At 45.2% G+C, this 72,089-nt stretch overlaps 1 long non-coding RNA gene across 1 annotated transcript; it reads right to left on the reverse strand.

The window, feature by feature from the left end:
* Nucleotides 1–32,883: 32,883 nt before the first annotated feature.
* Nucleotides 32,884–38,453, reverse strand: LOC146353750 (uncharacterized). The gene is made up of 3 exons (XR_014787404.1): nt 38,318–38,453; nt 36,196–36,390; nt 32,884–33,949 (listed from the first exon to the last, which is right to left on the reverse strand). It is a non-coding gene; the product is annotated as an uncharacterized LOC146353750 (long non-coding RNA).
* Nucleotides 38,454–72,089: the final 33,636 nt, after the last annotated feature.

Raw genomic sequence — 72,089 nt, forward strand, 5'->3', positions numbered from 1 at the left:
CAAATGCAGCACCCAGCTGTGCCCAGACTTGGAACCTGATGATTCCTCATCCAAATACAGCCTTACCACAGCCCCCAGGTTAGACTGAGACCACAGGGAGTTGACAGCCCATGAGGGACAGCCTATGAACCCCCCACCTCCAGATGACACCTAGATGATCCCCTGCCCTAGGAGGCTATAATACCAAAGGACTTAATGGCCCTTGGCTGGATCTCCAGACTCTCCAGCAGTCAAGCAGGACCCGAAGAAGGAACTGTTGATGGATCTGTGCTGAAGCCTACCACCAGAGGTGCAGTGCTAGCTCTGTTTGGAAGAAAGGGCAAACACTGGCACATGCTCCAGATCGGGTCCTTGATGAAGTTCAAGAAGAAGCAAGAGAGCCAGGCCCTCAGACTACTCATCCATCACCTGTTAGTTGCAAATAGGACTGTTCTATAAGAAAGCGCCTCTTCTAGCTTTGCTGCCTCACCTCTGCTCTCTATCTGAACATCTTCCTTACTGATCTGGGCTTCCTAGAAATCTGGATGTGTGAATCAGCAAAACTCAAGCTTGCCGCATCTCCAAATTTCATCTTGAAGCTCATTCCAATTTGAGTCCATATCAGATTGTGAGCATTGTGTGTGTGTGTTTTGCATAAAAATCCATGTGTATTTCCATGGGTATTTTCCCAAATATATGCATCTGTTATGCACATTTTTGGAATGTACATATTCTTCTCCCATTATTAAAATGTATTTGTGCTCGTTTTGAAGTGTACTTATTTTTAAATGTATGCATTCTTCTCCCATGATTAAAGCATATTTGTACCCCCCCTTTTTTTGACATGTACTCATTTTGAAATGTATGCATTCTTTAAATGTATGAGTGCTGTCGAACACATTTGGGGGGGGTGTCTGTGAATCACATCACAAGTTTGGAAATGTGCAGACTCCAACTGCAGATTGCATCCGGGTCCATGTTCTGTCCAGACAGTGAAAACTGGGTAAAATCCTAATAAAAATGAACCAAAAGGAATTTCTCATATATCCCTATCTAGCAAGCCCTGACTCTCACTATCTAGACCCTGCTGGACAGCTCCCCAGAGGGTCCAGGCCTCCACTTCAGTCCCTGCTCTGGTCTCTGGTGATCACCCTTCTGCTTGGGGTTGGTAGAAGGGCACAACAAACAAGAGGGGAGCTGTTGCCTTCATGCCCTACTTGTGAGCTTCTCAGAGGCATCTGGCTGCCTATTATTAAGGAGAGAATGCTGGACAAACCCAGAAGGGTGGTCGTCATGTTCTTCAGCAACTGTATTATTAAAGTTCCTGCAAGTGTAGGTTCTGCTGGATGAAATGTGATAGTGAAATCCATTGGGAATAGGATCCACAAGCCAGTTAAGCTAGAACACATTGCTTTAAGATGCTTTGACTTCAGGGGCATTACTTCTTTTTCTTCTTTTAAAGAGAGAAACTCCAGCTAGATTGGTTTACAGGCATGCACTGACCACAAGATTTGGCGTGGACAAATTCAGCACTTCGAAAGAAGAGAACATGGAGAAATCAATTCCCATTTGGCTTCCATTTTCTCCTCTCCAGCAGGTTATTTAATAATGAAAACTTGCAGTGCAATCCTATACATGTCTACTCAGAAGTAACTGCCTTTTTAAAAAAAATCAAGCTTACTAGTGGTATAGGATTGCAACCCTAGGTGCTTTATTAACAAAAAAATATGACCAATCACATGGGAATCCATGAGTGCAAATGGCATCTCCTCCTTTAATACTTAACGTGTAGTAACTGGTTAGGATCATTTTTGGTGTTGGAGGAAGGGGAAAAGAAAGGGGAGGTTTGGAAGAATCTCAGGAGATATTTTGGAAAATTAGGCCAAGGCTCTCAACTAGCATCAACGAACAGATTCTAAAAACTTCACAATGAAAGCAAACAAAATTATACCGAACAACTAAAAAATGTAGATATGGTATTCAAGTAGTGAGTACTTAGTACTGACTACCAGTGAAGAGCTAATACTATGTGAGATACAATATACCAGCTCAATAAAGTATAACAGCCATGTAACTCAAATACCTATCATCTTTTGCTTGATACAAAGTCATAATTACACATTTATTACCTTGGTGTGATGGACCTATGACCCATACCCATAGTTTCCAGTTCCTCTTAATTAAACTCTTGCTCAATACTGCTGCCATCAAAGCTGTTAAACTATTCGAAGGCTATTGCTATTGTCAGCACGGTTTGGTGAGGAAATTATTTTGTGTTTTGGAACAGGGAAAGGGACATTTGGTGAAGGCCCAAGGTTTCAAGAGACATTTTTGAAACAACAGAATTTCAAATCTGTATGGGAAGTGAATCATGGTACAACAGGAAAACTAGGGCCTCAGCTGCCATTCTAATATACAGTCTATTTTCAAGCACCAATGTGGATTTTTTGTTGTTTTTTTTGTTTTGTGCTGCTGAATAAAATTGTAGATACAATGGGAATAATGTGTTTATGGCCTTATCTTGCTATCAGTGTTCACTTTTTTCTTGTAGCTGGCTCCAAAGGTGTTACTTACCCTCACAGAAAATGCTACTGTGTAATTAGAGGTGGCATTCTACACAGGACAAATTAGTAGTTTGTATTCACCTATGTGCTGACCTGCTTGAAGCTATAACGGAATAATAGCCACTGCAGAGGTGTTTTAAGACTAAGGACATTGGTGTTATTTCTACATGAGAAATAATGAAGCTCTAAATGGCAGACCAATTGTAACTGAGCATACTGTACATCCCCCAGCTTGCTCATTGTGTCTATATGTGTGTGAATGTCTTTAGTAAAATAAAATACCTTGACTTCATAATATCTGTATTAATAACAAATTCTACTGTACGGTTCCATCACTAAGTTGTCTTGCCCTGAATTATCTGTGTTTGCTTTCAGCTGCAAATAGGAAAGACAATAATGAATTCTATTAAGCAACTTCCTTAAACAATGGAATGTCTGTGAATTGTAGGCTCACTTTGTAATGAAGAAGGGAGCTGATGGTGTCCTCTCATTCTTCATTAGTTGTTTGTCTTCTCAGCAGAAAGACAAATGGGATTATTTTCTGAGGCCTCTGGGCCTATATTCTTTCATAAATATAGGGATGGGAATGAGTTTTGTTCAGTTCACACCAAGTTCGCACTAGAATCAATCCACATACCAGAACGCAGTTATCTGTCAGTATTTTCACTTCTCAGAATTTTGTGATACAGTTCTCTGAACTAAAATGCATACATTTAGGGGAAGTGTGTGTGCAAAAATGTATGTATTCATGGAGAAAATACACAAAGTAGCATTAAATAAAGGAAATCTCCCTCCCCCATCCCAGTGTACCTTAGGGAAACCTGCATATAGAGACGGATGAATCTGTCAGTTTCTCTTTCTCCTGCATTCAGCTGTTTTCTTCAGTTGTTTCCATCCCTAATATTTTTTCCCTTTCTATCCCAAATATGAAGAAATGTGCAAAGTTTGTTAAATTCTTATTAAAAATGAACTGAAACAAAATTCTCAACCATCTCCACCTACACAACATGGGATTTTTAAGAAGTATTTGTGGGAGAGAAGACTTTGGATTGGTTTTGTATATTCGTTTGCATCATTTGATGAGCCAAAATAAGCATAAATGTTAAAAAATTTCCACTGATCAATAATTGACTGGGGACTGAAAGGAAGACTGCTGGCAAAGGGGAAGAGAGGAATTTCAGAAGCTGTTTTCAGTGTGTCAAGGGGGCTGCTGTTGAAGGGGAGGGGAAGAAAGCCCTTCTGCATGTGAGATGAGTAACTTCTTCTCATGCCATGATCTGACTAGCTTCTTTCTTAAACTTGAATGGGTGTATCTGGGATTCACCAGATCAAGAGAGAATACAATGGCTTTAAAGACAGACCCCACCCAGTGACAGATTTTCAAATCTCTACTAGGTGTTTAGGGCTTCAAGAATTAATGTATGGGCAGTGGTCCTTGAAATCTCTCTCAAGCCACACAACACTAATATGGTATTAAATAATACATATTTATTGCTCAAGCAGTCTAAGACAATAACAAGCTTTAGCTAAAATGAGGCAGATTACAAACATCTCTAAATATACACAAGTTATAATCTCTGAGAATATAATGAAAATAATAGCAAGCATATTGTTGACATGGCAAAACTTAGGTTCCTCTTATTCTTCACAGTCAATATCAAAGTGACATATTTACTTAAATGAAAGGCATGGTGGGCAAAGCCAGCCTAAGCACGTATGGTGGGTTTCTCATTCTCCTGGGATTTCTCTTTTAAACAAATCATACCCTGGTCTTTTATAACTTCCATGAAGTCAATGACCTCGTCTGTAGTTTCAGACCTGGTTTTACCACCATTCTCATTGTTCTCAGTGTTACCAGGCCTGTCACTGACACCTAGGCAAAGGTATCTTAGCTAAAAGATAAAAAAAGGTATCTTTATCTAAGCAGCATGATTCCAGTACTTACTCGACCAACTCGTGGCAGCCTTCTTGGCTCTTGCAGTTCCAACAATGCATTCCACTACTCATAGTTATATTACACACACACACACACACACACACACACAAACATGGAACTAGTTACATCTACAAAATACAGTACATTCTTATCAATTCCACACAGTACAATGCATATTCTCCTACACATGTATACAGTCCTTTGTGTACCTAAAGACACTTACTGGATTGCAGACTGTGGTTGCATTCTAGCACTCAGTCACATGTCCTAAAATTATAGTGATCCAAGTGGCACTTCCCCTTCAAGGATCACTGCCTTGTTGTGGTAAAGGGGCTTGCGTAACTCAGCGAAGCCATAAGCTATGCCGTGCAGGGCCACCCAAGACGGACAGGTCATGGCGGAGAGTTCTGGCAAAATGTGGTCCACTGGAGAAGGAAATGGCAACCCACTCCAGCATTCTTGCCAAGAAAACCCCATGGAACGTATCACAAGGCTAAAAGATATGACGCCGGAAGATGAGCCCTCAAGGTCAGAAGGTGTCCAATATGCTACTGGGGAAGAGCAGAGGGTATTTCTAAGTAGCGCCAGAAAGAGTGAAGCGGCTGGGCCAAAGCCGAAAGGACTCGGCTGTGGATGTGTCTGGTGGTGAAAAGAAAATCCGATGCTGTAAAGAACAATATTGTTTAGGAACCTGGAATGTCAGATCAATGAATCAAGGTAAGCTGCAGGTGGTCAAACATGAGATAGCAAGATTGAACATCGACATCTTGGGAATCAGTGAACTAAAATGGACAGGCATGGGTGAATTTAATTCAGGGGACCATCATATCTACTATTGTGGGCAAGAATCCCTTAGAAGAAATGGAGTAGCACTCATAGTCAACAAAAGGGTGGGAAAAGCAGTACTGGGGTACAATCTCAAAAACGATAGAATGATCTCAGTACGAATCCAAGGCAAACCATTCAACATCACAGTAATTCAAGTCTATGCCCCAACCACTGAGGCCCAAGAAGCTGAGGTTGATCGGTTCTATGAAGACCTACAACACCTTGTAGAACTAACACCAAAAAAAGATGTCCTCTTCATCATAGGGGATTGGAATGCTAAAGTAGGAAGTCAAGAAATCACCAGGATAACAGGCAGGCATGGCCTTGGTGTACAAAATGAAGCAGGACAAAAGCTAATAGAGTTTTGCCAAGAGAACACGCTGATCATAGCAAACACTCTTTTCCAACAGCACAAGAGGCAACTCTACACATGGATGTCACCAGATGGCCAATATCGAAACCAGATTGATTATGTCCTTTGCAGCCAAAGATGGAGAAGCTCTATACAGTCAGTAAAAACAAGACCTGGAGCTGACTGTGGCTCAGATCATGAGCTGCTTCTTGCAAAATTTCGGCTTAAATTGAAGAACATAGGGAAAAACCACTAAACCATTCAGGTATGACCTAAATTATATCCCTTATGAATATACAGTGGAGGTGAGGAATAGATTTCAGGGATTAGACCTGATAGACAGAGTGCCTGAGGAACTATGGACGGAGGTCCATAACATTGTTCAGGAGGCAGCAACTCAATTCATCCCAAAGAAAAAGAAATGCAAGAAAGCAAAGTGGCTGTCTGATGAGGCTTTACAAGTAGCTGAGGAAAGAAGGGAAGTGAAGAGCAAGGGAGAAAGGGGAAGATATATCCAACTGAATGCAGAGTCCCAGAGAATAGCAAGGAGAGACAAGAAGGCCTTCTTAAATGAACAATGCAAAGAAATCAAGGAAAACAATAGAATGGGAAAGACAAGAGATCTCTTCAAGAAAATTGGAGATCTCAAGGGAACGTTTTGTGCAAAGACGGGCATGATAAAGGACAAAGAAGGCAGGGACCTAACAGAAGCAGATGAGATTAAGAAGAGGTGGAAAGAATACACAGAAGAACTATACAGGAAAGATCTGAATGTCCCTGATAGCCATGATAGTGTGGTCACTGAACTTGAGCCGGACATCCTCGAGAGTGAAGTCAAGTGGGCCTTAGGAAGCATTAGTAACAACAAAGTTAACGGAGATGACAGTCTTCCAGCTGAGCTATTTAAAATCCTAGAAGATGATGCTGTTAAAGTGCTGCACTCAATATGCCAACAAATTTGGAACACTCAACAGTGGCCACAAGACTGGAAAAGGTCAGTTTACTTTCCAATTCCAAAGAAGGGCAATGCCAAAGAGTGTTCAAACTACCGCACAATTGCACTCATTTCACATGCCAGCAAGGTAATGCTCAAAATACTACAAGCTAGGCTTCAGCAGTATGCGAACCAAGAACTACCGGAAGTACAAGCTGGGTTTCGAAGAGGCAGAGGAACTAGAGATCAAATCGCCAACATTCGCTGCATCATGGAGAAAGCAAGAGAATTCCAGAAAAATGTCTATTTCTGCTTCATTGACTACACTAAAGCCTTTGATTGTGTGGATCACAACAAACTGTGGCAAATTCTTAAAGAGATGGGGGTACCAGACCACCTTACCTGTCTCCTGAGAAACCTGTATGAGGGTCAAGAAGCAACAGTGAGAACCAGACATGGAACAACCAAATGGTTCCAAATTGGGAAAGGAGTATGACAAGGCTGCATATTGTCACCCTGCTTATTTAACTTATATGCAGAGTACATCATAAGAAATGCTGGGTTGGATGATTCACAGGTCAGAATTAAGATTGCCAGGAGATCAACAAACTAAGATATGCAGACGATACCACCCTAATGGCAGAAAGTGAAGAGGATCTAAAGAGTCTCTTGTTGAGGGTGAAAGAGGAGAGTGCAAAAGCTGGTTTGAAACTCAACATTAAAAATCTAAGATCATGGCATCTGGCCCCATCACTTCCTGGCATATAGAAGGGGAAGAAATAGAAGCAGTGACAGATTTTATTTTCTTGGGCTCCAAGATCACCACAGACGGTGACTGTAGCCATGAAATTAAAAGATGCTTGCTCCTTGGGAGGAAAGCTATGGCAAACCTAGAGAGCATAGTAAGAAGTAGAGACATCACCTTGCCGACAAAGGTTCAGATAATCAAAGCTATGGTTTTCCCAGTAGCAATGTATGGCTGTGAGAGCTGGACTATAGGGAAGGCTGAGTGCCGAAGAATCGATGCTTTCGAACTGTGGTGCTGGAGAAGACTCTTACGAGTCCCCTGGACTGCAAGGAGGTCAAATCAGTCCATCCTAAAGGAAATCAACCCTGAGTGCTCATTGGAAGGACAGAAACTGAAGCTGACGCTCAAATATTTTGGCTGAGCGCCGAAGAATTGATGCTTTCGAATAGGGATGGTGGAGAATTTCTCCCCGAATCTTTGGGGGGCCGAGCGCCAATGCATTCAGCCCCCCGAAATTGGCGGTGAAATTCTCTGCCCCCCCGGCCCCCCCAGGATGGGACTTACCTTTGGCGAATGTCCCTCCCGGCGGCGGGTCCCGGCAGTGGTTCATCGGCCTTTCGTTGGGGGTGGGGGCGGCAGCCGGTCTTCCGACCAGCTGCCGCCGCTGCCATTACAAAGTGAACAAAAAACCCCCAAAACCCCGTGATAGGCTATGTAACGATTAACGTAGCCTATCACGGCTAGATTTCCAAAGTCAGCCGTGATAGGCTACGTAAATCGTTACGTAGCCTATCACGGGTGACTTTGAAAAAAAAAAAGCGCGTACGCAAATGGCGGCGCTCTATGGGTGCCACCATTTGTGTTCCTTATTTGGTCCCGGTAGTCAACGTAAAGATTTACGTAGAAGCGCCTCCCCCCCACTGCGAAGCACCCCTGCGAAAAGGTAAGTGACTTTCGTACATCCCTACTTTCGAACTGTGGTGCTGGAGAAGACTCTTACGAGTCCCCTGGACTGCAAGGAGGTCAAACCAGTCCATACTAAAGGAAATCAACCCTGAGTGCTAATTGGAGGGACAGATACTGAAGCTGAAGCTCAAGTATTTTGGCCACCTAATGCAAAGAGAAAACTCTCTGGAAAAGACCCTGATGCTGGGAAAGACTGAAGGCAAAAGGAGAAGGGGACGGCAGAGGATGAGATGGCTAGATAGCATCACTGATGCAATGAATATGGACTTGAGCAAGCTCTGGGAGAGAGCGGAGGACAGGAAGGCCTGGCGTGCTATGGTCCATGGGGTCACGAAGAGTCGGACACGACTGAACGACTGAACGACAACAACAAGTGGCACTTAAACATATGAGGCATAGTATACATCCCACTTGTTTTGCCTACATTAGCCTTTTCCATCTCAACCTGGTACCCTCCAGATGTTTTGAACTTCAGCTCCCATCAGCCCCAGCCAGCATGGCCAATGATTGGGATTCCTGAGAGTTGTAGTCCAAAACATCTGGAGGGAACCAGGTTGGGGAAGGCTAGATGACGGTGAGTTACAGAATTTCCAGTCCTACCTACTGATTAATTATTACTGTTGTAATGGGTAGAGCCCCATAAGATTTCACAGGCAATGTAATAATCTGACCATTATGGATTTAAATATATTATTTTATGATGGAGTAAGTGCCCACTTTTCTTCCCATTCCCTTTCATTTTCTATCCAGTGTTATTCCAGCAATAAACAGCCTATTTTGTTCACCTGCGAGTAAAGTGAGTTGGAGTTTTATTTATATATAAAAGTGTTACTATATAAAGTGCAGAATGGAGAGCAGATGTCCCAGTCTGCACTGGTGTCTGCAACCATGGTTAGGTACAGGTTTGTAGCTGGAAACTATGGTGCGATTCAAGCATACCTATTGAAAACACTAGTGTTGTCATAATGCTGACCATGCTCAGCTCCAAAAATGAAAGTAAGGGTGGGGGGGAGATTCACTTGCAAGACGGGAGGAGAAAAGATGGGGTGTACATGAGCTCACGAGGTGCTCATGATCTCCTGGCCATGGTTAGGAAATTGGACAGTGTTATAATTATCAGCTGCAGAAAAAACAATTAACTCCACCCTGCCCAAAATGGAGCAATGCTGATTTGTTTTTTTTTTTTTGTTTTTTTGTTTCACCCCACTTCTCAAAGGGGGGTAGGGTGGGAAACCACCCCACTTCTTTTCAGGTGGACACAATTGTGTCTAACCTAACCATCCCACATCTCCTTTTCCCCCCACTGTGAAACCACCCCGCTTCCTTCAAAATCATCCCATGTCCTTTCCCCCCTCCTACTCCAGGCACTGTTTCAGGCTAAACACGACACGTTTTCCCCTTCCTCCAATGATGGATATCATTCTTATCGGTCAGAATACATCAGGTGTGGGAGACTTGGCATTGACAACAGGTACATGAGCTCCCAAGAGAGAACCCTGGGAGAAAAACAGATCTATAAGCATCCTTCCAAATGAACCCTTTGTTACATGCAAGCTTCCCTGTGCTCTGCAGCTATTGCAGTTAAAGGGTGTGAAGGGGGCACTGAAGGTAAATGGGCCTGAGATGAGACACGATTGATTTTCAAGATGATCTGTTTTAAAAGTTACTCTTTTCACTCTGAGGTGCATGGTAAATCTCTCTCTCTCTCTCTCTCTCTCTCTCTCTGTGTGTGTGTGTGTGTGTGTGTGTAAGCAATAGGCCTGGGAGAAAAAGAAAAAAAATACATATCCAGAAGTGTACAGGAGCCTCATTTCACATTTATGGACTACTGTCAAAGGTGTTTGGTTCAATGTCAGCCCTGAGCCAGGGGCTAGGGCTTTGCCATTGATAATTGCAAATATGATGCTGCTTAATGAGACTTCTAAAGATCTGTGGGCTTCTTATTGAATACCCATAACAATTTATTCAGATGGCAAATGTATTTCATTACCTGGCATGATCATCCACTGACTTCTGTAACTGAAGGGATAAATCCAATGCTGTGGGTTATCATTCATTATTGTAAGAGCTGCTCACAAGTGACTGCAGATTCAGAAGCATCGTCACTGGGAAACTAGAAGTGACGATGGTTTTCCCATGTGGATGAGAAAGGGTCTTGACTGGACTCTTCTGGATGCCATGATACATTACTCTCTGCAATACTTGTTCAGGGGGTCATCGGTCTTCTGGTATCCTATGATGACAATGTCCCCCATCTTCCTAAAAGCAGTGATGCTCCAGCTATATTACTGTTGCATTTTCTAAGAGGAAAAACATCACTCCAGTCTCTCCAAGGTTAGCAAAACATTTGATTCTGGTTAGTGAATTCATCTGTTCAAAATAAGGCAGGGGGAGCTCTATCATTGACCCTCACTGAGAGCAAGGGAATGTTTGTAAAACATGTCACACCATAGGGGATAACAAAGTTGTGACAAAGTTGTCGTCTACTCAGCTTACAGCTAAACCACACCACAACACCTTGCCAAAAGAGGGATTTCTGAATATGTGTGATGCTTCCCTATAATTGCATTTTTTCCTTAAGAGAACTAACACAATTCTTTGAGAAATGGACTCTTCCAGAGAGTGTTAAGTTACTGAAGGAAAGTTGTCTTGTTGTGCTGTCTGATTATTTTGGGGTGTTGCACTATCTGGGCAAATAGAAAGGAGCTATGACTAGGGATGTATGGAGTTTGTTAAATCTGTTTGGTCTGTGTTTTGCAGATTGACAGGTGTCCTTCACTCCAGCGTCCGCTCATTGACAAAGTTGGGGATATATGTGTATGTGTATATATATATATATATATATATATATATATATACATACACACACACACACACACACACACACATACATATAGGATGTATAAGAATTTTATCCTTTTTTGCAAATGCACACTTGCACAATGTGCATTTGTGCAAATCCCCTCCAAAAGTAAAAACAAACAAACCAACAAACAAACAAACGGTCCACAAGTCCATGGAATCTATGTGACTTGGAAAAACCCAGCCCGCTGAGGAATCTGCAGGTCGCATTTTTAGAAATCCAAACTCATTTGTATCTGCTGTGGATTTCGCCGACATCCTGAACTATGACTCACCAGAATCCTATTTTTTAAATGGATTTGCCTGAATTAGCTCACCAGCTCTAAAGTAGGGATGGAAGAACCAGAATTTTTCACCTTGCCTAAATTCTCCGAAAATCACTTTGAAGCTTATTACAGCTTGCTCCTGTTTTCATCTTTTACCTGTGTGTGTGTGTTTTTTTTTTAGCTCCCTTGAATAGGAAAAATATGCATTTTGAATGGGAAAAGTACACATTTCTGTGTGTATTTTTTCAAAAGTCCGCACATGCCCCCCATTGACTGAAGTGTGAAAACATGTCTGTTTAAGAGCTGTGCACCAAGAGGCTGTCAAAATTTTCCACCTTATTTGTGGGCAGAGAAATCAGTGGGACAATTTTGCCAAATTTCTCCCGGGGGAGGAGAAATTCTCAGTTTCTCACAAGTAGAGCTCATCATTTGTAGCACATGGGGTTGTATCGCAGCTTCTTTCCTTTTACCGAAGGGTATTTGTGTGTGTTTAGTGCTGCCACTGCAAGTGGCAACAACACCAACTGTGTTGGCAGCCTGGATGCCATTATGCATCCTCCAATATGCCTCGTACCTATCACTGTTCCATGGCATTGCGGGGAGGGAAGAAAGTAGCACTCCAAAAAAAAAAAAAAAGGATGGAGAAAATTTGGAGAGAATTCTGCAAATTGGCCTTTTTATTTCTAGAGAGGTAAGAAACTTTACTAAGAAAAATGTCTTCTGAAACATTTTGACACAGCTGTAGTTGTTATTCTTCTGGGTTCAACACCTTCCCCATGGTCTTCCAAATATTAAATTTCTGAGGGATGGTTGTGGATACATCTTATGACTAATGCAGATGTTTATACTACCATTACTTCCACAAAAGCCCCATATCAGGTGTGGGAAGGGGCAGTGGTGTGTCCAGCTCAGGAAAGGGTGGAGCTAGTGCTGCACCAAAATCTGTCCTCCTATTTCCTGAAAGTTTTCTTTCCCCATGAAAGAAGCTCGCTTTTTTTTTTTTTTACTTCATCCTCAGGGCATTTTATTATTTATTTTAATTTACATTGAATTTCTTTTGGTGGTGTTTTTAACTATTTTTTATTGTAAAATTTCAACAAAAGAAAAGAAAAAGAAAGACATATGTGGCAACAAAGATTTGAATATAACAAATACAAATACTTATTATTGGCAAATGAATATGATATACAGGGTCTTAAGCAGGAATGGAATAGGGAACTGGATGGTCCCATTTTGCCTAATCAATGGATCTCTGCCTTGACGTCTTTACCTGATGTGTCTGTGGGTCTCAAGTTGAGTCTTATTCAATGAAAACTTTTGCTTTGTGTCTACTGGATGCCACAACATCTCTTTAATAAAGGTTTGTCTAAGTCGGCTAATTGTTGGTGGTATAACACCCAACTAATGCTTCTTTGAAGTATATGTTTTGGCAATGCCCAGTAGTTGCCCCTTTTAGGGAGGAAGTCATTATATGGATAAATTTGGTATTGAAACACTCCTTAATATTCAATGATGTACATGTTCTTTTAAACTCTCTACTTGCTTCCTAGAAGTTAATGCATGGTCAGCGCAAATGGATTCTCCACACCTTTCTGATAGCTAAAAGACTGATATTACAACATTGGCCTTCCAATGCTTCCAATAAATGTGCACCTCCTATAATGCAGTGGATTGAAGACCTCACAATGCTTTTAACATTTGAAGGGGTGGTGTAGAGATGCCATGTGTAAATGGATACTTATTTGGATATTTGGCTGCTTTTGTTGAAGTTTATGTATAGGTTTTAGAAACCTGTATTTTCATCTATCTGTCTATCTATCTATCTATCTATCTATCTATCAATCATCTATCGATCAATCATCTATCTACTTTTCATATGTATGCATTGAAACTGATATATTCAAATCCCTTGGCAGTTTACCTAGTCACTGCAAAGTGGTTAAAGGTGCTGTGTCTTTTTCTTTCCGTTACACATCTCTCCATTGCTCTGCAGCCTCCCAGGCTGCCTGCACTTTCTGAGCTGAAAAGGCCCTATGGGAGGAGTTACCTCATAGGAGGAGTTATCTCAAGAACCCCAAACTCAACCCACAAGTATTCCTCCAAAATTTTATTCTCCTTTGAATTTATTTTTTAAAGTAATTCATTTTCTAACAAACTGGATGAGAATGGTTGAAAAAAATGTGGCTGGGAATTTTTGGTACAGCACTAGTATTTTTTATTTTATATTTTGAAAAATGCACATGTCAAAGTACATTAATTTTTAAAAAACTATTTTTGAATACATTTGGAAATTCAGGAATTTGCAAACATTTCTCCAAAAAACCCCAAACAGGACGGTCACCTTCATGTTCTTGTCTGGTATAGCAAATGTGAGATATCTACATGATTTGTGAACAAAACTGAAATTCTTGTACATCCCTTACATATTCTTAACACAGCAACATTTATGTGGACACATTCATATCCCAGTGAAATTTATTGAAACTGTTTAAGCTTTACTTCAGACCAAAGCTGTACGTACACTTTAAACTGTTTGAAGAATAAAAAAGAACTGACGACTGGCAGTCCAAGTTGTCTCCATAATTCAAGATGGTGTTTCCAGTGTCATCCACTTCCACAAGAGGGTTAGGAAATCTTGATGAGATGGATGACAACATGGGGATGGGTTTGAAAAAGGAAGGAGACTGTCAGTGAATGGCTTGGGCCCTCCTTAGATAGGACTGTCTTTCATTTCTAAAAAAGAAAGAATGAAATATTCCATGGCCCAGTCATCATGTCATTGAAGTCAAGAGGGTGTCTGTGTCTATCAGTCTCTTGAGGACTAGTCCAAAGCACATTGAAGTTTGAGGGGAAACTTCGACTGATTTCAAGGTGCGTTTGATCCTGTCTTTGGTGCTTGACAAGGAGGAAAGGAAAGCGAATGAACATTGATACTCAGATAAAGATTCCTAGGCTGATTACTGCTCAAATCCCATTGGCTGTAAATTATTCAATATGCTAATGGAAGACTGTTTGATTTGCAGCATGTCTATATGGAATAGATGGGAACTTGAGGATAAATAATGTGTCTTGCTCATTATTATACCTACCCATATACTACCTGTGAAACTGGTGAAATTAATAGGCATCCCATTCTCTCAGTACAGTAGTCATAACATACACAATGCAACCCCACCTTACCATAACCAGAATTTTAAGAGAAAGGAAAATAAAATTGCATAAAGTGGGATGCAGCTGACATTAAAGATAGAGAAGTGTGGAAATCTAAAATTAGAATACTTTTGATTTCTAGGAGAAAGCTCTCAGGGTTTTTTTTTTTAATCTGTCACTGAATTCCATATCACCAAATCCTTCTTTACTTCTTAGCCTTTAGGTGCTACACTGATATATGTTGTGAATGCCCCCAAGATCCAGGAGGTCAAATACTTGTGAACAGAGAGCCCTGGAAGTGTAAGGCATAGAAGATATTGAATTAGGGTCTCCTCCCAAACCTGCTCCTCTTGGGGGGAAATGTAATTTGATCCTCAGGCTATTAAGATCCAGGAGCAACTGGAGTTGTAACCAGTGGCCGTTTGTTTTGTGTACCCACCCATTTCTGGCAAGCTGTTCTAGTTTACAGACAAAAGGCTAAAACAGTTACATTATTCCCCCAAGTCAGAGCCAATGTGGTGTAGTGGTTGGAGTATTGCACTGGACTGAAGATCTAGGTTCCAGTCCTCACTTGACCATGAAGTTCACTGGGTGACTTTGGGCCAGTTACCGACTATCAGCCTAAACTACCTCATGGGGTTGTTGTGAGGATAAAATGAAGAGGAGGGGGAGGGCCATGTACATAAGAACATAAGAAGAGCCATGCTGGATAAGACCAAGGGTCCATCTAGTCCAGCATTCTGTTCACACAGTGGCCAACCAGCTGTCGACCAGGAACCCACAAGCAGGGCATGGGTGCAACAGCAACTCCTACCCATGTTCCCCAGCAACTGGTGTATGTAGGCTTACTGCCTTTGGAGGTAGCACATAGCCATCAGAACTAGTAGCCATTGATAGCCTTCTCCTCCAGGAATTTGTCTAACCCTTTTTGAAGCCATCCAAATTGGTGGCCATCACTCTGGGTAAGCCATTCTGGGTTCCCTGCAAGAGAAAAAAAGGCAGGATCTAAATGTGATGACGATGATGATATGCTCCACCCACTCAGTTATCCTGTTGGTTCACCCCAGCCTAGTTGAGGAATAAATGCTTCGGGGGAGTCCTGGCTGTTCTCCTGGATAATATCCATATTTTGATGTTGTTTCTGTGGTGCTTTCCAAGCCCAGGAACTTCCTAGCTTCATCACATATTCTTTAGTATCTCTGTTGGCCTATTTTCCTCCTTAACAGATCTGCCTGCCATCTCCCTCTGCTCCCATTCCACTGAGACCATGGGGAGGTAGTGCAGCTCTGTGCAGAATGCATGCTTTGCATGAAGAATAGGGATGTATGGATTCTGTAAAATACCTTCCATCTGCATTTAGTGGATTGTCAGTTGCCTTTCATTCCATTGTCCATTCATTGATAGAATCAGTTTTTCCCCCGATTTCCCAAACTTGCACAAATTTATATTTACACAAATTCACACTTGTGAAAATGTGCAATTCCCCCCAAAATGCACATTTTCATGCTTTCGCCTATGTGGTAAATGCACATTTTTAGCCAGTGTTTCTTTATTTTGTGTATTTTTCTATTACTAAATTTCATAAAATCATAGAAAGTTAAACAAAAAACAAAAAACAAACCAACAACCCCGGTGACCGGTCTACGAGTCCATGAAATCTATGCAACTTGGGAAAAGGCAGCCTGCTGTGGAATCTGTGGGTCGGATTAATAGAAATCTGAATTCTGTTGTGGATTTCATCAACATCCCCGGTGCAGAAGGTCCCAGACTCAGTCCCTGGCATCTCCAGTGAAAAGGATCAGGGAGCAGTCAGAATATGTGCAAGACTGGTGCCTGAGGCCCTGGAGAGCTACTATCAGGCTAGATGGAGCAATTGGCCGATGATCTGGTATAAGGCAGCTTCCTGCATCCCTTGAGTACACTGTCCTCCTGACTGCCCATTCTCCAGCACTAATTTAGTTGACCAAAATACCTGCCCTTTCCATGTATATTTTATCAGGTGACTATTGATTTAAGTGTGTATGTGCCTGGAAAAACTACGATGATTTAGTTTTTCTTTGTCTGTCAAGCTGTAGCATTTACAAGATTTGTAATACAGTTATCTCCTCCCTGCCCAAACAACAGGCCAGTATTATTAGTTCCATTTGACAAGGGTTTATTTGTGTTAAATTAATGATTTTGGAGTCATTCATTTTCCAGTGTTTTTTTTTAAATGCTTTATTTTATTGTATTTGCTGGAGCTGCACTTTTTGTGAATTGCCTGCAATTAATCCAAAAATCTCCTCCCTCTCCCCCAAATGGAGTAGACTGCAGACCAGTCCAATTCTTGGTGTAGCAAAAATGTCTAACTCTTCCATCCCCTGGTGTGGGGAAAAAAGTAATGAAGTAGTTATAGAAATAAAGCTTAAATTGCTTTTGAAGGTTATGAACAATGGCATTCATCATGAAGAACGAAAATGGTAAATACATAAATTAAAGGATATTAACGAGCTAATTCCCTATTGTCTTGTGCATTATCTAGTAAATTATGTTCTATGAAAAACTGGGTAAAAACAACAATTATCCCTTTAGGATTTGATCTGGAACATTGGTCTTCAGTTGGAGAGTTGGGAGCTACAACTGGGATGCAGCCTAACCTAAAATGGATTTCACCAGAAGGATTAACACTATGCACGAGTGTGTGTGTGTGTGTGGGGGGGGGGATTCAGAAGCAGGCCCCATCATGCATGTTTGGGCTAAAGGCGAGTCCTGGATCTGAAAAGGTTGAAGACTACTGATCTAGAATGCTCTGCATAGGAACACTGTCAACTGAATTTACAGATGAACAATACCCTAAAAGCAAATTGTCCCTATCATAAGGAACCTGTTAGTGATGCTACCACATTTTGTATTTCCTGGCTTAGAAATACAAATTCTGATGGCTTGTAATGCATGCTTCAGATATGAGGTGAGCATCAGATCTTTAAAACCTCTTCCCCAGCTCAGATTTTAATCAGAGAGGAAACCTCCCTGCCTCACTGCCTCCCCCCAGTCCACAAAACTGCTTCCAAGCTCTGCCCACCACCACACTTAGTTCCCTTGCTTCTCTGGCAGCAGTGGCAGTACATCAGGGCTGTACAATGGAAACAGGCAGCAGACCCCCATTCATGGACCATATGGCGAACAGGTCCATTAAGTGCTGGGTGGTCTGCGAAGGGGAGTCCAGGGGGGTGAGTGTGGGGGAGTCAATGGACTCCACCCCCGTTTTGGATGCTCGCGACATCCCTTCTTGTGAACAATGGCTTCAAAAGAGGGTCAGGGGAAGGGGAAAGGGGAGGCGCCTAAGCCTAAGACACCAGATAAATGTCCAGCTCTTCATTCTCACTCTTTGTCTTCAGAGGGTGATGGGCCTGACATTTCTGAATTGCCTGCTCATTTGACAACTTTGGACAAGGCTAGGGGGGGAAAGCCAAAACAACCCCAGCAACAGAATGCTAAGTAAGAGCTTCAAAGAAAAGGGATGTGCACAAGCAGTCTAATAGGGCTTGGCTTGATATTTCAGCTTGACTTGCTGCCTTGGAGGCTGCATCTCATGAGCCCGTTCTTCTATCTAATTCCCTGGTTGATCCTGATCCCAAGGCAGTTGATCAACCTGGGGATCTGAGGTCCTATAACTTCTTCCAGTGTAGCGGCCGCCATTGGCAGCCACAGCCTGGCAGCAGCCGGAAGTCCAGCTGCGGCCAGCCCTGGCCGGTGGCTCTGTGGCCTTGCTGTGGAGCAGTGCCGGCAGGGAGGATTCTGGAGGGGAGGGACAGATCGCCCCCCCCCGCAGACTGCCAGCCGGAACGGGGTAAGTATTTCGCACACTCCTAGCCCATGGCTATAACTTCTTCTGAATTGTCTTCCAATCACCTTCTGAAGTGACTCTTCTCCATTGCATTCTTGGGCCTGGGGTCTTTGGCCCTTGGGAATCTGCCATCTGGGGCTTTGGGCAGAATTGGCCCATGTTAGGGATGTTGGAGAATTCAACAATGAGTCTGCTACGCTGGCCGCCATTTGCATCCCTGCCTTTTGCCGTGATAGGCTATGTAGATACTACATAGCCTATCATGGCTTGGCAAGGATGCAAATGGCGGCCAGTGTAGTGGCCGCCATTTGCAGCCACAGCCTGGCAGCAGCCGGAAGTCCAGCTGCGGCCAGCCCTGGCCGGTGGCTCTGTGGCCTTGCTGTGGAGCGGAGCCGGCAGGGAGGATTCTGGAGGGGAGGGACAGATCACCCCCCCCCCCCGCGGACTGCCAGCCGGAACGGGGTAAGTATTTCGCACACTCCTAGCCCATGGCTTTGGGCTTTGGGAACGGCTTCTCAGATGAGTCATGGGTGGTTGAGTCAGCTAAAGTTCGTGGGTCAGCTCTTCATTTTTCTAAAAGGTGTCATAGGCTAATGGAAGCTGCCATTAGCTTATTGTGGGAAAATTATGGCCCTAATTGGCGTATTCTACCCTATTTGTGGTTGCAGAGGATTTAATTTTACCTAAACTGTGGCATAAATGGGCCCGGTGCACTGTGAACTCCAGAGGTCAGAATCTTGGGAATTCAGCCTCGTTGGAGTCCGCAGCGGATTTCTCCAGCATCCCTACTCAAAGCCCTGGGCCTGGATGGATGAATCTCTCAGTTCTGGTTTCTCTCACATTTGAAGTTTTAAAATCTCACGTTCTGGCATAGAAGATTAAGCCTGCTAATATATTATAATGGGTTAGTAAATATTGGCTAGACTTTGTGAAATGTTTTAATAGCCCCTTATGAAATGTTTTAATCAGCTTTGTCATAATCACTCTCTTTAATATTTCTTATTTTGGTGTCACTTTCTGTTTAAGAGGGGCATTTTATTATGTTTCTGTATGCATATGGCCTGATTGGTTAATAAGCAATAAACTGAACTGAACTGAACTGAAATCTCAAGTTCTTTCCATGCCAAATATGAAGAAATGTGTAGGGATGTCAGAGAATTCTGCGACCGATCTCAGTGAGGCCGAATGCCAGTGCATTTGGTCCCCCGAAATCCATCGCAGAACAAAGCCCCCGCCCCCCCACCCCATGAAAGGCGTGCAGGACTAAGTCCCTGCTGCCCCCACCCCACGAAAGGTGCACGAAACGGAGCACTTACCTGCTCCCGTCCGCGCTGCTTTGTGAATGGCGGCCGTCCTGCGGCCGCCATTCACTTTCTCCTCTTCAAGCCATGATAGGCTACGTAAATACTTAGCATACTAAGCATTTACGTAGCCTATCACGGAAGGGGGGGAAACCCCAGCATATGCAAATGGCGGCGGCTACCGCCATTTGCGTACGCTGGGTTCCCCCCCCCCGCCGTGATAGGCTATGTAAGTATTTACGTAGTCTATCACAGCAGGGGGGGGGAAACCCAGCATATGCAAATGGCAGTAGCCGCCGCCATTTGTGTACACTGGGGTTCCCCCCCCCCCCGCCGTGATAGGCTACATAAATATGTATGTAGCCTATCACGGCTCAATACAGGGACGCAAATGGTGGTGGCTATGACAGCCGCCATTTGTGTCCCTGCAGGGCTGCCCAGCAGCTGGATGTCCGGCTGCGGGCGGCCCGAGCTGGCCGTTGGCTCTGCGGCTTGGCTGCGGAGCGGAGCCAGCTGGGCAGGATTCCAGGGGGAGGGACGGAGTGCCTCCCCCCACATCGAGGATTCCGGAGGGAGGGACGGAGCACTTCCCCCCCACCACAGATGCCCCTCAGCGGAGCAAGGTAAGGGATTTGTACATCCCTAGAAATGTGTGAATTCAATTCTGGTAAATTCTTTTGAAAAGCCTACTGAAACAAAGTTCTCACCCACCCTTAGTCAGGAAATGCTACTGCTGCATCCATGATGATTAGGAGAGTCCCAAAAACTCTTTCCCCGGCAATGGAACTTGGTGCAGTTGTATTGCACCCTTTACTAGTTCACGTCTCCATGTGAATGGACACTTGAATAACTTGAAAGCCAGAGAAAATAAGTCACTGCTTAGCTCTAACACACTTGTCCATTCCCAGATAAGCACCACATTAAGAGATGCATCGTGCATCTGAAACAACCAACACAGATAAAACCCACTGTCCCATTTTTTCAGTCATATGGCAACACCTTAAAATGCAACAATATTTTTTCAGAGGAGTCATTAAACATGGTATGAATCATTGAAAGATTAATGATGAATAGGGACGTTGGAAAAATCTGCAATGGAACCAAATGAGCTTGGATTTTGGATCTGACCCACAGATTCTTCAACAGACCAGCTTTTTCCCTGTTGGGGAGATTCCACAGACTTGTGGACCATTTTTCTAACCTTTGGGAATAATTTTGTGCAAATTTTGTTGTAGAAAAATATGCAGTTAAAAAAAACAACCAGCCAAAAATGCATATTTCCCCCATAGGCTAAAGCATCAAAATATGCATTTGGGGGGTCTTTGTGCATTATGTGGGAATTTGCACATTTTTGCACATGCAAATTTGCATAAATTCAGGAACTTAAAAAAAATCCAGTTCTTTCGATGGGTAGATGACAGAACAAAAGGCAACCTGTGAAACCTGTGATGGAATGGATGTTACACAATCTCTACATCCCTAGTGATGAAAGGCCACTAGATGAAGTTGATTTGTGTATGAAATCAGCATGCCAAAGGGATCATATTTCATGGCCTCACAGTAGTAAACATAGTATCTATTCTTAGCCCCAAATTTGAAATATATATATAAGCAGGGAAGATGCAGAGGATAGCTCTTCCACATTTATACTGGGTTCAGTAAGAAGGAAATACATGGCTTTTTTCTTTCAATGGGGGGGGACTAGGGTTACCACCCTTTAAAACATACACACACACACACTAAATGCAGCATTCAGTATCAGTGCATCTCTATGCTGGGAAAACTGCACCTTTTGAATATTGCCCTGTCATGCAAGAAAGAGGCGAAAAGCCTTTGTCAGGGAAAACATGACTGCCCTCAATGGGACCCTCAATACATGTCCACACTAAAATGTAAAAATGTAGAATATATTCCTACTTCTGATTCTGTAAGGTCTCAGAAAATGCATTTGAATATTCTTCCAGCAAAGTGGGCTCCTATTTATCCATCTGGCAATTATTATGAATTCCTCTTCTGTTCATTGTTCCTTCTTGCTCTTATTATTCTTTGAATAAATGGTGGTTTTATCTTTCTAAGCTATATTTTCCCCTTAAATCTAATCCTCTTCTTTGCCTTGACTGTGCCAACAGCATAGCTTTTATTTAGGTTTCCCTTATGTCTAAATTCTTTTTCTTTTTTTTTATATTTTCTGAAGTAAGTTTTTCATTGTACTGAACTGCCTTTTCCCCACCCCATCACTGTAGCTTCCCTCTCTTTGTCTCCAACAAATTGAAATAAACACACATTTTTGCATATTTATTTGTGGATTTTATCCATAGAGGAAGACAAGCAGCTTGACTGATGACTAAATAAAGATCTGATGTTCAAATTGAAAGTCTGAAGGGACTAATTTTATTTCTGTTTTTTCTGGGATACATGATGAGAAACCCCTTTCTAGGGCTGTGAACCACCTCGGTACAAAGCCCAAATAACAGGGCAAAACAGGCTGATTCGGAGGTGCCTCATTGTGATATGAAGTAGATCAGACCAGAACCGAGGCGCCCCAAAGAGAAGCAGCTACCTCACGAAGTGCCTCATCTGCCTCGTATATTCGGAGCTCTTCTTATGCCTTGTGACCAGCCTAAACAGGCTGTCTCTAAATGTATCAACTTCTGAAAGATCATGTGGAGGGCCAGGAGAAAGAGGAGAGGTAGGTGAGAGGATGCAGAGGCACCAAATGTATCAACTTGAGAGAGATCTGGCCACTGGGAAAGGTGAGGGAAGGGGAGAAGAGGAGAGGAAAGGGAGAAGGAGGAGGAGGGAGTGAGCTTTGCTGTGAGTCAGCCTCCGCTTGCTCATTGTGAGAGAGGTGGTGTTAGTGGAGAGGACTGTCAGAATGTTATTTGGCTAGAGCAGTGGCCTCCAAAGTGGGGTGCATGCACCTCGGGCAGGGTGCAAGATGATCAACAGGGGTGCATGAGATGCCTGATCATAGAGCAGCGTCCCAGTGCCCTGACGAGCTGACATTGTGTACAATGATGGTGATGGTGGTGGCAGGATGGGACGGGAGCCAAGAGGGGGGCTCCATGGCATTTATCTCTCTGCTCCAGTCCTATCCTTCCTCTGCTGTGGCCACTGGGAGCAACTGCCCCACTCTCTGCCAGGCATGGCAGAGGAAGCCTTCACCCTTCCCACTCTCCTTTGGCAGAACGAAGCTGAGAAGAAAGTGTGTGGTAAGCGGACTAGGTAAAATGAGGATCCATAAAATCAAACAGGGATCCTCTTGATTTCATATGATTTTTCCAGAGCAAAAGGCCCAAACCACCATCCAATCACAGAGCAATAGGGATGGTGGAGAAATCCAACGCAGACTCCAGTGAGGCTGGATACTAAAGAATCCGGCCCGCCGGAGTCCATGGTGGAATGGACTACCCCACCCCCCACCCCAAAATCCCCCCGGAACGGACCTACCTTGTGTCAGCCATCTGGTCTATCCGGTCCAGCTGTCTGGGCTGCTGCGGCTGCAAACGGTAGCCGGCGTAGTGGCCGCCATTTGCGTCCCTATGCTAGGCCATGATAGGCTACATATTTATTTACATAGCCTATCATGGCTAAAGCAGGGACACAAATGGCGCGATAGGCTACATAAATAAATACGTAACCTATCACAGCCTAGCGTAGGGACACAAATGGCATCCCCTACGCAGGATGCCATTTGCATCCACAGCAGCCCAGCAGCGGATGGAGGCCCTGCTGCAGATTGGCCCAGCCAGCAACTCCATGGACTGGCCACAGAGCGGAGCCAGCCAAGCAGGATTCTGGGGGGAGGAATGGATTGCCTCCCCCCCATCGAGGATTCTGGTGGGGGGGACAGAGCGCCTCCCCCCCACCATGGATGCCCCTCAACGGAGCCAGGTAGGGGTTTCGTACATCCCTAACCATGGGCCAAGTCTGGCTTGCTAGATGTCCCAGTGCAGCCGTACAGTGTTCTCTAGATCATGGTCATGTCCCCTGTCCCTGGTCCTACCCATTTTCCCTCAACCACTAATGGTTTGGTGGTGTCCAGGCTTGTGCATGACTTTTTCCCCTTCTAAAAGGAAAAAATGCTCCTCCTAAGGCTTAGTTACTGGCAGTACGAGCTTTAAGCTAAAATATGCTGGTATCCCCCCCTTTTGCCTTTAGCCCCACCCACCACTGGAATGCAACCCCTGAGATCTTCTCAGAAATGGAATTTGGCCCTTTGGCTGCAAGAGGTTCGACACCCTGGGGGTAAGCCTTCAAGCCACAGGACAGTAGCCATGTCCAGGTCCAGATTGCTGAAGGGGATCTGTTGATGTGGTGAGTCCTCTCTTCTCCTAGTAACCCAAGGGGAGGGAAAGGGATACAGGGCACTTGGCTGCTGAGTCCAGGCTTGGGGTGGGCACTTTGAGGTGAATCCTCAGTTGCTCTTAAAATTCGCTGTATATTACTGGATATATACTTGCAAATTGACCTTGAAACTTATATGCTCAGACTAGGGATGGCGGAGAATTTCTCCACAAATCTCTGGGAGGCCGAATGCCAATGCATTCGGCCCCCCGAAATTGGTGGAGAAATTCTCCACCAGCCCCCCGCCCCCACCCCAGGATGGGACTTACCTCGTGTGAATGTCCCTCTTGGTGGCGGGTCCCAGCGGCGTTTCGGTGGCATTTTGGCTGGGGTGGCGGTGGCGGTGGCCAGTCTTCTGACCGGCTGCCGCCGCCGCCATTGTAAAATAAAAAAGTAAAGTAAAAAAACCCAAAAACACACCTGTGATAGGCTACGTAACGATTTTTTTAACCTATCACAGCTAGATTCCCAAAGTCAGCCGTGATAGGCTACGTAAATCGTCACGTAGCCTATCACGGGTGACTTTGAAAAAAAAAAGCACGTACGTAAATGGCGGCGCCCATGGGGCACCGCCATTTGCGTTCCTTATTTTGGCACGTCTAGTCTACATAAAGATTTACGTAGACTACGGCGAAAATAAGGGCAACGCAAATAGCGTTCCCTTATTTTCGCTGTAGTCTACATAAATCTTTACGTAGACTAGACGTGCCAAACTAAGGAATGCAAATTTGCGTACGCGCTTTTTTTTTTCAAAGTCACCAGTGATAGGCTACATGACGATTTACGTAGCCTATCATGGCTGACTTTGGGAATCTAGCCGTGATAGGCTACGTAAATCGTTACGTAGCCTATCACGGGTGTGTGTTGTTGTTTTTTTACTTTACTTTTTTTTTTCGCGGCCGGGTAGACGGGGCGCTCCTCCCCGGCCTGAATTTTGGCGGCGAGGGATGGGGCGCTCCTCCCCGGCCTGAATTTTGGCGGCGAGGGATGGGGCGCCTCCCCCCCGGCCTGAATTTCAGCTGGGCGAGGCGGGGCGCCTCCCCCCCCTCGCCTGAACTTCAGGGGGAGAAGTGAAGCACCTCCCCCCCCTGCGAAGCAAGCTGCGGGGCAAGGTAAGTCCCTTTCGTCCATCCCAGCTCAGACTGAAAACTGAAAGATCATCTTTTCCTAATAGTTACAAAAGCTACCCCCCGCAACTGAAGCTTGCTTTTTTTATGAGTAGGAATATAAATTCTACCACCTTTATCTGATGCTGTTTGCTCTCAAGATTGTAGCTCTCTATTGACATTACAGGTCAAACTCCCACTAAAACCATGCTTGCACACTGCCACAAAGTTCAGTCCATGCTAATTTATTCTGTACCTCTTTCTAGCTACTCTGAGTCATCTTCCTATTTAAACAAACAATGCCAACTTTTATGCCAACAAAAAGGCCATTTTCATGCTGTATACCTTTTGTAATGCCTCATCAATTACTTCCTGCTGCAGATCACCCTTTCTGTCCTATATTTCATTAATTCCAGCCACCCCATTCTTTGGGGCTTTGCTCTCTAAATTATTATAGCATTTACTCAGATAAATTAAATTGCCTGAAAGGGTTTTGCTAAAAGATGATTTGCAGCATTCTTACTCTTGGACACCATTTTTGAGTGTTTGGTTAGAAGGGTTCCCCCCACACACACACATTATGTATTAGTTTGAACAGGCTATGATGAGACCAGGACTTTGCAACTTTTGGAAATGAAAGGCAGAGTTAGTAGGAGATTTTAAAATGAGATACATATCCCATAATTTGACTTTGGTGGCTATTAGTTAAAAGGAGTTTCAGGCTGCTATCCTGTATTCACTTACATGGCAGTGTTGTTGTTCAGTCGTTCAGTTGTGTCCAACTCTTCGTGACCCCATGGACCATAGCACGCCAGGCCTTCCTGTCCTGTGCTCTCTCCCAGAGCGTGCTCAAGTCCATATTCATTGCATCAGTGATGCTATCCAGCCATCTCATCCTTCTCCTTTTGCCTTCAGTCTTTCCCAGCATCAGGGTCTTTTCCAGAGAGTTTTCTCTTAGCATGGCATTACATCCATTACATTACATGGCAGTACATCCCATTTAAAACAGTGGGGTTTACTTTTGAATAGGGATATTGGAGAAATCCACAAATGAAACCAAATGACTTTGGATTTTCATGAATCCAACCCATGGATTCCACAGCAGACTGGTTTCTCCCCTGCTGGGTGGATTCTGGAGACTTGTGGACCAGTTTTCTAACTTTCCTGAATTTTGTGCAAATTTCATTGTAGAAAACTATGCATTTTTTTTCAAAAACTGACCAAAAATGTGCATTTTCCCCATAGGCTAAAGAGTGAAAATATGCATTTGAGGGGAATTTGTGCACTTTTACATACCCAAATTTGCACAACAGTGCATTTGCACAAATGTGAATTTGTGCAATTTTGGAAACAAAAAAATCAGAAATCCCAATGAAATGTGTCTCTATGGGCGATTCACAGCACTTTAGCATATAAGTCTATGTACACACACAAAAAATTATATGTACAAAAAATAATTATAAAAAATTACTTGTACAAACCATACAATAATTAAAATATGTACAAACAAAATAATTATAAACAAAAAAAATTATAAATGAATTTCTAAACACATTTCTAAACAATTTACAAACAAAAAAATTATATGTACAAACCATTTAATAAAAATGGTTGTGAAACTTCACTTCTTGCTTTTGACTGAGGTGTTATGATGTTGCTGATTTTTTTAGTTGATATAAGTGACAACAAAGAAAAAGGGGAATGCAAACCATCAGTCCCAGTCCATACGTTGGGTTGGATTCAGGATTAGTCATACTTAGAGTTAACCCACTGAAATCTAGGGATGTCAGAGAATTTCTCCATGAATCTCGGGGAGGCCGAATGCCAGCGCATTTGGCCCCCCGAAATTGGTGGAGAAACGGTCTGCCCCCCCGCCTCCCCCGGGACGGGACTTACCTTGCTTGAATGTCCCTGGCGGCGGCGGCGGCTCCGGCGGCGGTTCGGCAGCGGTTCGGCGGCGGCGGCTGGTCTTCCGACCGGTGGCGGCAGTGGCAGCGGCTGGTCTTCCGGCCAGCCGCCGCCGCCGCCATTTCCAAGTAAATCAAACAAACAAACAAATGTGATAGGCTACGTAAAGATTTACATAGCCTATCACGGCTAGATTTTAAAAAAACACCGTGATAGGCTACATAAATGTTTACGTAGCCTATCACCGCTGACTTTGGAAAAAAAAAAAAAGCACGTATACAAATGGTGGCGCCCATGGGCGCCGCCATTTGTGTTCCTTATTTTGGCACGTGTAGTCTACGTAAACATTTACATAGACTATGGCGAAAATAAGGGGAACGCAAATAGCGTTGCCCTTATTTTCTCCATAGGCTACGTAAATGTTTACGTAGACTACACGTGCCAAAATAAGGAACGCAAATGGCGGCGCCCATGGGCACCGCCATTTGCATATGCGCTTTTTTTTTCCCCAAAGCCAGCCATGATAGGCTATGTAAACATTTACATTGCCTATCACGGCTAACTGCAGGGACGCAAACAGCGGCGGCTATGGCCGCTGCCATTTGCATCCCGGCAGACGATGAGGTTTTGTGGCCAGAGGGATGGGGCGCTTCCCTCCCGGCCAGAATTTCGGCTGGGAGGGATGGGGTGCCTCCCCCCCACCATGAAGCAAGCGTCGGGATGAGGTAAGGGACTTTCGTCCATCCCTACTGAAATCAATTTCACTTAAGTTAGTAATGAGTAGCTTAAGTTAGTCATGACTAAATTAAGTCATGACTAACTTAAGTCCCATTGATTTCAGTGGGTTTACTCTAAGTATGACTAAATATGGATTGAACCCTTTATGACCTTCATGTGATTAGGATGTACGAAAGTCACTTACCTTGGGCGCCGCAATTTGCATATGCACGGTTTTCTGTTTTTTGTTTTACTCAGCCATGATAGGCTACGTAAACATTTACGTAGCCTATCATGGTATTTTTTAAAAATCTAGCCGTGATAGGCTACGTAAATCTTTACATAGTCTATCACGTTTTTTTTTTTTTACTGGAAATGGCGGCGGCGGCGGCTGATCGGAAGACCGGCTGCCGCTGCCAAACCGCCACCAAACCGCCACTGAACCACCGCCGAACCACCGCCAAACCGCCGCCGGAGCCGGTGGTGCCAGGAGGATTCGCCCAAGGTAAGTTCCATCCCGGGGGTGGCGGGGGGGGGGGTGGCAGACTGTTTCACCACCGATTTCGGGGGGCCGAATGCGCTGGCATTCGGCCTCTGCGAGATTTGTGGTGAAATTCTCTGACATCCCTACCAGGCCCAGGCCAGGGCCGTCCCTGCCGGATTTCCGGCCGCAGAGGGCTCTAGGTAAAAAACAAATAAGGAACGCAAATGGTGGCGGCTGTGTAGCTGCTGCCATTTGCTTACGCCGTTTTTTTTTTTTTTAAACCGGGATGTGATAGGCTACATAAGTCTTTACATAGCCTATCACGTCTCTGTAAAAAAAAAACAAAAAAAACCCAGGCGACCAGACTGCAAATGGCGGTGGCGGCAGCCAGTCAGAAGACCAGCCGCTGCAGCTGCCGCCGCTGAAGCTACCGCCAGAGCTACCGCCACCCGGAACATCCGCCCCAGGTAAGTCTCATCCTGGGGGGGATCCACGGGGGGGCGGGGGGGCAGGCCGTTCTGCCACCGATTTTGGGTGGCCGAATACATTGTCATTCGGCCTCACTGAGATCCGTGGTGGAATTCTCTGACATCCCTACATGTGATTCCTACCTCCCATCACGGCCATAATGTGTAAAGGTGGAGTCATTGACCAAGCCTTGTTGCAGTTGTTAGTTATTAATGAAAAAGAACATCTGTACGGCTGTGTATGTTAATGGTAGGGATGTTGGAAAATTCTGCCACAAACCCCAATGAGGCCAGATTCCAAGAATCCGACCCCATTGGGGTCAGTGGCAGAATGGAGCACACACCTCCGTGCCACTCCGGAATCCATTCAGGCTGGCTTCTTGATGCGGTGATCCTGCAGAGCTGGCCGCCGGCTCCACAGCGCTGGCAATACGGCTGGACACCATTGCCGTGCCATATTGCTGTGCTAAGTCTGGATGCAAATGGTGTCCACTATGCCATTTGTGTCCCTGTTTTCATGCGATAGGCTATGCAAATTATATTTATGTAGATATTTGTGTAGCCTATCATATGAAAAAACAGGGACGCAAATGGTGTAGTGGACGCCATTTACATCCAGACTTAGCCTCTGGTACTGGAGGTAGCAGATAGCCATCAAGACAAGTAGCCATTGATAGCCTTAGCCTCCAGGAATTTGTCCAACCCTCTTTTAAAGCCATCCAAATTGGTGGCCATCCCTACATCCTGTGGTAACAAATTCCATAGTTTAATTATGTGCTGTGTGAAAAGTCCTTCCTTTTGTCTGTCCTGAATCTTCCTCACACCAATCAGCTTCATAGGATGACCCCAGGTTCTAGTATTTTGAGAGAAGGAGAAAAAAGTCTCCCTATCCACATTCTCCACACCATGCATAATTTTGTAGACCTCTATGATGTCTCCCCTTACCCTCCTTTTTTCCAGGTTAAACAATCCCAGCTGTTGTCACCTTCCCTCATAGGGGAGATGCTCCAGCCCCTTGATAATTTTAGTTGCCCTTTTCTGGACTTTTTCCAGCTCTATGATATCTTTTTTTAGATGTGGTGACCATAGGGTTGGCGGAGAATTTCTCCCCAAAACTTCGGGGGGCCAAGCGCCAACGTGTTCGGCCCCCCAAACAAGTTTCGGGGAGAAATTCTCCGCACCCCCCTGCCCCCTGCACCCCCCCCCGGATGGGACTTACCTTTGTCGAATGTCCCTCCCGGCGGCAGGTCCGGCTGGCGGTTCGGCCGGTGTTCGTCCGGGGCAGGAGCGGCAGCCGGTCTTTCGACCGGCTGCCGCCGCCACCATTCCAATAAAAGAAAAAACAAAACACCCCTGTGATAGGCTATGTGACGATTAACGTAGCCTATCACGGCTAGATCTGCAAAGTCAGCCATGATAGGCTACGTAAATCGTCACGTAGCCTATCACGGGTGACTTAAAAAAAAAAAAAGCGCGTACGGATAATGGCGGCCCCCATAGGGAGCCACCATTCGCGTTCCTTATTTGGTCGCTGTAGTCTACATAAATCTTTACGTAGACTACGGCGAAAATAAGGGCAACGCAAATAGCGTTGCCCTTATTTTCGCCGTAGTCTACGTAAAGATTTATGTAGACTACAGCGACCAAATAAGGTATGCGAATGGCGGCTCCCTCTGGGGGCCGCCATTTGCGTACGTGCTTTTTTTTTTTTTAAAGTCACCCGTGATAGGCTACGTGACAATTTACGTAGCCTATCACGGCTGACTTTGCAGATCTAGCCGTGATAGGCTACGTTAATCGTCACGTAGCCTATCACGGGGGCGTTTTGTTTTGTTTTATTAACTTTTTAGTTCACGGCCGGGCGAGGCGCCTCCTCCCCGGCCTGAATTTCGGCCGGGCGAGGCGGGAAGCCTCCCCCCCAGCCTGAACTTTGCGGGGGGAGCAGCGAAGTGCCTCCCCCCCCACCGCGAACAAGCTTCGAGGACAGGTAAGGGACTTTCATGCACCCCTAGGTGACCAGAACTGTACACAGTATTCCAAGTGTGGCCACACCATAGATTTGTATAAGGGCAGTATGATATAGGAGTTTCCAGCTCCTGTTCTGTTCTTCTTCTTCTTCTTTTAAATGAAGATGATGACGTTTTTATCTAGTTCCTGACTGGTGTGTCCTCTAAGCCTTCCATGATATCTAAGGACAAATAGATGTTGTGATGGGAAGAAGCAACGTTTAAAAGCACAGGACATGGAGCTGCATGGGTGGGAGAAGCTTAGTTCAGTGGCAGACCATATGCTTGTCATTCTGAAGGTTCCAGAATCAATTTCCAGCATCTCCAGCTAATAAAACCTACAGCAGTGGGGCTGGGAATCTTCTCTGGTAGACATTATGGAAAGCAATTGCCATGCAGAAGAGACAAAGCTGAGATAAATGGACCAAAACAACCAGTGCTCTGACTCGGTTTAAGGTAAGGTAGTTTAATGTATTCATGTCCACCATAACCAGACCTAAACTGAAATTTGAGCAAAATATCAAAGGAATCTTGAGAGAAGCCAAAGAATTTCCATAAAACCAGTGTCGTCTCTTGGTATACGGGCGGGAATTGCACATCACTAGCGTTGCACATCACTAGCAGTTGTTGGAGTATGGTGCTCTTCTGCTGTTCCAGTTCTGCCACACTTCATGGAGTCTCTGCTGGATGATTCTATGGGCTTGCCTCCTGAGAGTGTCTGTTAATGCATTGCACTCTTTCAGGACATTTTCACAGCTTGATTTACCAGTGCACATCCAGAATCCCAGTGAGACACAACCCATTTTCCTACCTTAGTTACAAAATCACACAGAGCAGCTACCCAAATGTTACAGTCATCTTCAGAAGCCCTGTACCAAGTCCTTCTTCAGTGACCGAAGAGACAGCCTTCTCAGCTGGGTACCCTTTAAATGGAATAGCACTCCTATCCCCAGGGAGACTTCCCTTGTGGCACTAAAATTGATGTCTTTTTGGTGACAGCTGAGGACTGTTTTTGTTTGCCCAGAACTTCCAGCATGTCACCTAAACTATTTCTAACTGACACATTTTTATGGATTTTACTGGCTGTACCACTTCAATCTGTTTTTATTGTTCTGTGGAGTTAATTTTATGTATCACTGGTTTTATTCTGTATTTCTTTCATTAGTCTTTTGTTAGCTCCCCTTGGGATTTTGAAAAACTGAAGGGCAGCATATACATATCTTCTCTGAAGGTAAAACTAATGCTCTAGAGAGGTGAGGATGAGGGTTAGCTAAGAGGGGTTGCTGACAGCTTCAGTACCTGACCCAAACCAACACCATCTTCTCCCTGCAAGGGAAAGGTTATTGAACATAGGGGTGAAAGCTTAGGGTTTGTCTTTATGGTTTTAATTGTTGTGAACTATCCAGACTGCTTCAGTGATTGGGCAGTATAGAAATGTAATGAATAAATAAATAAATTACTCAGATACAGTGATGCATCAGGACCATCTGTATGGTCTCCACTCAGGTAAGCCATCTGAGATGGAAGGATATGAAGTCTCCCCATCACTGTCTCCGGGACAAATTACACATTGCATTCTGGGAATGCAATTAACTTGCTCAGTTCTTCAAGTCCAAATAGCTGCCTGGGATGGGGAGAGAGAATCAAGATTAGGACTAGGACATGCAGAAGAGAATGTTTAACTCTTTCCCCATGCTGTGGTCCTGATGACTGCCACCCCTCCGGCCCAGCTATTAACCCCAGAAGGGAGGCTTCCATTGATGCTGGGAGCATCCTTCCCAGGGCTAATAATAACAGCTTTGGTGGGGAGAGGGGGTTCATTGGGACCACAATTGGGAAAAGGACTGAACACCCCCTGTCCTTGATCAGTGGTCCTGATCCCCCCCCCCAAGCCATTTGGATTTTAAAATGAAGCATGTTCATTGCTTTCACATAATGCTGGGAATTGTATGACTTTTTTCTGTCTAAATATGCATAGGATTGCACCCTAAATCTCCCATGCTAGTACTTGTCTTTTCTTCCTTTGTTCTACTGCAATATGTTTCAGATGCATGAAAGTTCAACTTTATTATGCATTTAGTACACTATTATTGTTAACACCATGTTTTGAGTTTAATATTGATGCTGCTGAGATTAATGCATTCTGTTCTTTTATTATATGTAAATTTAAGTACACTTCAAAATGGTAATGCATAGCAACTGAAAACATTATTTGTATTCTCTTGGGGTGCAAGATTCTACCATAATCCATATGTAGCCACATAAGAGATAACAACATGTTTTATTTTGCTGGCTTCTGCCAAGGATACATATCACAAAATCTCTGTTTAGCTTCAAAGCCTCAAAGAAAATTGAAACATGCTGTTCAGTGGTTTTATACCAATACAAAAGAATTAAGATGAAACAAAGTTATTATAGGATCTTTCATTGTCACTATAGTAACTTGCTTTCTCTGAATTTTCAAGGAATACATTTGCTGATCTACATAATAGAAAATACTGTTTGGCTCTGTTGAAAGATCCAAATTTGATCAATGCCAAGCAAACATTATTTATCATAGTTGTATCTAGGGATGGGCAAATAAGTTATGTTCATGTTCACCCAGATTCTCCAAGCATCAGCTTGATGCTCATCTCTCCTTTGCTTGCAAGCACTATTTGATTTATGCAAATGGGAAAATCACACAAATTAAATGGGATACAATGGGAAAATTGAGCAAAAAATTGAGCATTTTTCCAAGTTGTGCAACTTTCTCCCTAGGGCTAAAGTGTGAAATTGCATTTTAAAAAAAAAATGCAGAATTTCAAACAGCTTTTCTCTATTAAATTTGTGCAATTTTCAAACTGAGCACATGTTGGAACATTTTTAAACATTTTCAGAGAACACATTTCCCTGCTTGCACTTGCATTTAGGGTTGCAAACGGGGCATGTTTCACTGTTTTGTGATCACAAATGAAATTCACGTTCATGCCTTGTTGTATCACGACTTTCCTCCAAGGAACTCAGGATGGTGTATTCCCCTGCTTATCCTCACAGCAACCCTGTGAAGTAGGTCTGAGAGATATTGATGGATGGTCTCCAAGTACATTTTTTGTTATCTGTTGAATCTTGATTGCAGGGGTGGGGGAACCTCTGACCTGCAGGCCAGACACCGCCCCTGTGGGTTCCCCATCTGGCTTGAAAGCTTCTTCTGCTGTTACCTCTGATCAGTGATAAGAGATAAGAGGGTATGTGAAGACATTTAAACTTTAAATAGCCTGCTCTCCAATACCTTGCACAGAACTGAACTGTGGCTTGTATTCCTGAAAGTGAATGAGGTGATGATAATGAGGCTTTCAAGTTTTATACTGTTTTTTTATATTGTTTTCAAGTTCTCTCTCTCTCTCTCTCTCTCTCTGTATACGCTGCTATAATGAGCTCCCACTGTTCTTTTATAACTCTCTTATGTCCCATTTCTGCATCTCTCTGCAATTTAAAAACAGCAGCAACATGAAAATATGTATTATTGTAATGTATTTTTCACAGAATACAGATTTTTGTATTCATTTTACCCTAATACATATATTTTTGTATTCATTTTTATCCTAAAATATGCATTTTAATCTAAAATCCCCTTTTTTTGTAAGCATTTTGGTAAGTTTTGAGCTGTATCACAAAATCTGAAGAAGTGTGAAAATTGAAGGATGTGTGTTCTGATCCTCATATTAGTCGAAGTGCAAATCAAGTCAGTTCACTTAAAATCTTCATGCACCCTTGTCATAACAATACTAATAGAAGAAGCACTTCCATACAGACAGCTTTGTAAGTGTCAGGCACACTAAATCAACAGGCCTCACACCTGTAATTCCTATAGAAACTGCTCTTATCCATCTGGTGATTCTTGCTAGTCCAAAGAGATGATCCAGATTAGCACAGGATGCACAGCAGTTGTTGTGTAAACCTGGCAACATTAACACTAATGCTCTCTCATTAGCAAGTATCTCAATATTTCCTGTTCTGAGAGGTAGCTTCAGTTGGGGGGGGGGGGCTGGACAAAGTGCCCTCTGGTGGGACTCCTCTTCCTAGTGGAGGCAGTGCTCCAAGCAGTACTGGGCCTAGCTGTCATTTCATTACCCACAATGACCCTGATGCAGTGTCACTAGGGAATTGTAGGAAATCAAAATGGCTGCTGAACCCAGCTACCCAGAACTGCTCAGACCACCCAACTGGGAAACAAAACAAAACATTTTTTAAAGGGGCGGCCTAGGCCTGGTGTTAGCAGTGGATACTGCTGGGCCACTGTGACCCTGGTAACTGACCAATGTTGCCAGGTGCTAACACCATACCTCTTCCACTCAGTGTTTTGATGTTAATACTTCCCCTTGGGAAGTGTCCTTCATGGCTACCTTTTTCTTTGTCATGAAGAGGCACTGAGAATTGAGTCTCAAAAAATCCCATATTTATTTTAAATATGTGGCCAGATTGCTAAAGGGGACCAGAAGGTCCGAACATATAAGACCGACTCTGGCCTGCTTGCACTAGCTGCCTGTGTGATTCCGAGCCCGATTCAAGGGGCTGGTTTTAACCTATAAAGCCTTACATGGCTTGGGACCACAATACATGATGGAGCGCCTCTCCCAACACAAACCTACCTGTATACTACGCTCAACATCTCAGGCCCTCTTCCAGCTGCCTACACTGAGGGAAGCTCGGAAGAAGGCGACAGGGAGAGGGCCTTTTCAGTGGTGGCCCCCAAATTAAGGATTGATCTCCCCAACAAGGCTTGCCTGGTGCCAACATTATTATCTTTTCGATGCCAGGTTAAGACTTTTCTCTTCTCCCAGGCATTTGACAGTATATGATAAGTGTTTAATGTCTTATGGTTATGGTTGTTTGTTTTTGAGATTGTTTGTTTGAAGATGTTTAGATATATGTTTCTTTTGGGTATTTTGTCTGTTCATGTGTTTTTTATGTAAATGGTTTTTAATCTCTATATATTGTATTTTTAATATTTTTAATCTTTGTAAACCACCCAGACAGCTCCAGCTATTGGGAGGTATAGAAATGCTGCTAATAATAATAATAATAATAATAATAATAATAATAATTTTATACATGTTAAAAGCAGTTTTCTGTTGGGGGGTGCATTACATTTGAACCACTTTTGTCAATGGTTTAATAATATGTGTCCTTACTGCAACTCAACTTATTCTAGAAAAGTTCTAGAAAATTACACTGAGGAATCTAGAAATATTAAACAGTATATAGATTGGTCTGGAAAATATGCAAATGCCTTTGCAAAATTAGGTCCAATTTAGACATTACCTTAGTGGTGTTGGAGCTGCTTCCATGTGGTCTGTCCCCATACGGCTCCAGTAATGATTTTTTAAGTTGCAGTTTTACTGTTTTTTATTATAGGAAATGCAATATCTAAGGGCAAAAAAATAGGGATGTACGAAAGTCACTTACCTTTCCACGGACTATGTTCATGGTGGGGGGGAGGTGTTCCATCCCTCCCCCTGGAATCCTCGACGGGGGGGAGGCGATCAGGTCCTCCCCCACAGAATCCTCGATGGCTGGCTGTGCTCCGCGGCAGCTCTGCAGAGCAGCCGGCCAGGCCCAGGCCGGAGCTGTCTGCAGCCGGATTTCCGGCCGCTGAGGGCTCTGGGTAAAAACAAACAAACAAAAAAAACTACATACGCAAATGGTGGTGGCTACGGCCGCCACCATTTACATTCCTTATTTTTCGCCGTCTTAGTCTAAGTAAATATTTATGTAGGCTAAAACGGCGAATCAAAAAGGGAAGCTAATAGCGCCCGCTATGCTATTTGCGTTCCCCTTTATTTTCTCTGTAATTGTCTACGTAAATATTTACATAGACTAAGACGGCGAAAAATAAGGAATGCAAATGGCAGTGGCCATAGCCACCGCCATTTGCGTACGCATTTTTTTTTTGACCGGGATGTGATAGGCTACGTAAGTCTATTTTTTATATCTCTGTAAAAAACGAACAAACAAAAAAATGACCAGAGTGCAAATGGCGGCTGTGGCAGCCGGTCGGAAGACCAGCCGCCGCTGCCGCCGCTGCCACTGGAGCCGCTGCCACCCGGAACATCCGCCCCAGGTAAGTCTCGTCCCGGGGGGGATCAGTGGGGTGGCGGGGGGGGTGGCAGGCTGTTCCGTCATGGAGTTCGGGGGGCCGAATGCACTGGCATTCGGCCTCTAGGGGTGGACGAAAGTCACTTACCTTTCCTCGAAGGACGTTCGCGGTGGGGGGGAGGCGCTTCGCTGGTCCCTCTGCGAAGTTCCGTCCGGGGGGGAGGCTTCCCGCCTTGGCCCGGCTGAAATTAAGGCTGAGGGGGAGGCCTCCCGCCTCGCCCCAGCTGAAATTCAGGCCGGGGGGGGGAGGCTTCCCGCCTCGCCCCGGCCGAAATTCAGGCTGGGGAGGAGGCTTCCCGCCTCGCCCGGCCGCGAACGCGAAAGTAAAAAAAAAAACAAAAAATGCCCCCTGATAAGCTACGTGACGATTCACGTAGCCTATCACGGCTAGATCTGCAAAGTCAGCCATGATAGGCTACATCAATCGTCACATAGCCTATCACGGGTGACTTTAAAAAAAAAAAAAAAGCGCGTACGCGAATGGTGGCCCCCATAGGGAGCCGCCATTCGTGTTCCTTATTTAGTCGCTGTAGTCTACGTAAATGTTTACGTAGACTACGGCGAAAATAAGGGCAATGCAAATAGCGTTGCCCTTATTTTCTCCGTAGTCTACGTAAATCTTTACGTAGACTACAGTGACCAAATAAGGAATGGGAATGGCGGCTCCCTATGGGGGCCGCCATTATCCGTACACACTTTTTTTTTTTTTAAGTCACCCGTGATAGGCTACGTGATGATTGACGTAGCCTATCATGGCTGACTTTGAAAATCTAGCCATGATAGGCTACGTGAATCGTCACGTAGCCTATCAGGGAGCATTTTTTTTTCTTTCATTGCAATGGCGGCGGCGGCAGCCGGTCAAAAGACCGGCTGCCGCTCCCACCTCGCTCGAACACCCGCCGAACCGCCGGCTGGACCAGCCACCGGGAGGGACATTCGGTGAAGGTAAGTCCCGTCCCGGGGGGGTGCGGGGGGTGGGGGGGTTCGGAGGATTTCTCCCCAAAACTTGTTCGGGGGGCCGAACACATTGGCGCTCGGCCCCCCGAAGTTTCGGGGAGAAATTCTCCGCCAACCCTATCGGCCTCACCAAGATCCTTGGAGGAATTCTCTGACATCCCAAGGAATGCTACACTCTCCCGGAACAGGGTGTTAACAGTACTGTATGTTAACACCCATGTTAAGTATAGTAAGTCTGAGTTAGGGGAGCCCCTTAGTTCAGGTGGTGCAATTATATTTGCATTTCACTTTGCCATGAACAGCACTGGCTGAAGAGGGCTGCCTAACAGTCTTCCCCTATTGTCAGGATCAGCTTAGGATTGGGGTTTACATGGCACTTCAACTTAAAAGGAAGAAAAGGCCTTTAGAAAAAAGGCAAAAAGCATAAAAAATAGACAAAATATAAGATTTCTTAGGAAAAGCATTTCTACATTACCTGGCTTTAGGTCTTATGCCTGGCAGTGTCTCAAACACTTACAGAGTTCCAAAGGTTCTTTGTTTTCAAGCCATTTCGGGCTTTTCAAGGACAAATGGCCAGCTGCCATTACATTTGAGCACTCAGAGACAAGGAAACACAGGACGTTTTCTTCATGGTAAAAAACATTCCAAGTGGAGCTCACTGAATTTCCTAATAGACATTGCAATCTGATAGGTTGAGGGGCTGGTCAAACCTGATTTTGGAATTAGGCCAATCTGTATTAGACATAGCTATGCAATCGCTTGTAACAACCAGTCAGAGAACCCAAAGCCATTCTGAAATCTTCATGAGGAAGGATGGCAAATATTAATTAGACACAGGAAAGATAGCTTCACTTCAGACTAGGGATGTGCAACAGTGAATTTTGTTCCATTTAAGCCTGCTTCTGATTCTATTCCAGTAAGCAATGGTGGACTGTAACAGATTTTGCTTTTTCTGATTATGGACATTTTTTATGCATGGTAATTTGCGCAAATTGGATTTGGGGGGAATCTTGAAATTTCTGCAAATGGGGTCATATTTCTTTTTAATATTTTTTGTTTATTGCACACAATTTCAAGTCTGCCCTTCCTCTGTGTAGCCCTGCAGAGGCATATTTCCCCCTTGTAAATATCTTTGTCAGTTTCATCCTCTCCACACTCTACTTCTTGAGCCCAGCAGAGCCATATTCCATATTTGTCAAAGTACTTGTCAATGTCATCCTTCACTTCCATGATCCCCCCCCCCCGCAAATCCAATGTGCATAAATTGCCATCATTAAAACAAAAACAAAAACCCATTGGAATCCATGTATTGGATCATCTTGCTACAGACTGAATCTACACCAGCCGGGGGTAAGGGAATGAAATCTGCCAGAGCTGAACTGGAAAAATCCATTAATTTTCACCCTGCAAATGGAATTATCATACTACTTCAGACTTCCATATGGTAGTCTGATAGGGAAAAGAAAATTCTGCTAAAGCACATACAGGTCACTCACATAAGTTGCTATCCCTTGTCTTACAGGGTGAAACATTTGAAGCTTCCATTTTTAAGTGACAGATATTGATCGACAAATACGCATATGCACACATGTGCATGCACACACACACACACACACACACACAAGCCGACAAGCTTCTTAACAGCTGGAGTTCGGGTGGGGGGGCAAAGGGCTTAGAAAAGATGGAGCCGGTCAGGTTTATTTGACCAAACTTTTGACATCCAGCCAATTTGCATTACCCAGCTCTCTGGATGTATCACAAGTTACCTTGAAACTCCCCTGAGTTTCAAGAGTTTGAACTTTCCATGTGGCAAAGGGATCTTTTGCTGGGTGGGGTGGGGGAACTGAATCAAAAGCACTCCTAGGCACAAGGAGTTAGTAATGCAATTTTCTGAAATTGTAATCCCAGCATTTTCTTCCAGATAGGGATGTAAGGGTCTTGTATAATATGCTTTGTTTGTGTTTTGTGGATTGTCAGGCATCGTCTGCTCCGTCATCCACTCATTGATGGATGTGGATATTTTTTTCCCCTCTGGCAAAGTAAGCAAAACAAAAATCAGTCAGAATTATGGACATTTTGCTGGTATGTAAGATTTTGCACACCTTTCTTGTGTAAATTCAATGAGCAGAGTTTGTACACAAAAAGCTTGCTACACTATAGAGGTTGAAGAGAGATCAGAGATGTATAAAATATGTTGTTGTTGATTTAATGCTGTATACATTGCCATATATTTATGCAACTTCCTTAGTTTTGTATGACTAAAGTTATGTACAATTATGGAAAATTTTAAAAATGGTCTGCAAGTCCATGGAATCTGCACGATGCTGAAAAGCCACTGCACTGTGGATTCTGCAGGGCGGTTTCATAGAAATCCAGTGTCATTTTGATCTGCTGCAGATTTCTCTGACATCCCTGCTTCCAGCAGTGGGTCAGAAGTGGGGAATGAATCCCAATGTGTTATTGATTAAGCAGAATTCTATGGGTAGTTTGTCAGCCTAGAATTCATGAATAGAAGCTCACCATTGTACCATAATTTCTAGCACTGTGCTGAAAATTTGTCCCACATATTTTTCCACCATTCTCATTCAAATTGATAGAAATGAAATTGCTTTTGAAAAGAAATGCAAAGGAGGAGAAATTTCTGAGAAATTTTCATGAGTTTGGTTTGGAGTTCTTGTGCTTAGCTTACTTGTGAGATGGCTGAGGAGTGTGTGTGAGTGTCCTATCTTTCATTGTATATTCATTTCTCTGGCAACTGGCAGCCTCTTCAGCTTCCCACATTTTAATCAAAGCCCAGGGGAAGACAGCATGAGGTAATTCTTCCCACAGAGCTTTTTCAGATCAGGAAGTGCAGGCAGCCTGGGAGAGTGCAGAGCAATGTAGAGATGTATAATTGGAAGAAACACACAGTGCCTTCAACCATCTCACAGCAATTACATAAGGTCAAAAACACCACCCAAAGAAATTGAAAATAAATTATAAAATGTCCTGAGAATGAGGCAGAAAAATGGAACCCTCCTTCAAGGGGGAAGAAAACTGTCAAATTCTGCCACAGCACTAGCTCTCCCTCTTCCCTGGAGCTGAATCCAACACGACCTCCCTCATACCTGCTACAGGGCTTGCAAGGGAGTGATGGCATTTTATCAGCAGCTGCATTTGAGACAAGATGTATCCATAATCACACCCCAGAAATTTAACATTTGGAAGCCCTTGTGGAAGGTGCTGAATACTGAAGTAGAGCTGAGCCAAAATTTCTCAGAAGACATTTTTCTCAGAACAGTCCTGAGATTTTCCTTTTCTTACCCCTCTAGAAATAAATGGCTACTTTGCAAAATTTTCTCCAAATTTTCTTCACCATTATTTTGCTGTCTGTATTCCCTCCTGTTGCCCACTCCCTGCCCTGGAATGACGCTGGGCATGGGGTATTGTGGGGGATGCAAAATGGGGGCCAGGCTGCCAACACAGTGGATGCTATTGCCACTTGCAGTGACAGTGCAAAAAACACTCAAACCCAAACCCTTAGGAAGAAAGAAAGAAAGAAAGAAGCTATGCTACAACTTTTGCCAAAGGTGAGTCCTACATGTGAGAAATTGTTAATTTCTCCTCCCACTGGAGAAATTCAGTGAAATTGTCTTCCTCTGCCCACAAATGCACTTTCTCTGTCTGCCCACAAATAGGGTGGGGAATTTTGAGAGGCCATTTGCGCACAGCTCTAATAATTTCCACATAAAATGCTGATGTGCATTTGTTTGTTGTGTTTTTAAGACACTGTCTTTGCCTCTTGTGCTAACCTTATGATGTAGCATTTGCTTTTTGTAATGCAAACTGCTGTTTGCCTTGAAGCACAGGCAGCAAGCGGAGACAGCAGATCAGGCTGATGAGAACCATACCTGCATGGAAACATCTGTGAGCACACCACATCAGTGCAGAGAGACAGCATGTATTTACCTCTAAACGGATTTTCAATAGACGCAGCCATTCATGGGGAAAATGTCCTCACCACTAAGCAAACAACATAGACCTACATCTTATCTAGAGTGCGAAATGTGGATGGTATTAATTACTCCAGCAATAAAGTCAATCGGAGAAGTGTCTCTTGTTAGCTATCTTCTAAGGCTCAACTTAATGGCTCATTTGTTATAAGTAAACAGTCAGGCTGGTATCTCTTATAGAACAGTGTAAGGCACTGAGTAAGATAGAGCAGCATAAGCAAAAACACATTCACATTACTTGGTTTTCCCCACCCTTCTTTTTATTTACCCTATCTGTACAAAAATGCTGATTTCCTCCATTGAAAGGGGGCTCTATTAGGAATGTGTTAAATCCATTCCATCTGAGTTACACATATTGTCAGGTGTCTTTCATTCCATCGTCGGCTCATTCACAGAATCGGAATTTTTTTAGGGATGTACAATAATTTTGTTCCACTTGCACTGATGAGCATTAGTGCAAGTGCAAATTAGTGCAAATCCCTCCACCCCAAAGTAAACAACTGGTCTGCAAGTCCGTGGAATCTGTGCAAATCAGAAAAGGGTGGTCCACTGTGGAATCCTCTGGGCAGATACATAGAAATCCAAACTCATTTGAATCTATTGCGGATTTCTCTGACATCTATAGGCCCAGAAGAAGTGACTCATTACCAAGTCAGACAGTTTGTCCATCTTGCTCAGTATTGTCTACTCTGTCTGGCAGCTGCTCTCCAGCCTTTCAGATAGAGAGAGGTCTTTCCCACTGCCAGCTACCTAGGGATGTGCGAATCAGCAAAACTTGAGCTCACTGAAGTTCTCAGAAATCCATCTCAAAGTTCGTTCTGACTTAAGTCCATATCAGATTGCAAGCTTCCCCTCCCTGCCTAGGGATGTTCATCTCTGTGAAATCTATTCCTTTGGGGACTCAATATACTCCCACTGAGCACCCAACTCAGCTTACATTTGTGGGACAAGTCATGTGGCTTTCCCCCAAATCTGGGAACTTTTCTGTGCTTTTTTTAATGCATTAAAAGAAATTTGCACAGATTGCACCTTCAATTTGCATATTCCAGCCACAATTTGCATACATTTATGCAAATTATGACCAAAATTTGCAAGAATTATGCAAATTACACTGCAATTTGCACAAGTTTATTTCTATGCAACTAACACCCCCCCCCCTCTGAAAATTGAATGGAGATCAAGTCAGGCCAGCTCAAGAGAGGGGGAAAAAAGTCAGGCCAGCTCTCAGGGAAACAAGCCAAAGTCCAGGATCCAAACTGATGAAAGCTCGGCGAGGTACTCCTCCCCAGATAGATTCCTCTGACATCTCTATTTTTTTGCTTCCCATATGGAAATCCATGTGTATTTTTGTGTGCATTTTTCCAAATGTACACATCAGTTTTGTGCCCTTTGAAATGTATGCGTTCTTCTCCCATTGATTAAAGCATATTTGTGTGCATAGTCAAAAGTATGCATTTTTTCTTGCACATCTATCAATATATATGCATGCTGTTGAACGCATTTTGGGGGTCTGCAAATCATATTGCAAGCTCTGAAATGTATGGACTTCTACCACAGATTGTGTCTTGAGTCCATGTTTGGTCCAGAAGGTGTGAACAGGGTAAATCCTGATCAAAAAATGAACTGAAACAAATTTCTCATACATCCCTACTGCTACTGATCATTTTTACCTGAGATGGTAGGGACTGAAATTCAGCTCAGGGACTGAGATGTTAGGGACTAAAATATCAAGAGTACGTGATATGTAGAATCCCCTACATATCATGTACTCTTTCACTGGGCTAGGTTCCCTCCTTTGGATGGGTGAGAAATTTGCTTCAGTTCATTTTTTAGTAGAATTTACGAAAATGTATGAAATTTGGGAGAGAAAACACTTGACATTTTAAAAATGCAATTGTGGGAGAAAGCCAAACTGACATATTCACCCATACCTAGTCCTCTCCCTAAATGGCAGAACAACCCAACAGTTCACACCTTCAGATACAGGTTGGCCATCTGTCCTTTACAGAGGATTGTCCTCTATTTCAAGTTGACCTCCATGTGAAGCGCTGTCTACCCCAAGAGAAAGAACCATAAGAAGGGAGAGCAAGGGCCTGGAAATTGCCCATCAACAGTTATCACCTGGATAGCAAACTGAGCAGTATGCACATAGGTTGCCTGAGCACAGTTTTCTCCAACATGGTCAGATATATTATATTTCTGCTGTAATTATTTCTACATTTACATCTAAACATATAAATTAGCATGTGCAGATTTTATGTTGACAACTAGGGATGTCAGAGAATTCCTCCACGGACTCCAGTGTGGCCAGATTCTTTAGAATCCACCCCCCAGAATCCATGGCGGAACGGCCTTCCCCACCCCGCCACCTCGCGGAATCCCCCTGGGATGGAACGTACCTGGCAGCTGATCCGGAGGATCCGGCGGTGGTGGCAGTGGATGCGGCAGCAGATGTGGTGGCAGCAGCTCCAGCTGTTCTCCCGGCCGCTGCCTGGCTGCTGCAGCCGCAAATGGCAGCCATCGTAGCAGCCACCATTTGCGTCCTTGCAGTAAGCCGTGATAGGCTATGGAAATACTTATGTAGCCTATCACGGCAAAGAGCAAGGGTGCAAATGGCAGCCGCTACGCCATTTGTGTCCTTGCAGTAAGCCGTGATAGGCTACGTAAGTATTTACGTAGCCTATCATGGCAAAAGGCAGCCAGTAGCTGTAGCTGTAGCAAATGGCATAGCGGCCGCCAATTGCATGGCTGCCTTTAGCCGTGATAGGCTACATAAATACTTATGTAGCCTATCATGGCTTACTGCAAGAATGCAAATGGCGGCTGCTATGACGGTAGGGATGGCGGAGAATTTCTCCACGAATCTTCGGGAGGCCGAATGCCAATGCATTCGGCCCCTTAAATTGGTGGGGAAATTCTCCGCCGGCCCCCCGCCCCCCCGGGATGGGACTTACCGTGGCTGAATGTCCCTCTCGGTGGCGGGTCCCGGCGGCGGTTCAGCAGCAGTTCGGCAGGGGCGGGGGCGGCGGCCAGTCTCCCAACTGGCTGCCGCCGCCGCCATTGCAAAAAAAAAAAGTAAAGTAAAAAAAAACACAAACACCCGTGATAGGCTACGTAACGATTTACGTAGCCTATCATGGCTAGATTCCCAAAGTCAGCTGTGATAGGCTACGTAAATTGTCAAAAAAAAAAAAAAGCGCGTACGCAAATGGCGGCGGCCCATGGGCGCCGCCATTTGCGTTCCTTATTTTGGCACGTCTAGTCTATGTAAAGATTTACGTAGACTGTGGCGAAAATAAGGGCAACGCAAATAGTGTTCCCTTATTTTCGCCGTAGTTTACGTAAATCTTTACGTAGACTAGACGTGCCAAAATAAGGAATGCAAATGGCGGCGCCCATGGGCCGCCGCCATTTGCGTACACGCTTTTTTTTCTCTTCAAAGTCACCCATGATAGGCTACGTGATGATTTACATAGCCTATCACGGCTGACTTTGGAAAACTAGCCGTGATAGGCTACGTTAATCGTTACGTAGCCTATCATGGGTGTGTTTGTGTGTTGTTGTTGTTTTACTTTTTTTTTCGCAGCCGTGTAGACAGGGCGCTTCTACCCAGCCTGAATTTCGCCGGCGAGGGATGGGGTGCCTCCCCCCCAGCCTGAATTTCGGCTGGGCGGGGCGCCTCCCCCCCTCGCCTGAACTTCGAGGGGAGAACCGAAGCGCCTCCCCCCCACCGCGAAGCAAGCTTCGAGAACAGGTAAGGGACTATCGTCCATCCCTATATGACGGCCACCATTTGAGGTCGCAGCAGCCTGGCAGTGGCCAGAACTCTGGCTGCGGCCAGCCTTGGCCGGCGGCTCCATGGAGCCACCACAGAGCGGAGCCGGCCAGGGAGGATTCCAGGGGGAGGGATGGAGCACCTCCCCCCCCCACGGATTGACTGGCACGGAGCCAGGTAGGGATTTCTTACATCCCTATTGACAACATCAAATTATTTAAGATGGTTAAAATAAAAAGGAACAGTGAAGAGCTCTGATAGGATCTCTCCATACTGGGGCAATGGGCACTCAACTGAGTACCTGGTGGATCACCTTCCATGATACAGACCTGTGTGATCATTAAGATCATTGGAGGAGGCCTTCCTGATTGTACTTCATCCTGCAGACTGCCATTCTGTAGCAACCCGGAAGTGAGCCTTCTCTGTGGTGGCACCCACCATATGGAATGCCCTCCCTCCTGGTGTTTGGGAGGCACCAACTATGGTGTGCTTTAGGTGCCAAGTAAAACCGCATCTCTGTATCCATGCCTCCCTGATTGTGCTGCCCAGCTTTGTTAGTTTGTTACAGTGTTGTGAATACTTGGTTTTAACAGTTTATATACAGTTTAACAGTTTAACATTTTTATATACATGTATTTGTATTTATTTTATTATGTTTTAATCTTCATAAAACATTTGGAGTTTTTTTTTAAAAATCGTAACTGGTATATAAATCTATTAAATAAAAATAAATAAATGCAATGAAATGCAAGCGAGTGTAAAGTGAAGCAGATTAAGACACCAAAGTTCTAACTTCACATATAAATGCTAATGGAGTATGAGCTGGGAGTAATTAAACCAAGATTGTGGAGTTGTGGTGGTGGATAGTAATGAAAACACTGGCCCAGTGTCGGGCTGCTGTGAAAACAGCAAATTCCATGTTGGGGATCATTGGGAAAGGAATACCATTATACGAATATGCAACTCTATGGTGCAACCACACCCGAATAATGAGAGCCAGTGTGATGTAGTGGCTAGAGTGTTGGACTGGGAGCTAGGAGATCTGGGTTCTAGTCCCCACTCGGCCATGGAAGCTCACCGGGTGACTTTGGGCCAGTCACAGACTCTCAGCCCAACCCACCTCACAGGGTTGTTGTTGTGAGGATAAAATGGAGAGGAGGAGGATTATGTACTCCGCCTTGGGTCCCTCAAAGAGGAAAAAAGGTGGGATATAAATGTAATAAATAAATAAACACATAAATACATAAAGTCCACAGTTCTAGTTACTGTACCTCAAAAAGGGTAGAGGTGGAAAAGGTGGATAAAAAAGCAGCCTAAATGATCAAGGGGCTGGAACAGCTCCCCTATGAGGAATGTTTACTAGGGCTGTGCACCTCCTCAGTCCAAAGCCCGAATAACAAGTTGAAGCAGGCTGCTTCAGAGGGGCCTCCATGCGATACAAGGCAGAGCAGAATAGCAATGAGGTGCCCCAAAGTGAAGCAGCTTGTATATGAAGCACCTCGTCTGACTCGGTGGTTCGTTCTGAGCAACCCAGAGAGTCTGGCACCAAAAGTATCAACTAGAAAAAGTTCAGTGAGGGGTTGAGGGGGAGGGAGCTTAGGTGAATGGAAACTCTAGTTGCCAAATCAAGGCTGAACGTAACCCAGCAATCTCCAGTCAGTGACAGTGGTGGGAAAGGGGGGCCTGCACGGCCTGCAGGAGAAGCCACCACCACCACCGGGGAAGAGGCGTGCCTGCTGTTGCTGAGCCTGCTGCTGCTGAGCCTGCTGCTGCTGCCACCTCCGCTGCCGCCACCGCCGCCACCACCACGACCACCACCAGGCCTTCCCTGTAGACTTCTGCCTGGCAGACCACTAGTCCCTGCAGGACCAGGCCCCCAGCTGTGTACCAAGCCAGCTGTGCTGCTCCACCTACCCCTCCCTGGAGGGGCTACATAAGCTGGCTGGCTGAGGTGGCCTGGAAGAGCCAGGGCCTGCAGGAGAAGCCACCACTGGTGAAGAGGTGTGCCTGCTGCCGCTGGGCCTGCTGCCGCCGCCGCCACCGCCACCACCACCACCAGGCCTTCCCTGTGGACTTCTGCCTGGCATTATTTTTAAGGGGATTTTTAATTGTTTTTGTTCGTTTGTCTGTTTTGTTTTGTTTTTTCCTGGGGGATTTTGTTGTGTTTTTAGGGGTGGGTAGCCTGCCTGATAGGCGGGAGCGAGGGGGCATGTGTCCACCTGATGGAGGCAGTGGGGGGAGTGTTGGGGGCCAGAACATACCAAGGCTGGGCGGCAGGAGCTGGCGGAGTGCTAGGGGCAGGCCATGCCAGGTAAGGGGAACAAGGGAGAGATGTGTAATATCTGTCCCCTGCTCCGGGCCTGTCCAGAGCCAAAGGATGGTTGGGGGAGGCGTGACCCCATCTTCTGGCCTTCGTTTGCTGCTCTGCAATGCCAGGTCTGTTACCCAGAAAACCTCCTTCAACCATGACATTATCATGATTGAGGGTGCAGACCTGGCATGTATTACGGAGACCTGGCTGGCCGAGGCTGCTGCTCCAACCCTTGCAGCCATGTGTTCAGCTGGATTTTCGTATGCACAGCAGCCGAGGGATGGGGATCGGGGAGGGGGACCAAGGTTGCTGAGTGCATGTACTGGAGGTTGGGCCCGAAGGGCAGTCTGGGGATTCTGCTCGTGTACCATCCACCCGCTGCATGACTGACTCCCTGGCCGAGGTGCTTGAGGTGGTCTCTGATGTGTGTGTACAGTCCCCTAACTTATTGGTGTTGGGGGACTTCAACGTACATCCAGAGGCCATCCTCACAGGAGCACCTCGGGACTTCATGGAGACCATGGCCTCCTGGGAGCTGCACCGTATTCTAACTGGGCCCACCCATGTAGCCGGTCATGCGCTAGACCTTGTGTTTGTTTCTGGAGAAGTGGGGAGTGATCTGGAAGTCGGGGGTATATCCACCACCCCCTTGTCATGGTCAGATCACTAACTGGTGACGTTGGACTTCTCGGTTCCACAACCCCTCCACAGGGGTGGAGGACCCATTAAAATGGTCTGCCCCAGGCGTCTTATGGATCCAAATGGATTCCTGAACACACTTGGGGATTCTCTGGGGCACGCCAACGGCCACTCGGTCGAGACCCTGGTGGGTGGCTGGAATGCCGCAATCACTGGGGCATTAGATCAGGTGGCTCTGAAACGCCCTCTCCCCCTGAACAGGGCTCGGACGGCACCATGGTTCAGTCCACAGTCACGAGCTCTGAAACAGGAGGTGAGACGGCTAGAGCGCCGGTGGCGGAAGTCTCGCTCCAAAGACGATCAGACACGGGCTAGAGCTGTATCTTCAGCCTATCACGTGGCGGTGAAGGCAGCAAAAAAGGAATATTATGCTGCCTCTATCGCGTCTGCAGGGTGCTGTCCCAGGAGGCTGTTCCAAGTGGTCCGGAGCCTGGTAGGTCCTGTGGCTCCAGAACCACCGGAGCATTCTAAGGCCTCCTGTGAGGCCTTGGCAAGGCACTTTGCAGATAAAATTGATCAGATTAGGTGTGTTACTCTGCATGCTGTGGATACAGTTAGTGAGCAAGAAGCGGCCTGTGGCAAACTGGTTTTGTGGGATCGGTTCCAGCTTCTTCCTCCTGATGAAGTGGTCAAGGTGCTATCATCAGGAGGTTTGGGGTGCAGTGTCATCAATATGCGGATGACACGCAGCTCTACCTCTCATTCAAATCTTCACCAAGGTTGGCCGTAGAATCCCTGTCCAAATGTCTGGAGATGGTGAGTGGCTGGATGGGGAGGAATAAGCTGAAGATGAACCCTGACAAGGCCAAAGTACTTTTGGTGGGAGACTAGAGGAGGCTAGGGGATGTTGACCTGGTGTTGAATGGGGTACGGCTACCCTTGAAAGACCAGGTCCGCAGCCTGGGGGTCATTTTGGACTCCCAGCTGTCCATGGAGGCTCAGGTGTCAGCTGTGAGCCGGACAGTGCTGTATGAACTCCATCTGATACGGCGGCTGCGACCCTTCCTTCCCGATCATCTGCTCCCATCGGTAGTACATAGGGATGTACGAAAGGCACTTACCTGGTCCCGCAGCTTGCTTCGTGGTGGGGGGGAGGTGTTTCGGTTCTCCCGCCGGGGGGGGAGGCGCCCCATCTCCCCGGCTGCGAAATAAAAAAGTGAAGAAAAAAAAAACACCTGTGATAGGCTACGTAATGATTTACGTAGCCTATCATGGCTAGATTTCCAAAGTCAGCCATGAATTCTATGTAAATCGTTATGTAGCCTATCACGGGTGACTTTGAGGGGGAAAAAAAAGCATGTACGCAAATGGCGGCGCCCTTATTTGGTCCCGGTAGTCTACGTAAAGATTTACGTAGACTACGGCGAAAATAAGGGCAACGCTATTTGCGTTGCCCTTATTTTTACCATAGTCTACGTATATCTTTACGTCAACAACCGGGACCAAGTAAGAAATGCAAATGGCGGCGCCCATGGGCGCTTTTGCGTATGCGCTTTTTTTTTCAAAATCACCCGTGATAGGCTACGTAACGATTTACGTAGCCTATCACGGCTGACTTTGGAAATCTAGCCATGATAGGCTACGTAAATTGTTAGGCTACGTAAATAGGCTACGTAAATTCGGTTCTCCCACCGAAATTCAGGCCGGGGGGGGAGGCGCCCTGCCTCGCCCGGCCGAAATTCTCCCCGGCCGCGAAATAAAAAAGTGTGGGGGGGAAACATCCGTGATAGGCTACGTAACAATTTATGTAGCCTATCACAGCTAGATTTCCAAAGTCAGCCGTGATAGGCTGCGTAAATCGTTATGTAGCCTATCATGGGTGACTCTGAAAAAAAAAAAAGTGCGTACGCAAATGGCGGCGCCCATGGGTGCCGCCATTTGCATTCCTTATTTGGTCCCGGTAGTCTTCGTAAAGATTTACGTAGACTACAGCGAAAATAAGGGCAATGCTATTTGCGTTGCCCTTACTTTCGCCGTAGTCTATGTAAATCTTTATGTAAACTACTTGGACCAAATAAGGAACTCAAATGGCGGCGCCCATGGGCGCTGCCATTTGCATACGCGCTTTTTTCTTCTTTTTTTTTCAAAGTCACCCGTGATAGGCTATGTAACGATTTACGTAGCCTATCAGGGCTGACTTTGGAAATCTAGCTATGATAGGCTATGTAAATCATTACGTAGCCTATCACGGTTTTTTTTTTTTTTTACTTTATTTTGTAATGGTGGCGGCGGCAGCCGGTCGGATGACGGGCCGCCGCCCCCACCCCCGATGAACCGCCGCCGAACTCCCGCCGGGACCCGCCGCCGAGAGGAACATTCGCGGGAGGTAAGTCCCATCCCGGGGGGGGGCGGGGGGTGGAGAATTTCACCAACAATTTCGGGGGGCTGAATGCGTTGGCATTCAGCCTCCCCGAGATTCGTGCAGAAATTCTCCGCCATCCCTATTCAGAGACAGAGATCATTCTGGTAGTGTTACTTAGGGATGTGAGAACTCACATCCTTCTGAGTTTTCCTGACACCCCACCCCCCAGCTCCTGCTCCACTGGCTGGTCCCTCCGCCATGATCACCATGTTTTAAAAACAAAACAAAACATGGTGATTGGAAGTCTGTGTGTGCATAGACTTATATGCAAAAAGTGGCATAAATCTTGAGGATATGGATGATTCACACATCACTTTTTGCTTACAGGTCTTTGTGTGCTCATAGACTTATATGCAAAAAGAGCTGTAAATCTCCCAGGCAGGAGGAGGAGGAGGCACGGTGCACCCCCCCGCCACTGTCTGCTGTCTGCTAGGGATGGACGAAAGTCACTTACCTGTCCTCAAAGTTTTTTTGTGGTGGGGGGAGGCGCTTCACTGCTCCCCCTGCGAAGTTCAGGACGGGGGGGGAGGCGTCCTGCCTCGCCCAGCTGAAATTCAGGCCGGGGGGGAGGCGCCTCGCCTCGCCTCGCCCGGCCGCGAACTCAAAAGTTTTTTTTTTTTAAAAAACACACCCCCGTGATAGGCTATGTGACGATTAACGTAGCCTATCATGGCTAGATCTGCAAAGTCAGCCGTGATAGGCTATGTTAATCATCACATAGCCTATCACGGGGGCACGTTTTTTTTTCTTTTATTGGAATGGCGGTGGCGGCAGCCGGTCAAAAGACCGGCTGCCGCTCCCATCCCGGACGAACACCCGCCGAACCGCCGTCCGGACCCGCTGCCGGGAGGGACATTCGCCAAAGGTAAGTCCCGTCCCGGGGGGGGTGCGGGGGGCGGGGGGGCGGAGAATTTCTCCCCAAAACTTGTTCGGGGGGCCGAACACGTTGGCGCTCGGCCCCCCAAAGTTTCGGGGAGAAATTCTCTGCCAACCCTACTGTCTGCTCATTGTGAGCAGGAGATGGCTAGCAGTCCTTGGGGGTGTTTCCAACAGTGATTTACCCCCTCAATTGACAAGGCACAGCACCATCTCGAGGCTCTGGTTCTCCTTTGTTTGGTTTATTGCCTTAGGAAGAAACTTTGACCCTTCGTTATAGAGATCCTGCAGTTTAGTATGAGAGCTGGTTTCCCATCTTTGTGTTTACTGCTCTTTCCCACAACAAACCCATCAGTGTCTCCTCAGAAGTAACTCCCATTGTTGTCGATGAGCCTTGCTCCTGAAATGCAGGTGTATCTGGACTTTCAGGGGAAAGGGGGAAGGGGGGAATGGGGGAAGCCTCTCTTATCGGTTGAGATGCCCCTGCCAGTCAGATGACATTCACTGGGCTAAACTATCTGAAATTTGGCAAGTGGGATTCCCTCCATGTCTACAGAGAGGCCTCCAAGTTTCATGTATTTGTCAAGAAAACTGAAAAAGTTATGGCCATTTGTATTTTCCCATGCAAGTCAATGGGAAAATGCCCAAACCAAGTGATCCAGATATCCGAATCTCACTTTGGATCTGGAACTGAATCAAAGCAGAGGGGGGCTGAATCGGTCCAAGTTGAAGCGGGGCTGATTTGGAGGGTCCGAAGCGGCATCCGAAGCAAAGCGGGTGGTCTGTGCACAGCCCTAATGTTTACAGCATTTGGGGCAATTTAGCTTAGAAAAATGGGGAGTAAGGGAGGACATGATGGATGTGTATAAGATAAGATTATGCATGGTGTGGAGAAAGTGGATAGGGAGAAGTTTATCCTGTATCTCATCACTGCAGAAGCTGAGGTCAACTAATAAAACTGAGAGGCAGGAGATTCAGGACAGATAAAAGGAAGTACTCCTTCACACAGTGCATAGTCAAACTATGGAATTTGATAGCACAAGATGTAGTGATGGCCACCAACTTGGGTGGCTTGAAAAGGGGATTAGACAGATTCATGGAGGAGAAGGCTATCAATACCCTTCCCCCCCCCACTGAGATTTCTAATAACATATTAGGAATGTAAATTTAAGGAAAACACTATATAAAGACATAGAGTGCAATCCTATCCCCCCCCACACACACACAGCATTAGGGTGGGCGGGGATAGGATAGTTCAGTTTCCTGGATCCAAGGTCAGAGACAGGGCTCCAACCTCAGAGCCTGGAAACTGTGCTCCCCTATCTGGGTAGGAATGCGCCCTTAGTGCTAGCATTAATTATTTAAATTTTAGAATGAATTCTGTAACACATTCTTAGGGCTTCATCACATGAAGCTTTTATCCTGCAATTGAGAGTGCTCCTTCACTGAAGTCTGTGGGCTCTTTACATGATGCCATGATCATTCAAGGCGTCTCCTGCACTAAATGGCCTTTGTTCTGTTTTTAAATAGATCGCAGATGATGAGCTATCAAATTCCCCCTTTTTGTTCTGCTTCAGTTTCCTCCATGAAAAGAGTTAAAGTGGCAAGAAGAGGAGCGAGATCAATGAAAGATAACGGAAGACTCAGATGCGGGGGGGGGGGGGAGGGAGGGGAGCGCATGTAAAGGGAGTCAGTGGTAATCCTGCATTTAAAATGGAAGCAGAAAGCCCCGGTTTAAATGCAGGATTTTAGGCCGGTGTAGAAATGCCCTTAGGTTTCCCCCTTTTTTTCCCTATTTCACAAAGATAACTGTATTTTAAAGCTACAGCCCAAACAATCCCAATATCAAGGCAATATTTTGTATGCTAGCCTGTTTTCTCTGTGGTAAATGAGTCCTATTGTGTTAACGCTAAATAAGAACTACAATTTTCCAGGTGGGCAACTTTGATTAGGCATCACTATGGGCATCCTCCTTCTATAGACTGAAGGTGCTAAATGCTATATCACATTAAATTGAAATAAAATACGTTGCTGCCTGATGCGGCAGCGGCACGCCAAATCTGAAATAATAAGGTGATTTCTCTTCGTAAACTATTGTCTGTTCAGCAGGCACATTGGAAGATGTTTCAAGCTTACTCTATTATGGAACCCCAATTGGTCACTTTAGTAACAACCTTCCTTTTCACTGAGAAAAGAAATTGGATTATATAGCTGACCAGAAACCTTCCCCGTGTTATTGGAGGAAGGCATTAATGTGCTGTGTGAACAGGAGAATCTGCCTAAGTTCATGAGATAACAGCACAACAACTAACGCCTGCTCAAGATATATATTTCTCTCTCCCTCTCCCCCTCCCACCCTCTAGGGATGCTGGAGAAATTTGAGATGGATTAAAATGAGCTCGGATTGCTAAGAATCCAACCCATGGAATCCACTGCAGAGTGACCCCCTCAGGCCATGTGGAGTCCGTGGACTTTCGGATTTTTTTTTTTATGTTCCCGAAATTTATGCATATAAATTTGTAGAAAAATATGTAAGTTTCTGCTGAGGAAACATTGAATGGAATGGGGGACAATATGCTTAATGTTACATACTAAGGTAAATTATGAAAATACTTAAATATTTAATATTTTTTCCGCATGTTAAAAAAAAAAATATTTACATCCCTCTGTGGGCAGACAGTGGAACAAAAGGCACGTGACAATCTGTGAAACACAGATAGAGTGGATTTTACACAGTCCGTACATCCTTCCCTCCCTCCCTCCCTCCCTCTCTCTCTCTCTCTCTCTCTCTCTCACACACACACACACACACACACACAGGAATGGCGGAGAATTCCGCCATGGACTCCAATGAGGCCGGATTCTTTAGAATCCGGCCCCTCGGAGTCCATGGCGGAACGGAAGACTTACCCCCGCCTCTGTGCGGAATCCTCTTCAGATGGATCCTCCAGCTCGGATTGCCAGCAATACGGCCACCATGCCATATCACTGGCTGAAGGGAACATACTGCAGCCGCAAATGGTGTCCTGGATGCCGGGATGCATGGCGGCCATATCGCTGGCATTTCGGAGCCGGACAGTGGCTCCATGGAACCGCTGCAGAGTGGAGCCGGCTGACGAGGATTCCGGGGGGGTGGAGGAACGGATTGCCTCCCCCCCGGCAGACCCCCAGCGGAAGGCAAGGTAAGGGATTCGTACATCCCCCCCCACACACACACACTGAAATCCAAGTTGCAAGCAAAAGGGCAGCAGGCTTGAACTTAGTGGTCCTGGAATAGGACATTTTGCCATAAAGCATTATTGCTGAAATAGCCAGTAAGACAGAAGCGGTGTAATTCAGGGGGTGAGGTGGGGTGGGGGCCAAAGCATAAATATACAGATATAGTACCTCTTTTTAGAATCAGAACAGCAACAAAAGGTTGACTGTGTCAGAAATAGCATGTGATATCACCTTAGGCTTCATGAGAAAAGGAAAGAAAAGAAAAAAGCTCACAATCTGATACAGACTTGAGTTGGAACAAGCTCCGGGGTGGAATTCAAAGAACTATGGTGAGCTCGGTTTTGCTGATTCTCACTTCTGTACTCGTCACCCAAAAAGAAGAGGACAAAAAAGACAGATTTGCATAGAATCTGTTATGTACATATGAGTGAGCATATGATTAGATATATGCAGATGATTTAATTGAAATAAAATACTTCTCATCATAGTGGGGAAGACAGTGTCCAGGTGACCTGTGTGCCTTTTTATTTGGCTGTCCAGGCACTAAGTGTTCCTGGGCAGTCCCACTCTCCCTTCTTATGGTTCTTTATCATTAAACTAAAATTGGATTGGACAACCATTCAAGCAGAGGACTGTCCTTTGTAAAATAGAACACATGGCCACCCTATATACAGCTGGGTATTTTACATGCTATGGAGGCTTACATTCAACTGTCTATATATTGTAAGATAATTTGTGCATTTTGTGTGTATACCTATTTTTATTTTACTTTACTTCATTACATTTATAGTCAATCAACCTTTCCTCTGGTGAGCTAACAGTGTTGTTCAAGATTCCCCGTTTTAATCCTCACAACAACCCTGTGAGGTAGGTTAGGCTGAAAGATAGTGACTGGCCCAAAGTGACCCAGTGGCTGAGTAGGGACTTCATCCTGCATCTCCTCCATACTATTCTTTTTATGTATGTATGTATGTATGTATGTAGAGAAAGAGCGAGAGAGAGATTAAACTAAACTAAACAAATAAACAAATAAACAAAAACATAACAAAACCAAAAAAATCAAAAATATAACAACATACTCTAAAGTCCTATTCCAATGCTAACTACTACACCATACTGGCAGCCAAATAAAGACCTTCTTAGTCTTTAAATCAGTGTGGTTAAACAAATTCTATACAACAGGTGAAGCAGAGTCTTCAGCAATGTGTAAAAGGATGTGAAAGGTGGTGGGAGATTAGGCCATGATCCTTGGTATTGGAATTGGAGTTTTACAAGCAGGCAGGCACCCATCTTTGTTGTGAAGTATTGCAGATATTCCAGACAAATCAGGAACAATAACCAATATCACTAGTGATGTTAGTTTCAAGGACCAAAGTTTCTGCAGCAGTGTAATTCAGCTAAATTCAGACAGTGTAATTCAGCTAAAACATCATTGGCTTTTGGTTGGCAAATGCTCTGAGCTGGAGTGCACCGTGCCTGTGTCTCTGGGGGCGCGGGAGGGCACTTGCTGATCTGTGGCAAGCAGCAAAAGGTCTTGGGCTGGCCCTTGGAGGGGAAAAGGGTACCCTGGGGGATTTCTGCTTATCACACAGTGACTCTAGACATATGAGTTGTGGAACCCTTAAATACAGCTTGGTCACAGCTCTTTGATTACTCAGTCAAGGAAAAAAAGAGATGATCCATCTTTGTCAACACGTGTTTCAAAAATCTATTCCCATAGATCTAGACACAATTTCTGCCAGCTCTTCAAGTTGGGGAGATAGAGGATCAAACATTTAATTAACTTCTACTGTCAACATTCCTGTCTTGAATATTTTTGTCCAGATTTATTCACATACTGCTAGGGATGTACAAAAGTCACGTACCTTTTTGCAGGTTGATTCGCGGTGTGTGGGGGGAGGCGCTCCATCCCTCCCCCCGGAATCCTCGATGGGGGAAGAGGCGATCTGGTCCTCCCCCCCCCCCGGAATCCTGCCCGGCCGGCTCTGCTCCGCGGTGGCTCCACGGAGCAGCCAGCCAGGGCCGTCCACAACTGGAGTTCTGGCCACGGACGGGCTGGTGCGGACGCAAATGGCGGCTGCTGTAGCGGCTGCCATTTGCGTACAGACAGGCTGCTGTGATAGGCTTGTTGTTGTTCAGTCGTTCAGTCATGTCCGACTCTTCGTGACCCCATGGACCATAGCACACCAGGCCTTCCTGTCCTACGGTCTCTCCCGGAGCGTGCTCAAGTTCATATTCATTGCATAGGTGATGCTATCTAGCCATCTCATCCTCTGCCGTCCCCTTCTCCTTTTGCCTTCAGTCTTTCCCAGCGTCAGGGTCTTTTCCAGAGAGTTTTCTCTTCACATTAGGTGGCCAAAATATTTGAGCTTCAGCATCAGTATCTGTCCTTCCAATGAGCAGTCAGGGTTGATTTCCTTTAGGATTGACTGATTTGACCTCCTTGCAGTCCAGGGGACGCGTAAGAGTCTTCTCCAGCACCACAGTTCGAAAACATCAATTCTTCGGCGCTCAGCCTTCCTTATAGTCCAGCTCTCACAGCCATACATTACTACTGGGAAAACCATCGCTTTGATTAGATGGACCTTTGTCGGCAAGGTGATGTCTCTGCTTCTTACTATGCTGTCTAGGTTTGCCATAACTTTTCTCCCAAGGAGAAAGCGTCTTTTAATTTCATGGCTACAGTCACCGTCTGCAGTGATCTTGGAGCCCAAGCAAGTAAAATCTGTCACTGCTTCCATTTCTTCCCCTTCTATATGCCAGCAAGTGATGGGGCCAGATGCCATGATCTTTGTTTTGTTAATGTTGAGTTTCAAACCAGCTTTTGCACTCTCCTCCTTCACCCTCAACAAGAGGCTCTTTAGATCCTCTTCGCTTTCTGCCATTAGGGTGGTATCGTCTGCATATCGGAGGTTGTTGATAATTCTCCTAGCAATCTTAATTCCGACCTCTGATTCATCCAACCCGGTGTTTCTCATGATGTATTCTGCATATAAGTTAAATAAGCAGGGTGACAATATGCAGCCTTGTCGTACTCCTTTCCCAATTTTGAACCACTCGGTTGTTCCATGTCTGGTTCTTACTGTTGCTTCTTGAGCCTCGTACAGGTTTCTCAGGAGACAGGTAAAGTGGTCTGGTACTCCCATCACTTTAAGAATTTCCCACAGTTTGTTGTGATCCACACAATCAAAGGCTTTAGCGTAGTCGATGAAGCAGAAATAGACATTTTTCTGGAATTCTCTTGCTTTCTCCATGATGCAGCGAATGTTGGCGATTTGATCTCTAGTTCCTCTGCCTCTTCAAAACCCAGCTTGTACTTCCGGTAGTTCTTGGTTCGCATACTGCTGAAGCCTAGCTTGTAGGATTTTGAGCATCACCTTGCTGGCATGTGAAATGAGCGCGATTGTGCTGTAGTTTGAACACTCTTTGGCGTTGCCCTTCTTTGGAATTGGAATGTAAACTGACCTTTTCCAGTCTTGCGGCCATTGTTGAGTGTTCCAAATTTGTTGGCATATTGAGTGCAGCACTTTAACAGTAGCATCTTTTAGGATTTTAAATAGCTCAGCTGGAATACTGTCATCTCCACTAGCTTTGTTGTTAGTAATGCTTCCTAAGGCCCACTTGACTTCACTCTCGAGGATGTCCGGCTCAAGTTCAGTGACCGCACTATCATGGCTATCAGGGACATTCAGATCTTTCCTGTATAGTTCTTCTGTGTATTCTTGCCACCTCTTCTTAATCTCATCTGCATCTGTTAGGTCCCTGCCTTCTTTGTCCTTTATCATGCCCGTCTTTGCACAAAACGTTCCCTTGAGATCTCCAATTTTCTTGAAGAGATCTCTAGTCTTTCCCATTTTGTTGTTTTCCTCGATTTCTTTGCATTGTTCATTTAAGAAGGCCTTCTTGTCTCTCCTTGCTATTCTCTGGAACTCTGCATTCAGTTGGATAGATCTTCCCCTTTCTCCCTTGCTTTTCACTTCCCTTCTTTCCTCAGCTACTTGTAAAGCCTCATCAGACAGCCACTTGGCTTTCTTGCATTTCTTTTTCTTTGGGATGGATTTCGTTGCTGCCTCCTGAACAATGACCTCCATCCATAGTTCCTCAGGCACTCTGTCTATCAGGTCTAATCCCTGAAATCTATTCCTCACCTCCACTGTATACTCATAAGGGATATGATTTAGGTCATACCTGAATGGTTTAGTGGTTTTCCCTACGTTCTTCAATTTCAGCCGAAATTTTGCAAGAAGCAGCTCATGATCTGAGCCACAGTCAGCTCCTGGTCTTGTTTTTACTGACTGTATGGAGCTTCTCCATCTTTGGCTGCAAAGGACATAATCAATCTGATTTCGATATTGACCACCTGGTGATGTCCATGTGTAGAGTTGTCTCTCGTGCTGTTGGAAAAGAGTGTTTGCTATGATCAGCGTGTTCTCTTGGCAAAACTCTATTAGCTTTTGTCCTGCTTCATTTTGTACACCAAGGCCATGCCTGCCTGTTATCCCGGTGATTTCTTGACTTCCTACTTTAGCATTCCAATCCCCTATGATGAAGAGGACATCTTTTTTTGGTGTTAGTTCTAGAAGGTGTTGTAGGTCTTCATAGAACCGATCAACCTCAGCTTCTTCGGCCTCAGTGGTTGGGGCATAGACTTGAATTACTGTGACGTTGAATGGTTTGCCTTGGATTCGTACTGAGATCATTCTATCATTTTTGAGATTGTACCCCAGTACTGCTTTTCCCACCCTTTTGTTGACTATGAGTGCTACTCCATTTCTTCTAAGGGATTCTTGCCCACAATAGTAGATATGATGGTCCCCTGAATTAAATTCACCCATGCCTGTCCATTTTAGTTCACTGATTCCCAAGATGTCGATGTTCAATCTTTCCATCTCATGTTTGACCACCTCCAGCTTACCTTGATTCATTGATCTGACATTCCAGGTTCCTAAACAATATTGTTCTTTACAGCATCAGATTTTCTTTTCACCACCAGACACATCCACAGCTGAGTGTCCTTTCGGCTTTGGCCCTGCCGCTTCACTCTTTCTGGTGCTACTTGGAAATACCCTCTGCTCTTTCCCAGTAGTATATTGGACACCTTCCCACCTGAGGGGCTCATCTTCCAGCGTCATATCTTTTAGCCTTGTGATACGTTCCATGGGGTTTTCTTGGCAAGAATGCTGGAGTGGGTTGCCATTTCCTTCTCCAGTGGACCACATTTTGTCAGAACTCTCTGCCATGACCTGTTCATCTTGGGTGGCCCTGCACAGCATATCTTATGGCTTCACTGAGTTACGCAAGTCCAATCGCCACAACAAGGCAGTGATCCATGAAGGGGCATGATAGGCTACGTAAGTATTTAATACTACGTAAGTATTTACGTAGCCTATCATGGCAGGCAACCCCCACCAAAAAAATCAGCATACGCAAATGGCAGCGGCTACGGCGGCCGCCATTTGTGTTCCCTATTTTTCGCCATTTCAGCCTACGTAAATATTTACGTAGGCTATTGCTGCGAAAAAAAGGGGAACACAAATAGCGCCCACTACGCTATTTGCGTTCCCCTTTTTTTCGCCGTAATAGCCTACGTAAATATTTACGTAGGCTGAAATGGTGAAAAATAGGGAACACAAATGGCAGCCGCCGTAGCTGCCACCATTTGCGTACGCTGTTGTTGTTTTTTGCTTGCCATGATAGGCTATGTAAATACTTACATAGCCCATCACAGCAAACAGCAGACACAAATGGCGGCTGTGGCAGCCGGTCGAAAGACCAGCCGTCGCTGCCACCGCCGCCGGAGCCGCTGCCATCCGGAACATCCACCCCAGGTAAGCTTCGTCCTGGGGGGAATCCACGGGGGGGGGGTAGGCTGTTCTGCCATGGATTTTGGGGGACCGAATGCCAGTGCATTTGGCCTCACTGAAATCCGTGGTGGAATTCTCCACCATCCAAACATACTGCCCTTGAGGTATTCTGTTTGTTGTGACACACTGAACTAGATATGAGCATAAAAGATGGAGGGGAAGGATATTAAAATCCTGTTCCTTCTGCTGGGCTTGATGGCAAGCATTGCACTTTCATGAGAAGACATTCCCTGGCAACTGAGCTACTTGTTCAATTGTACAACGCTGCTGCCAAGGGGATGCTTTTAATTCAGGCCATTGTTGGACATACTGGGTGTTGGTTTTAAGGCTTCTGGTCAATGTGCTCATTGTTGGTTGTTTTGGCCATTATTGGGTTTTATCATGATATATGGATTTGATTATTTGTATATATCTTACTCCTTCATGGATCACTGCCTTGTTGTGGTGAAGGGGCTTGCGTAACTCAGTGAAGCCATAAGCTATACAGTGCAGGGCCACCCAAGATGGACAGGTCATGGCAGAGAGTTCTGACAAAATGTGGTCCACTGGAGAAGGAAATGGCAACCCACTCCGGTATTCCTGCCAAGAAAACCCCATGGGACGTATCGGAAGGTGTCCAATATACTACTGGGGAAAAGCAGAGGGAATTTCCAAGTAGTACCAGAAAGAGTGAAGCGGCTGGGCCAAAGCCGAAAGGACACTAAGCTGTGGATGTGTCTGGTGGTGGAAAGAAAATCCGATGCTGTAACGAACAATATTGTTTAGGAACCTGGAATCGATGAATCAAGGTAAGCTGGAAGTAGGGTTGGCGGAGAATTTCTCCCCGAAACTTCTGGGGGCCGAGCGCCAACATGTTTGGCCCCCCGAACAAGTTTCGGGGAGAAATTCTCTGCACCCCCCCGCACCCCCCCCCCGGGACGGGACTTACCTTTGCCGAATGTCCCTCCCGGCGGCGGGTCCGGCCGGCGGTTCGGCGGGTCTTCGTCCGGGGCGGGAGCGGCACCCGGTCTTTCGACCAGCTGCCGCCGCCGCCATTCCAATAAAAGAAAAAAAAAAAACGCCCCCGTGATAGGCTACGTGACGATTAACGTAGCCTATCACGGCTAGATCTGCAAAGTCAGCCATGATAGGCTACGTTAATCGTCACGTAGCCTATCACGGGTAGGGGTGCACGAAAGTCACTTACCTTTTCTCGCAGCTTGTTCGCGGTGGGGGGGAGCGCTTCGCTGCTCCCCCCGCGAAGTTCAGGCCGGGGGGGGAGGCTTCCCACCTCGCCCGGCCGAAATTCAGGCCGGGGGGGGGAGGCTTCCCGCCTCGCCCGGCCGAAATTCAGGCCGAGGAGGAGGCTTCCCGCTTCGCCCGGCCGCGAACACGAAAGTAAAAAAAAAACAAAAAACAACATCCCCTGATAGGCTACGTGAATGTTTACGTAGACTACGGCGAAAATAAGGGCAACGCTATTTGCGTTGTCCTTATTTTCGCCGTAGTCTACGTAAACATTGACATAGACTACAGCAACTAAATAAGGAACGCGAATGGCGGCTCCCTGTGGGGGCCGCCATTCGCGTATGCGCTTTTTTTTTTTTTTAAAGTCACCCGTGATAGGCTACGTGATGATTCACGTAGCCTATCACGGCTGACTTTGCAAATCTTGCCGTGATAGGCTACGTGAATCGTCACGTAGCCTATCAGGGGACGTGTTTTTTTTTCTTTCTTTCATTGCAATGGCGGGGGCGGCAGCCGGTCGAAGTTTCGGGGAGAAATTCTCCGCCATCCCTAATCATGGGTGACTTTAAAAAAAAAAAAAAAAAACGCGTACGCTAATGGCGGCCCCTATGGGGAGCCGCCATTCACATTCCTTGTTTAGTCATTGTAGTCTACGTAAATGTTTACGTAGACTACGGCGAAAATAAGGGCAACGCAAATAGCGTTGCTCTTATTTTTGCTGTAGTGTACGTAAATCTTTATGTAGACTACAGAGACCAAATAAGGAACGGGAATGGCGGCTCCCTATGGGGGCCGCCATTATCCGTACGCGCTTTCTTAAATTTTTTTTTTAAGTCACCCATGATAGGCTACGTGACGATTAACGTAGCCTATCACGGCTGACTTTGCAAATCTAGCCGTGATAGGCTACGTTAATTGTCACGTAGCCTATCACGGGGGCGTTTTTTTTTTCTCTTTGACTGGAATGGCGGCGGCGGCCAGTCGAAAGACCGGCTGCCGCTCCCGCCCCGCTCGAACACCCGCCGAACCGCCGGCCAGACCCGCCGCCGGGAGGGACATTCGGCGAAGGTAAGTCCCGTCCCGGGGGGGTGCGGGGGGCGGGGATTGCGGAGGATTTCTCCCTGAAAATTGTGCGGGGGGCCGAACATGTTGGCGCTCGGCACCCCGAAGTTTCAGGGAGAAATTCTCCGCCATCCCTACTTTTTAGTTCGCGGCCGGGCGAGGAGAGGCGCCTCCTCCGCGGCCTGGATTTCGGCCGGGCGAGGCGGGAAGCCTCCCCCCCGGCCTGAATTTCGGCCGGGCGAGGCAGGAAGCCTCCCCCCCGGCCTGAACTTCACGGGGGGAGCAGCGAAGCACCTCCCCCCCACCGCGAAAAGCTTCGAGGACTGGTAAGGGACTTTTGTGCACCCCTAGCTGGAAGTGGTCAAACATGAGATGGCAAAACTGGCTATAATGAAGATCATGGCTTCATTATAATATAATATCACGGCTATAATGAAGAAGCTAATGGTGGCCACAGACGCGGCCGCCATTCGCAAGTCAGCGTGGATGGCAGTAGGTAAGTGCTCCATTTCGTGCGCCTTTTGCGGGGTGGGGGGGGTGGGGGGGTTTCGTTACGCCATGGATTTAGGGGAGCCGAATGCACTGGCATTCGGCCTCACTGAGATCCGTGGTGGCATTCTCTGACATCCCTAGCTGGAGCCTTGTTCTCTTTCACATCTGGCCAGCCTAGGTGCTTCTGGTATGACTAGAGAACCAATTGGCTTAACTACAGCATCATTTCCAGGAACAAAACATGGAGCACAAGAAGATCTTTGGATACATTTCCAAGTTTGTGATGCATAAACACACTTTAATCAATGGGTGAAGAATGTGTACATTTCAAAAACATGTACAATTGATGTGTACATTTTAAAAAAATGTACAAATATACACATACATTGTTGTGTGAAAAGAAAAGAAAAATGAATCTCACAATTTGATATGGACATGATTTGGAATAGGGATGGACGGATTACTCACCGTCCGTTCCGTGGTCTTTTCCACTGGGGGGGCGATCTGTTCCTCCCCCCTGGAATCCTCCAGAGCGGCTCTGCATTTGGAGGATTTCATGGAGCCACACTCTGTCTCTGTTGTGCAGGTGATACTGTAATGTCCACTGCCACCATTACAGTATCACCAGTGCAACGGAGCCAGAGTTCTGTTCCTCAGGAAATCCTTGGGAGGCAGAGGTGAGTATGCAATTCTGCCGTGGATTCCGGAGGCTGGATTCCAAAGAATCTGGCCTCATTTGAGTCCGTGGCGGGATTCTCTGCCATCCCTAAGTTTGAATGAGCTTCGAGGTGGAATTCAGAGAGCCTTGAAAAGCTTGAGTTTTGCTGATTCACACATTCCTACTCCTGTGGCTGCCTTCCTCTCCCCTACAGCTCAATTGACAAGAGGTTGGAGCTGAATATGTATGTACTGTAATAAGCACCAGAGTAGGACTTTCTCATATGTTGAAGAACAAAATACTACATGGTGCACATTTATGCCAAGCCAGAATAATTCTCTCTTCAGGTGGGGATCAATGGGAGAACATCCTGCAGGGTAAGTAAGTCCTAACCTGTTCCTAAGATGATCTTGTACCAACTCATTTCATCTTCCCAGTGATATTTCCTATGGCTGTGCAAAGCCATTTGCATATAAGGCATCTGCTGCTCCTCCTCTCTACCCTCTTCCCAGGGAGTCAGGGACTGGTTGACAAAAGACCTTTTGCTGGAATAGCTTCCCTCCCTTGACCACTAATGCAGAGATGTCCTGAAACTGCCAAGTCTGAAATTCATTCCCTGGGACCTTCGGCAAGGTTTCATGAAACAATGCAATCACCTGATTTGTGACTATGAAATGTCATCTATTCACATGCTGTTTATATAAGGCAAATCAGTCTGAATTCACTTGCTTTGGGCTATAGACCTAACATCAGTCCAAGGCAGGTTCAAGCTGTTGATGTGCTCTGCATAACACAATGAAAGGCTTAAGAGCAGCAAGCTTTCTTTGAAGGTGAAAGCTGAGAGAGATTCCAATTAAGTCAATAAGGGTGCAATCCTGTGGCCTCTAGACAGCAGCTAGATGGCCATAGGATAGGTCAGTTTCCTGGAGAACCGACCCCCACCCCTCCCACGCCGCCTCGTAGGCAGCGTGGATTGGCCCCGCACTCTACACTCTGCACTGAAAATGTGGCATTCCCAGGGGCGGGGAGGTTGGAAATGCTGGTATGACACATCCTATGTGTCGTCCAGCCGCCACTTCCTGCACTTTGAAGTCCTGCGGCTAGACAGCCGAAATTGTCTGTCTAGCTACTAAAGCCAGGTGGGAGGAGCGAGGCGGAGATCCACTCCTCACCACTCCTCCCACCTTGCACTGGATAGGTGGTCGCCCCTGGGCTTGGAGGCAACCATCGATCCAGATAGGATTGCTCCCTAAGTGAGTTAACCCTGTGTGCACTGAAGATAGGTGCATCCCAGCAACTCAGTTAATTCTAAGTTTGTTTGCTGCCTGGGTTGAAGGGATGAGTTTCTTCTGGGGTGAAGAACTAAGAACTACGAAAGAGAGAGAAAGGAATAACACTGCTGAGGTAAAAACATGCTATGGAAAGGAGACGGGAAAACTGGAGGGCAGAAATGTGAGTTACTTCATCTAGTTATACAAACCATAGTAAGTCCTTCAGATGTGTAGGTCAGCAGTTGGTTCTTGTGGTTTCTAATAACAGAGTGTCTTGTATTCTTTAGCTCTTAGGTGGCTATCCTGGACCCCAGGCACCACACATGTCAGAGGCAGCATGCATTTGTGGTACACCCAGACATCAGGCAGAGTTTCCATGGGCCATAGCTATGAAAGACAGCTGTGGCCACACTCTGACTTTCTTCCCTAGCACTGCAGTGCCGCATTCTTTCTTCCCAGCTCAGTAGTCTAAGACCCAAACCCACACTGTTTGCATATGTATAGATTGGAGTGCCAATGCATCAGACTTTGGACTTGACTAAGTTAGGGGTGTGTGTGCAAGGTAAGCACATCTAAGCCATTAAAATTGCTGGGCTGCTGGAAATATTTTTGTCGTAGAGCTGAGACATTTCCTCTCTGAACTGGCTCTGCATTTCTCCAAATAAATAAGTATGAATGGGGTGAATAACAAAGCAAGTCCACATCCACAATACATTCTCTAGCAATCTGTTCTACAGGTCTGTGAAGTGTGTCCTTTCTTTCCAGGCAGAACTAATTCTACTCCATGCAAGCCAATCTCAGTGGGTTGGGTTTAAAAAAAAAAAAAATATTCCAGGGGGAAATTCTCTTTTGAATTACTTCAGAAGAAAAAAAAATGTAAAAGGTAGCATGGTTTGACACTAAGGATTAACTGTTCCTACATAAGTTAATTTATTTTAAAGATGTGATACTTTCTGGATATTGATTTGGATGGCTTGATTTTATAGCTCCTGCATTATAGGCAAAGCCACTGAACATTATGCAAGTACATGGCTGGAAATTAATATTTTATCAAAGCTCCAGTGAAACAAACACTCAAATGATAATTGCTCTGATAATATGGAAGTTTTAAGTGGTGATAACAAACAGTGAAGATAGAGGCTGTAGACATTAGCAAGGAAAGATAAATTTGTTTAAACATCCTATTTCTGTATAAAGGCAAATATATGCACATCAAGACTCTACCTTTGCTATTCCTTTGCTTCACTACACCTAAACCTATGCATTAAACATCAGATAATTGTGGCTATCTGGATTTTTTGTGCACAGTGAAGTTCTTCAGTTTTGTCTTGTGTACAAAAATTGCAGGAAATAGCTATGATTTCTGTTGTGGGTGAAAGATATGCTCACAAATATCCAAAATTCCCCATATTGAAGTCAGCGAGACTTAAAGTGTTCAACTTTGATCATGTCCTTGGTTTGCATCTGCCCCAAATGCAAGGACATTTTGTGTTCGTGCAAGTCAGAAAGCTTAGAATTTAATTAATAAAACCAATTAATGACATTTATTAATAAAAACCATCTTTATTTTTCATCACACATGGAATATGTAAGTAGTTTGTTTTCTTCTTTATGCAGGAAAATTATAAGATTTAGTGCCACCCAGAAATGTGATGCTTTATACTATTCAATGAAAAACTTTACTTATATATATTTACTAAGCAATCTAATGCATGCTTTCTTGGAAGTAAGTCCCACTGTATTCAGTGGAGATACACCCTATAGTAAGTGTTTTTTTTAGGATTGTACTCTTAGACCAGGGCTGGACAGAAGGAAGAACTGGATCTTCTGTTAGATCTCTGGGTGATTTGCAATAGATCAACAAGGGTGTCTGACTTGCAATTGCTTAACAATAGAAACAGCAAAATGACTTTTTCCATCTCAATTTGGCTGCTGAAACGAAGACAGCTTGAGATCACTGGGAATTGACTTCTGTGTGAAAAGACTGTGAGCTCAGTTCAGTTCTGGCACTGAAAAAAATCTTAGGCTCAGAATGTGCTCAGTATTAAAGAACTGGCTGCCCCTAAAAGCATGTCTTTTGCACCTAGCTCTGGTTGATGGATCTTGGGTTTCTTGTAAAAACACAAAACAAAGTAGATCCAACAAGCCTCAAGTCTGCTCACCCCTCCCTTAGGTTATGTTTCTCAAGCAACAATTAATGTGAGCTAGCACTCTCAGTTCTGTGTCCATTAGGGATGTCTGAGAAATCTGAAACCGATTCAAATGACTTTGGATTTCGATGGATTTGACTGCATCTTTCAAGTCACATGGATTCCATGGACTTGTGGACCATTTTTAAAAAACTTTCTGGAATTGTATGCAAATGTAGTATGATAGAGGAAAATATGCTAATATATATGCCATTTAACAACAGCAGCAGGAACAACAACATTTTATACATCTCCAATCTTTCTCCAGCCTCCGCTGTATAGCAGTAAGAAAAACATGCACAATTTCACATACCAGCAAAAGTGACATGAATTGTGGTGGACATTTTTGTGTCCTTTTCCAAATGGAGTGGGGGGAGAGGAAATAAAATGCTGTGAATGATCCTGTGTACAATTGAACAAAAGACACCAGGAAAAGCCAAAAAGCACACAGTGAACTGATTAAACAAAATCCATACATCCCTAGTGTCCATGATGATAACTGTCACACTATACAGAAGTGTTTTCGACCTAATGAGCAGTCACTGGTGCATTTGGGACCAGATCTAGCCACAGTTAAATCCCATCAATTGAGATTTAAAAACAGAATTTAAGGGTGCTTAACTATGACTGGGTTCTGCCACTGTGTGGGTGGTACTAGAGATGGATGAATCTGTCAATATCAGTTTCTCATCTTTCAGATCCTGGGTCATTCTGTCCTCTTTCTGCATGAGTTTGTGACTTAAAAAAGAAAAGAAAAAGGGATGCATTTTTGTGCACATGTCCTAATATATGCATTTTGCAAGCAGTTTTGCCTTATATAATGCTTTCTTTTCTTTTCCCCGTTCTGTATATGTTTTTGTGCACACTTTTCCCTAATATGCCCATTTTTTCTTGCATGTTTTGTTTGGAGAATTGCATCACAAAATTCTGAGACGTATGAATGCCAAAGAAGAACTGCTTTCCAGTTCACATATTGATTTGGGAAGTGTAAATTTGGCAAGTTTGTATCAAAATGTAAACTGATTGAAACTCTCCCCATCTCTAGGTGGCACTTCTCTGCCTCATGGAATGTGGGCATGTGAAAGATATACACAGCTATACATCCTGCACAATTTGAGTTGCATCCAGATTTATGCTGGAACAACTGTACTGGGGGAAGGAGACTTCCCTACCCCCTCTTTCCCAGGGCAGCACCTCCAGCCCCCTGAAAATATGACACAGAGTGTCAGGGCCTCCTGGTAGGAATGCATGATCCCCCAACATCTGGTCTGTGGGGGTTCATCATGGGGAAATCATGGGGAACCCTTTTGAGGTTCAGTGGATTTCCCCAGAGACTTGGCAATCCTCCAGATTTTGCATATGTGTGTGTGTTTTTCTCTTTAACAAGGGCAAGATACATCTATTGTGGCTGCAAGCAAATTATGGCCATAATTACTATATTTTTATGCCATTTGAGGCCATAAAGTGCTTAGTTATACATAAATTGCAGACTCTACAGGTCAGATTCTCAGGAATCTGACCTCATTCAGATCTGTGGCAGATTTCTCCAGCATCCCTACCCCCTGGTGAGTTGTGGGGGGAAAGATCCCCAAAATTGGGTGCAGGGATCTCCCATGACTGAAGCCCTTCCTATCATGGAAAGCAGATCCTGGGTCAAACCATCCTTTGCAATGGAGGAATGTCTTCTTCTTACTTTATACATTAATCTGGCAGCATTTGTTTACCATGTTTGGGGCTGGCATTAGGGGATGTGGGATATGGGAATGAATTATGCCAGGAAACAAGATCATCACTAGAAAAGGCATAGCAATACAGGGAGAGTGGCTTTGGTTCTTCCAATGCAAGGTAACTGTTAGGTGCAATATTTACACAACATGCTTTCCTGTGTCTTTTAGACACAATTAGAATACTAACATGCAAATGCTTTCCTCATAACTACACTCAAATGCCAGCTGGTACAGAAACAGTAGTGGACACCCCTTTTTTGGAGGAATATTCTTTTGCTTATGACTCCTCTAAGGAGAGACAAACAACAGGGATCACAGATGGAGACAGAGAGAGAGAGAGAGAGAGAGAAGCAGAGAAACCCAGAAACCCAGAAACCCAGTGCTGTTCCAAGGAAGGAAATGTGGGAATAAAGGTAGTTAAGTAGAGTGGAGAGGAAAGGAGATAAGAGAGCAGCTTCATCACAATGAAATGCTTCTATGAGGAAGGAGCCCTTTGTTCTTCAAAGTGCTCCAAATGGGAATGTAATAGCTTCCATTGGCAGGGAGTTACTAGTTGCCAAACCCCCCCCCCCACACACCATTTTGTTTAATTGTTTAAGAGTTGTTATTAAATGAGTAGTAATTGCCAGTGTACAAAATGATTGAGAATTCAGGCTGAAAGATATTTATTTATACAGTCAGTGGGTTCATGGCCCAGCAGGGTTTAGAACTGTATACCATTGAGTCCAATCCAAGGCCTGGCAGTCTACACACACAGCAGAAAAATGGGGCAAACATCTGTGGCAGCACAAAGCATAGTACCACTTTAGACTGCAGATGGGGAAAATGCATTTTGTAAGAAAAACAAAATCAACAGCCATGCTAAGATCTAAAAAGCATAAATATAGTGTGTTTCTTGTTGTTCTTTTTAAGGATGAAGAAGCCTTGGAGAACAAAAACAACTTCACTTGCGCCACTGAAAAGATCACGACTAGGGATGGATGGACTTACCTCCGTCTGTGGTTGCTGGGCGCTTGCTGAACTGTCACCTGTACCTGGTCACTGCGTTGCATGAACCTCTGGATGCCTCAGCAAGTGCCTGGAGAGCACTGAGGGGCCACCCATCCCCTTAGTGAGCCGACATTTTGCATAAAAATGCAGGCTCAGGTTTCTCTGTAAAAGTAATGTGTAAAGGTGGCCATGAAGGCAAGCGGGGTCCAGGGGATTGAATCAGGGGCAGGGGGGAGTCCACCGGACTCCACCCCCCTCTTGCACTCCCGCAACATCCCTAATTACAACATAGGCACCAGGTGAGCTTATCTGGGGAGGGCATCCCACAACTGAGGTGTCAAGAATGAAAAAGCTCTCTCCTTGAAGCTATCTCATTTGGTGGGGGCAGCCAGAGGAAGAGCACTGAGGGAAACGTTAGGTAGATATATATATAGGAGGAGATAATCCTTCAGGTACCCTAGCCCCAAGCTGTTTTGGGCTTTGTAGATTGATACCAGTACTTCGAATTGGGCCCATAAAGGGGTGGCAGCCAGTGCAGATCATAAATCACTGGCATAATATGATCATATTATCCAGCCCCTCTTCTATTTTATTTATTTTTTATTTATTTTTTATTTCATTTCTATACCACCCAATAGCCGAAGCTCTCTGGGCAGTTCACAAAAATTAAAACCAAACAGCACACAATAAAAACAACTTAAAATATATAGAACATTAAAACCACAATATAACAATAAAACCACAATAAAACCTAGCAGCAGTGCAGGAGTTTAAAATACAGATTTAAAACAGCAAAGCTAAAAATTTAGAAAGCTAAAATGCTAAAATGCCTGGGAAAATAAAAAAGTCTTCACCTGGCACCGAAAGGAATACAATGTAGGTGCCAGGCGAACCTCACTAGGGAGCTCATTCCAGAGCCGGGGTGCCACAGCAGAAAAAGCCCTCCTCCTAGTAGCCACCCGCCTCACTTCCTTCGGCAGGGGCTCACGGAGAAGGGCCGCTGATGATGGTCTTAAGGTCTGGGCAGGCACATATGGGAGGAGGCGATCCTTCAGGTAACCTGGCCCCAAGCCGTTAAGGGCTTTGAATGTTAACACCAGCACTTTGAATCGGGCCCGGAAATGGACTGGCAGCCAGTGCAGCTGGAAAAGTAGTGGCGTAATATGAGCTCGCAGGCCAGTCCCTGTTAACAATCTTGCTGCCCTATTTTGGACCAGCTGAAGTTTCCGGACCGTTTTCAAAGGCAGCCCTACGTATATAACGCATTGCAGTAATCCAGACGAGAAGTTATCAGAGCATGGATAACTGTAGCTAGGCTATCTCTGTCCAGATAAGGGCGTAGTTGGTATACCAGCCTAAGCTGATAAAAAGTGCTCCGTGCCACTGAGTTCACCTGTGCCTCAAGTGACAGTTCTGAATCCAAGAGCACCCCCAAACTACGAACCTGATCCTTTAGGGGGAGTGCAACCCCGTCCAGAACAGGTTGAATATCACCTAGCCAGGCAGATGAACCACCCACTAACAGTACTTCCG

Source organism: Heloderma suspectum, chromosome 2 (assembly GCF_057233095.1).
Source record: "Heloderma suspectum isolate Gila_16-S chromosome 2, 16-S_ref, whole genome shotgun sequence".
NCBI classification, from domain to species: Eukaryota; Metazoa; Chordata; class Lepidosauria; order Squamata; family Helodermatidae; genus Heloderma; species Heloderma suspectum.